Source organism: Patella vulgata, chromosome 4 (assembly GCF_932274485.2).
Source record: "Patella vulgata chromosome 4, xgPatVulg1.2, whole genome shotgun sequence".
NCBI classification, from domain to species: domain Eukaryota; kingdom Metazoa; phylum Mollusca; class Gastropoda; family Patellidae; genus Patella; species Patella vulgata.
The window spans coordinates 28,967,597-29,039,685 of NC_065882.2; the positions used below are offsets into that span (position 1 = coordinate 28,967,597).

The following is a 72,089-nucleotide window of genomic DNA, read 5'->3' on the forward strand; positions in this document are numbered from 1 at the left end:
TTTGCATTCAATTGTACACTAGGTGAAAGAAGCAATATGTTAATTAGTTCGTGTCGTGGATTCGTTACTGACAAAAACTATTGATTACGAAACCTTTAAAAACTATAGCCTTGTCTTCCATTTACCCGTCTTATCGAAAGTAATTAAAAAAACCCAGTACCTTCCCTTTCCCGGGACCATTTACAAAAGTTGGATACACCGTTTTAGTAGACTTACAAAAAGAAGTACAGCACCAAAAAATAGCCCTCTTAAAGTGTTCATAACCATGTTGTGTCTTCCCGATTTTGACGTAATCATATTTATGTATTTATTCATGTCAGTAAGATGTCGCCAACACGCAAAACTGTAACTTGAAAAGTAGAAATTAGGAAATACCACTCCGCGATATTAGCAACCTATCATTTTTGGCTTGCTACCGGGCAGAAATGGTTCCACTACTGATGTCTGCCGACTTGCTCCATAAAAAGAATTGACTGCCACTAGATAAGGGAACGCGAAAGAAAAACAGGCATAGAATGAATATAAACAAGGGAATGTGCGGACTATTTCTATTTTTCTCGTGTTCTCTTATCTAATGACATTCAATTACTTTATTGAATTGTCAGGTATCCTCTTACAGTCCCATATAGCAACTTTTGGTCTTGGAAGGAATTATTAGTGAGCAGAAATTCGGCCGTGTATCTGTTATCACTCGTCACATCAGTCAGTTATATAGAGGGATTACTCGTGTTTTCCTTTGGCGTTCCTCACTTCCGATTCAGGAAACCTGTATTACTCAGCTATCGTAGCAATGATATCTGTGTTAAAATTATATTTGGAATGTGTTTAACCAGCTCTATCACATATGTGATAATGACTGGCACCAATATTGTCCTTTAAGTGATGGATAATGGCCGAAGACTGTCCATTATGTAAATAGAAAGAACAACTGAGGGGCGTTAGCCCCGAAGTTTTTCTTTGTATTTACATAATGGACAGTCTGAGGCTATTATCAAACTTAAAACATAGCACCATAGAGATACAAATAATGGATAGTTTTCTAAAACAACAAGCCATAAAAGAATGGATATATTCTTAAAACAACATGCACATGCTCATGAATGCATGTGACAAAACACTCCAGTCATGCAATGCAAGCATTCTTAAAACAACATGCACATGCTCATGAATGCATGTGACAAAACACTCCAGTCATACAATGCAAGCATACACAGACAATCCAAAATATTCTACATGGAGACGACATGTTTACAACACAGTCAAAAACAAATATTAATATTTAGAATATATTATGTGATAAGCATTTGGATACTGATTACATTGGTAATGTACTCGATATGGAAGATAATAGCCGTAAAAATTGTGATGTTCTTGATATGGGGGATAATAGCCGTCAAAGTTGTGATGGAAAGGCTGCTCACGAGAATGATTTAGATATTGATAATTTTCTTAATACTGTGGTTAATATGGAGGGTACTAGCCGTCCCAATTTTGATTTAAAATTTAATATATACTCTGATATAAGTGACAGGTCATAGGATCAAAGGCACAAACCAATTCACAAAATTCAAACTCAATTGTCATTATGGTGTAACGGTGATATATTTGAACCTTTTTTTATAATCAAATAAAAATTGTGACCTGCATAGGTTTCACAGGCTCAAAACACGTTTTTTTGTTCAATCCGGGGCCATAATCCAGGACGTTACGGTCCGATATGCGCCAATGTCGCAAGGAATCGAGGTCTTTGGGTTATAAACACACATGTTCAGTTTCATCAGAATGGGCTAATAAATGTGACCTCTAGTGTGTACAGTCAGGGGCCATAATCCATGAAGTTACGGTCCCATACAAGCCAATATCAAAAAGGAATCGAGATCTTTAGGATATATACCTATATTTAAAGTTATGACATGTAGAGTGCCCAAAAAGAAAGTGTGTGAAAATGTGGTCGTATAAAAACGTATCATCGATCTAGTGCCGAACGTACTATTAAACGGATAAGTGACATATAACGGACGGATTTAAGTGGAATTCTTTATGTAGACAAACACGTGAAATCAACATTCGGTCATGTGACATTTCGGTAACTATGAGGTTTTAAAGTAATTTCAAGTTCTGTAATTTAATTTGTTCAGAGAATAAATTATCCCAAAATACATGTTCATTTTTCAGATACGTGTCTATTATTGGTATTTTCTTAAACAATCGTCTATTATTTATAAAACTGCCCATTATTTTCAATAAATAATGGACAGTTTTATAAATAATAGACGATTGTTTAAGAAATGCGTACATTCTCCTATATAACGGTTAAAAACATCAAAGGGTGACGTCATATCTATGTTTTAACACATAATAAACCAATTCCCATTGAGATGAAGTTGAAACCTTACCGTATAATTATATGATTTGATTAAATCCAACTGCTATGCGAAATTTCAGTTAATTTTAAAATGACCGCCGAACCAGAATCACGTGGTTTCAGTTCACTCGAAAATACAGAAAAACTGTTCGGGAAGATACGATTATGAATGCAGTGTTCCACTCTTCACTATTTGTAACATAATTACTTATTTCCATGCAAACTGTGATGATATATGTGTTGAAAAACTTGCAATTGAACCTAATTTTACTTGCTCAAAGCCTGGAATAGTGTATCAATTGCAGCCGTGAAAAAGAATTATCACTGCTACAAATTGCAGCCAGCTGCCGGGCTGTCGACTTTTCGAGTTTCGCCAAAGAAATTGGTGGTGTCCTTATATTCCATGTCACATTTGAATATTTGCAATTCGCGTTAACTAATGGTCTAGATAAAGTAGAAGATACGCAACAGAAAATTGGTTGGCCCCACAACAGGACTCGAACCCCTGACCACACCTGAGTAAGACACCTATTTGCCAGCCTACAAAGTCGACATGCCATTCCACTGGCCACCCTAAAAATCCCAATAATATTATTGTTTTAGAAGACCACTGAGTTAAATAGCATACCGACATTGAATGCTGGCGAATAGGTGCCTTAATATTAGAGTGTATGGGGCCAATGAGAGGATGACCCCTATCAATTGTCAGCGTTCGTTCGTTATTCGCCAATATCAAACAGCTTGTTTTTCAGATAGAATGACAGCTAGTTAGAATCTATTTCCCAAGACTTTGACATGTTATAAACCAATTAGGCTCATAAAAACACCCCAGCGTATTCCATATAAAGGTGCCTTTATTATATTACTAATTCCATATCCGGTGAATAACGAACAACAAACTGGTTAGCTGTTCGTTTAGGCCGTGCACTGGGCAAGATTATATGGCTTAAGTGGCTCTCACACTTTGCCGTGTAGGCGTGCCACCGTGCGCGAAAATGTCTGCGGACGGTGGAGAACGGCGAGGGCACACGGTGGTTCGTTATCAAAGCGGGCAACACGTTAATAGGGCGTTGGCGCTTATTTACACCCGGTGGGACCCGCCGACGAAAGTTTTGGGCATGTTCAAAACTTTGGCCGGCTGGCATCGGCCACAAGTAAGCGGCAAGAGGATGGTGTTGAACGGTATGAGGACGGTATGAATACGTTATGAAAACGGTCACACTGTATGAACACGTTCACAACACGCTCATAAACCGTTACAGAACGGTGATGAACGGGCAAAAAAAAATCCACCGTCTGCAACGGGTTGTAAGCGGGTTGTGAACGTGTCATGATCGTATTGATACCGTGCCACCGTCTTCATAACGTATTCATACCGTCCTCATTACAGTGTTCATACCGGACTGCCAACGGGTGTTTCCAAAGCGGTACCGCCTGATTCTGACGGCGCCGCCCCCCTAACGCATGGGTAACATCCTGTTAACGCCTTGACGTTCCCATAACGTCCTATAACGGGTCCATAACGTGTCTTTACCTTCACAGTAGCGTCATATGAACGTGCCATTACCAACAAATTTACTTTTGTCACCGTGTGCCACCGTTTGTCACTAATTATTGGGTATATATAGAGGGGTTTCGTCAGATGAGCTTTACTTTTTCTTGTGTACATGGTCGTATGAGTCGGTGACCAACTGACCAACTGACCATGGATTGTCCTGACAGGGTCCGACTCATGTACATGTTGGCTGTTGCCCAGCGTGAGCGTGATGAGTTGGACCACATTGTCAGGAGAAACCAGAGAAGGGCACGGAGTGTCGTGGAGTTTCCTTGAAGAAAAATGGAGAGCGGACTGACCGTTGCCGTTCAAATCGGGGTATTTATGGCAGTCCGGGACTCGCTCACAGGACGCTCCGAGCGGTGAGGGGACGCTAAGTGACTGGTAGGTGGCTGCTACAAACCCGGTGCACACGTTCGAGACCCGGTATGGGCCCGGTATGGAAACGGCCGAAATTTTCAACAAAAGTCAATCTGGGCGGTGAAGACGGTAGAAGCACGTTCAACACCCGGTATGCGCCCGGTGAGAACGGTCAGAAGATGGCAACGAAACGGTGAAAAGATTAATTTTTTTTGCGGCCGGGGACAAGTTCGCTCAAAACCCAACGTTCTGCCAACGTTTGTTTTAATGGCCCGGCAGGTGGACGGTAGGCCTACACGGCAGAGTGTGAGAGCGCCATTAGGTCTTTACTCTCGTTAAAACCCCGGGAGCTGCCTTTTCAATTTCTTAAATTGACAGATACAGCAAAAATGATGTTAACTAACACACGCCACATGTCGCCGTCAGTGTGTATAATATTTATAAAATCATCTGAATAAGAATTATATTTTTTTTCGCCACAACACAAAGTTGCTACGCGGTCAAGTAATTGACTAATGGAACTCGTTGGATTTCGACATGTGATTTCTCAAGTGATCATAATAATAATTTAATATGTATATTTATATCGCGCACAGTTCCATGCTAGTATGCATGCTCAAAGCGCTACACAGACTGGGTGCCATAATAGGCCGTAAATAGATGAGTTTTTTAGTTAGTTTTGAATGTTTCTAGGCTGGGTGACAGTTTAATGTTCCGCGGTAATGAATTCCACAAAACAGGCACAATGATTTGAGTTTATATTTTGGGATTGTAAGAAGATGTTCATATTGAGAACGGAGTGGACGTCCGGGAAAGTATGGTAATAACAGATCTGCTAGACAGGAAGGTCCAGTTCCATGTAAACACTTATACGCAAGACACAAGAGCTTAAAATCTATTCTTGATTTAATTGGCAGCCAATGTAGTTCTTTGAGTGCGGGTGTAATGTGCGAGTTCCTGTTTAATCGACTGATGATTCGAGCTGCAGTATTTTGAACGGTTTGGAGTTTTGATATTTGTTTGTGAGGTATTCCAGATAAGCTATTACAATAGTCTAATCTTGATAAGACGAGTGATCGAACCAAGAGTATGAGCTGCGTCCTTCGATATTAGATGACAAATGTTTCTGTAAGCGGAGGTGGAAAAAACAGGTTTTACAGATATAATTAATCTGAACTTCCATGGAGAGTTCTGAATCGATGTAAACACCCAGATTTTTAACTTTGTTGACTGGTTTAATTTCTGAGCCAGCTATTTTCAAAGTTGATCTATCAGATTTTGATAATGAGTGTTTTGATCCAATCATGATAGCTTCAGTTTTGTCATCATTTAATTTCAACAAATTGGTGCACATCCAGCCTTTACAAGAATAGGTGCAATTTGATGTACGTTGAAATAAATGGTCAAAGTCACAAGGATAAAAACTATCAATAATCTGAGTGTCATCTGCGTAAGAATGATGTAATAGGCTGTGTTGGCTGATGATACGTCAATGAGATACACTAACTGTGTAGAGAATAAACAGAACAGATCCGAGCACCGAGCCTTGGGGAACTCCACAGTTTAATTCAACTGCATCCGACTTAGCATCTGCAATGCCAGTTGATTGAATTCGATTATTTAAGTATGATGCAAACCATTTTAGACAAGGTCCTTGAATACCGCAATCTACGGCGCAGCGAATATCACTAACTACCCTAAGTAATACTGTTTGATAAACAGTGCCGTGATCGGTTTAACTAAAATTAGTATGTTTTACGGCCGGTTATTGCCTTCTTAGGCTTTGTGGAAACGGCGTTTCAACAAGGATTAGTAAGAAATGGATGCAGGATAATCGGGCACACGTAAAACCGTAGAAACGTTGAACTTGAGCTTCAAACTCAGTGCAAAGAACGTCATTACGGTATTATCTATGCGTACACTCTCCGATAAGATAATCATGCAGTTTTGAATAATTTTTAGGGAAGGCCTGGGGACATATGGCCCGGAGCTATAAAACATTATTTATTTTACTCTTCTTTTTTTTTAGTCTCCTGAAAATTCATCCATATTTCAACGGCTTTTTACTAGCTTGAATCTGAATATTGGAGAAAATTTAACTGAGTAATCTTTTGATGCTACACTAAATTTGACTAAACTTTTAGCTTAGTAAAACAAATTGTTGTGGCTGGCCCTTGGGCTAGGAGAGGGGTCAAACTATCATCTCCATCAGGCCATAATTACATTAGGCCTCTATACTAAAATTTAATTTCTCATCATTTTGTAAAATAAGATGGGGCATGGCAAACCAACATAAATATACTTCCGGAGGGACTAAAATTTAATTTCTCATCATTTTGCAAAATAAGATGGGGCATGGCAAACCAACATAAATAGACTTCCGGAGGGACTCTCAATAGAGAAGGTTAAAAAAAAATTGTAGGTTAAGTTTTTGAGATAAAGGCGTCCAAAAACGCTCCAAATCAGAAAATACTTGATTTTCAGCTTGTCATATTTTGCTGCTTGGTCATAGTATCCGTATAAAGTGGGCATCATACGACAGTCCATTCCTCGGGCCACTCAACGAAAGCTTAATTCGTTTAATCCATTGATACTGGACGGAGAAATCGAGTTTTCCCCCAAAACACCCATTTTTTGCGTTTTTTTTCGAAATATCTATCATTTTTTTCGACTACTTCCCGTTTCCAGATCGTTGTTGAAATTGCTTTACGCAGCGGTCTGCCTATATAGCTTTATGTGCCAGTAGTTTCAGAAAAATCAATTGAGGCTTTCATAAAAAAATATAAGGGTTATAAAATGGGCAGAAAATTCGAAAAATAAAGGGCGATAACTCTGAATGAAATTTATATTATTGGTATCGGATAGACTTCAGGTATCCAAAAATCTAGGTCAAATTTGAAAATTTTGCAGAATAACAAAAATTGTTTCGTTAACAACGTATTTTCAAAATTCGAAGGACAAAAGCCATAGATGAATGTTCGAAATTGAAAAATGTGAGATAGCCATTATCTCGGAAAAGATTCGGGGTTTCCGAAAATAGGTAAAAAAATTGACGAAACCACGGCCGATTTTCAATTCCGGAAAAAAGTACAAAATTCGGTTACTTCTGGTATGCGTAGAAGTTTCAAAATTGTTTTATCAAGTAGCCACCACATGGTTTCCCGATAGAAAATTTCGTTTCAGATCGATATCTGTTTTCGATCATGGAGAAATAGGCTCCCGCGGAAAAAATAATAATAACTAGACCTGCAAGCAGCACTGAACCGGCTTTCAGGAATCAGACAGGAAGTGTGTCATACAATAGCCCATTCATCGAGCTACCAAACGATACTTTAGGTGTTTTGATCCGGTCACACCCGACGATGAAATCACGGTTTTTGCATGAGCACAGGTTTTTACTGGGGTTTTTTTTTAATATCGAATATTTTTATGACTACGGTTTCACCGGTGCCACGTTACCCTAAACATATGTCACTTCCGGTACCAATGAAACCATTAAACAGGTTTCGACATAAGCATTGCCCACATCAAATAAAATGGACGCCGAATCAACCAAATCCAGCAATATCAATTCATTTTATACATTTGTTACATGTAAGTGTACAGTACTTCCGGTGATAATGAAATGTTCAATTAGTTTTATGAAATCAGAAATGGCATAAGGCCTCACATGGTGAAAATTTTATGTAAATCGAACAATAATTGCCACTTTTATAGACCAAAAACCTTGAAAAGTGACTTGTATAAAACCGTCTATTTCTCTGCAACCGTACAAGTTAGAAACCATTTTCTGGCCGCTCGCCCCCCATGATCGGTACCTAAAATTTCTTCTTTGGAATTGTGCTTGGGACCATAAGCCAGATACCCGGTGAGTTTCAAGTTTTTGTGCACGATAGTAGGGTTGTGACGCGCATGCGCGGGCCGACATTCGAAAACAACCTTGTCGGCACGGAAAACATCAAAGGCGAAATTCGAATTTTTGAAATATTCAAATACCAAACATTCGACCATAAGCCAGACTATCCTGAAATGTATTAATTTTGGTAATAGGAGACAGATTCTCTAAGTCACGACCAATTGTGTGGGTTTTCAAGCCCATTAATGTGGATTTTTCACTATTTTTCATTTTCAATTCAAAATGGCGTCCATCAGTTGGCCTAATATAAAAATTCTACTGCCTACATTTTATGGGCTTTCCTTCAAGAATTTGGAAAATATAATTCCCTTGTCTGCTAGTAAAATATCAAAAAAGCCTTAGCGATATTTCACATTTCAAGATGGTGGCACTTCCGGTTTGGGCTACAAACTCCATTTTTTGTGTATGATTCAGTAATTACTTGTCTAGTATCGAAAAAAAAAATTAGGTCATTCAATGATTTTTTTGAAAATTTTGATCCTTAATTTCATTATGGGGAGATAATTTAGCAAATTTCTAATCATATTTTTGAAGTCGCATTGGTAAGATCTACTTACATGCTGAATTTCATGCAAATCGTACAACTATTAAAGAAATTGTCAAGTTGGTTTCAACTTCCGGTTCGAAATCACAGTGACGAATTTTCGAAATTCGAAAATCTGAATAGGCAGATTTAAAGTAATTGTCTCAAGGTACTCAAAGAAAAAAGATTTAGTAAAATAGGTCAAATAGTCACAAAGTTACAGCATCGTAGGTCAAATGCATTCGTTCGTAAAATTCGGTAATTTCGGATTCGTAAAACGTTTTGAAAATATATTTAAGCAAAAATTGCCACCCAATTTTGGAGGGGGGGGGGGTGTAGGTCAAAGTTTCAGAAAGATCCTATGGTTAGATTCTGAGAAATCCGATTTGCAGAAAGCACACAAAAAAAATAATAATAATAATAATAATCTTAACAAAAACAATAAGCTTTCATATGAAATATGAAAGCTTAACTAGATCTGCTACTGTCCCATGCAGATATGAAAGCTTTCATATTCATCGTCACGTGACATGGATTATATCCAGTATCTTAAAAGAAAAAAGAACAACAAAAAATAATTATCAAAATCGGTGAAAAAGGCGCGAAGTTACAAGTCTAATTATAGTGAGAAACATTGCACCCGGGCAAAAAATAATCTGAAAACTAAAGGAAAATAACTGAGAGTTGGATTGCTGTAATCGGAATGACTTTCCGTTCCAGAAAAATGGATCAAGCCGTTTAAAAACGGGACGGATGAGAGAGAGAGAGAGAGAGAGAGAGAGAGAGAGAGAAATGGGGTTTAACGTCCACTCGACACAAACTAGGTCATTTCGGGACTAACATATGGTTTAAATTTATTTCAATAATTCGCTTGCGCGTAGTTGTCTTTAGTAGTGGGAGGGAACCGGAGGACCTGGAGAAAACCCACGAGGTTGGACAGGCGACCCTACTCCTAGTCACGTACAACCGGGGATTCGAAACCACGCCAGTCGACTCAGTGACAGACTTTATGATACAGCGCGCGCACGCGAACCATTCAGCCATCCAACCCCCCAGGGACGGATGAGAACATGAAACGAAAAATGGCGGGAAAGAACTAAAAAGGGGTAGGAAAATATCCCCCCAAAAAATAAATGAAATAACTTTGAACGGAACTAACATTGTTTGAATCAGATTGACCTTAGCTGTTCGAATATTTAGGTTAAATTTGTAAATTTTGAAAATTAAAGGCATAAATTGTCCAGTAAACAACTTTGTCGGCACGTAAAAGGCCAGAGGCGAAATACGAAATTTTGAAAATCGGATCAAAATGGGAGTAAGGCACAAGGTCCTTGGGGGCAATGGGCGTATTGTGTCCAAATTTTATGGTTTTCGGACAATCGGTGCCGGTGTCGTGGCGATATTCCACTTTTTTCGCACTTACTGAAGCCGTAAATGGCGGAAAAAGCCGAATGACAGGAACCGTGTGAAGAACAAACGACCTGAACGAATGCAGGTATCGCCTTGAATTTCTCAGGGCACCTAGGTACCAGCGTGAAAAGTTCCTCGCCGGAATTTGGTAGTCATCGTACCTTTGGTTCCAGCGTAGCGCATGCGCGAAGTCAAAACCAGCTAAACTCAAAGCAAGCTTGTCGGCACGGAAAACATCAAAGGCGAAATTCGAATTTTTGAAATATTCAAATACCAAACATTCGACCATGAGCCAGGCTATCCTGAAATGTATTAATTTCGGTAATAGGAGACAGATTCTCTAAGTCACGACCAATTGTGTGGGTTTTCAAGCCCATTAATGTGGATTTTTCACTATTTATTATTTTCAATTCAAAATGGCGTCCATCAGTTGACCTAAATCAAAATTCTACTGCCTACATTTTATGGGCTTTCCTTCAAGGATTTGGAAAATATAATTCCCTTGTCTGTAAGTAAAATATCAAAAAAGCCTTAGCGATATTTCACATTTCAAGATGGTGGCACTTCCGGTTTGGGCTACAAACTCCATTTTTTGTGTACGAACCAGTAATTACTTGTCTAGTATCGAAAAAAAAACAATTAGGTCATTCTGACCTATATTTCTAATCGGTAAGATCTACTTGCATGCTAAATTTCATGAAAATCGTACAACTATTAAAGAAATTGTCAAGTTGGTTTCAACTTCCGGTTCGAAATCACAGCGACGAATTTTCGAAATTCGAAAATCGGAATATGCAGATTTGAAGTAATTGTCTCAAGGTACTCAAAGAAAAAAGATTTAGTAAAATAGGTCAAATAGTCACAAAGTTACAGCATTGTAGGTCAAATGCATTCGTTCGTAAAATTCGGTGATTTCGGATTCGTAAAACGTTTTGAAAATATATTTAATCAACAGCTCTCCACCCATTTCTGGGAGGATAAGTAAAAGTTTCAGAAAGATCCTATGGTTAGATTCTGAGAAATCCGAGTTGTGGATAAAACACAAAAAATAATAATAATAATAATAATAATCTTAACAGAAACAATAAGCTTTCATATGAAATATGAAAGCTTAACTAGATCTGCTACTGTCCCATGCAGATATGAAAGCTTTTATATTCATCGTCACGTGACATGGATTATATCAAGTATCTTAAAAGAAAAAAGAACAACAAAAAATAATTATCAATATCGGTGAAAAAGTTGCGAAGTTACAAGTCTAAATATAGTGAGAAACATTGCACCCGGGTAACAAAATAATCTGAAAACTAAAGGGAAATAACTGAGACTTGGATTGCTGTAATCTGAATGACTTTCCGTTCCAAAAGTTTCAGAAAAATGGATCAAGCCGTTTAAAAACGGGACGGATGAGAACACGAAAGAACTAAAAAGTGGCAGGAAAATATCAAAAAAATAAATGAAATAACTTTGAACGGAACTAATATTATTTGAATCAGATTGACCTTAGCTGTTAAATTTGTAAACTTTGAAAATTAAAGGCATAAATTGTCCTGCAAACATCTTTGTCGGCACGTAAAAGGTCAAAGGCGAAATACGAAATTTTGAAAATTTTCAAACACCAAAAATCGATCTTGATCCCGAGCTATCCTGAAATGCATTAATTTCAGAAATAAGAGCGCATTGAACATATTACGGCCTAATGTGTTTATTTTCACGTCTGTTCAAGAGGATTTTTCACTGTTCTTCATATTCAATTCCAAATGGAGACCATCAGTTGACCGAAAATCTTTTTTTTTTTGCTAAAACATTTTTTTTATTTAATCGGATCAAAATTGGAGTAAATCACAAAGTCCGGGGTGGTAATGGGCGTATTGAGTCCAAATTTCATGGTTTTCGGACAATCGGTGTCGGTGTCGTGGCGAAATTCCACATTTTCGCAATTACTAAAGCCGTAAATGGCGTAAAAAGCCGAACGACAGGAATCGCGTGAAGAACAAACGAGCTGAACAAATGCAGGTATCGCCTTGAATTTTTCAGGGCACCTAGGTACCAACGTGAAAAGTTCCTCGCCGGAATTTGGTAGTCATGGTACCGTTGGTTCCAGCGTGGCGCATGCGCGAAGTCAAAAGAAATTACGGTCGATTTTGGGATTTTGGGTATATTTCGGAGTGGTTTGGTAAGTGACGGTGGATTAGGGACCCAGATGGATCTAAGATGGCGGTCATAATACAACATTATAATAACGTTGAAGAATGAGCAAATTTTCGCGACCGGGGTTGATTTGCTCTGCCTAGGCAACGTTCCTTTTGTCCGATTGCCTTTAAATTTTCACGGAATGTACCTTGGGATTCTAGCTATCACATATTAAAAATAGAAGAGTGTGGAATTCCGAGAACGTTGAAAATAAATTCGAAACCCACCCCCACCCATCAAAGTTATTTTGCTTAAAAAATTGCCGTATTTTATCGAATTTTTATTGTTCTTGATATCTGAGCATTTTCTCCTTTTAATATGTGATAAATATCATCGCGGCGCAGCCAACCGCTAGAAATTCTAGAGATTTGGACCACCGGAAGGATGCCTCAGCAGTCAAAAATAGTCAAAATAGGCGATTTTGGTTTCTAGTGTCGATACATCATTGCGGTCATTTTCAAAAATTGTCTTTTAAGGATAATGTGTATAGTACTAATACCTATCACATACGAAAGGGGCGATAAAATCTCTTTGCATTTGCAATTTCAAAATTAATTAAAACCAATATTAAATTCCGAAAATCGGTTTTTTGCTAAAACTCTTTTTTTTTAATGGGATCAAAATGGGGGTAAAGCACAGAGTCCGGAGTGGTAATGGGCGTATTGTGTCCAAATTTCATGGTTTTCGGACAATCGGTGCTGTTGTCGCGGCGAAATTCCACTTTTTTCCCCTTATGGAAGCCGTAAATTGACTAAGAAAAAAAAACCGACCTGGACCCGTGCCACGAACAAACGACTTGAACGAATGCAGGTATCACCTTGAAATTTTCAGGGTACCTAGGTACCAGCGTGAAAACTTCCTCGCCGGAATTTGGTACTCATGGTACGTTTGGTTCCAGCGTAGCGCATGCGCGAAGTCAAAACCAGCTAAACTCAGAGCAACCTAGTCGGCACGGAAACAATCAAAGGCGAAATTCGAATTTTTGAAATATTAAAATACCAAACATTCGACCCGTATCCCGGCTATCCTGAAATGTATTAATTTCAGAAATAGGAGACGTATTGAACATACTATGCCCTATTGTGTTTGTTTAGAAGACAGTAAATGTCGATTTTTCGCTATTTTTCATATTCACTTCAAAATGGCGGCCATCAGTTGACCTAAATCAAAATTCGGCTCTGAACGTTTTTTAGGCATTCCTTCAGGGATTCAGAAAATATAACTCCCATGTCTATAAATGCAATATCGCAAAAGTTATTAAGACGTTTCACGATGGTGGCATTTCCGGTTCGATCGACAAACTCCATATTTTGTATATGAATCAGTAATTACTTGTCTAGTATCGAAAAAAAAATTAGGTCTGACCTATATATCAATGATTTTTTTGAAAATTTTGATTCTTAATTTCATTAAGGGGAGATAATTAAGCAAATTTCTAATCATATTTTTGAAGTCGCATCGGTAAGATCTACTTGCATGCTAAATTTCATGAAAATCGTACAACTATTAAAGAAGTGGTCAAATTGGTCATTAATACCGCTTCAAAACCACAGCGACGAATTTTCGAAATTCGAAAATCTGAATCTGCAGATTTGGAGTAATTGTCTCAAGGTTCTCAAAGAAAAAAGATTTAGTAAAATAAGTCAAATAGTCACAAAGTTACAGCATTGTAGGTTAAATGCATGCGTTCGTAAAATTCGGCGATTTCGGATGCGTAAAACGTTTTGAAAATATATTCAATCAACAGCCACCACCCATTTTTGTGGGGGATAGGTAAAATTTTCAGAAAGATTCTATGGTTAGATTCTGAGAAATCCGATTTGTGGATAAAACACACAAAAACACATAATAATAATCTTAACAGAAACAATAAGCTTTCATATGTAATACATATGAAAGCTTAACTAGAATTGCGCGCAATACTGAAGGCTTTCACTTTCGCCAAGGCGTCACACGATCGCCAGATATATGACAAAAGACTATCCCCACAACTCCTCCACCCCCAAAAAACCCATACTCTAGTATAACTCAGATATTGACCCCTAACCATGCTCCAACTCGTAAAAATACGCTGTTTTCAATTTTCGATCTCTTTTTTCGGCTACCCATGACAATTAGAAAAATTGTACAAGGGTTTCACATAATACACTACCCAGTAGAATCTCGATTGAGCAAGTTTGAAAAAAATCATTGGCGGCTTTTCCGAGAAACATGGGTTTAAACTTGATCGAAATCGTAAATAACCTTACTTTTCAAAGTCCCATAAATTTTTTAGTTGGCAATAAAATCTTGTTGCTATAGCACCATCTCGTAGATAATTCACGTGGCTATCATACGACATAATACTTTAAGTACTCGGTAAACAACCAATTGATACATCGAATTTGGCGCACAGGCACCCATTTTTCAGAATTTTGTCAAATTTTGAATACCTTTCTTGACCATTTCCGGTGATTAGAGGATTTTCATTTATAGTTCATGGACTGGTTTGGTCCGTCTACTTCATATTCCCGACGTTTCAGAAATATCGTAGGTGTCGTAGGTGTTCGTACCTTTCTAACCAGGGTAATTATATAACGGTTAAATTAAACAACGGATAACTCCTACCTCTTAAAATGATTTATATAATTAATAAATAATTATTATTATCTAATGATTGTTGTTTTGTGACATATATAGTGTAACCAATATATACATTGTACTTTTATAATCAATATGATACTGAGTATTAGTCGGGTTTATGTTCTTATGATTTGAATTTCTTCATGCAATATTTGTAAATCGGCAGTAGGCATAAATGTCTCTTATATAGATAAATTATGCTGGCTGGAATTTGCACGATAGGCTAGCCTTTGGGACTGCGTTGTATCATACGGTCTGCCATTGAGTCAACTGGCGGGGTTTTGATTACCTGGTTGTACGTGACAAGTCGTGGGTTTTCTCCGGGTCCTACGGTTTCCTCCCACTACTAAAGACCCCTACGCGCAATTATTGAAATAAAAAAAAATAAACCATATGTTAGTGCCGAAATGACCTAGTTTGTGTCGAGTGAACGTTAAACTCTCTCTCTCTCTCTTTTCATACACATATATATCAATTAGTCTCTCTATAGAAGGAGTTCCCCAAAAAATATTAGGTTGCCTTTTTGAGAAAAAGACCTCTAAACATGCTCGTACAGCGGCGTTAGTCTTCTTTTATATAGAATTCCAACCGCCAAGGGATCTTTTACGGTCACACCAATGTGTACACGGGACTTCGGAATCGCGTTCATGTCAGCTCATCAAATATGTAACTGGTTCAAAAATTGATTGAATATTCAATGAAATATCGCCAATTTTCTGGTTTCGTGCACGTTAAAGATTTGACGTCACTAATAAAAATTTAATATTAATTACAGATAGAGTCTATGCTCAAACAACGTCATGCCTTTTATCACAGGTGCAATATTCGATACTACTGTACGATACTACTGCAACCGCTTAATAAATTGGACTTTCTTATAAACAGCGCGAGCCGTCGATTTCTGTCCAAATGATTACCGGTATAAGATAATTTTGACAAAGAAGCAACAATATTAATTCAAAGACTAATTATTACACAAAGCAATCAACTTTTTCTGTTACAGGGTCACTAAACCCATATTTTGAAAAGAAGAAAACACTCATAGTTGAAACAATTTCAGTTCAAATATCATCACTGATAAAAGCACTCTTGAATAGGCTCTATACGTTGACAAAACGTACAGATTGTATCCCCATTATGTTTCGCTTAACAATAAAAGGTGCTGTGTTCAATTTTCGATCCCTTTGTTCTGCTACTCCTGAAATTTGGAACTGTTGTACAATGGTTTTATATATAACACTACTGATAGGCCTCTCTGTAGAAGAAGTTCCAAAAAAATATTATGTTGACTTTTCGAGAAATAGACCTCTAAAAATGCTCCAAATCGTAAAAATACGACGTTTTCGATTTTCGATCTCTTTTTTCGGCTACCCCTGACATTTCAAAAAATAATACAGTAGTTTCACACAACAGAGTACCCATTAGCCTCTCGATTGAGAAAGTTTTTAAAAATCGTTGGGGGCGTTTCCGAGAAACATGCGCCCAAAGTTGCTCGAAATCGTAAAAAACGTTGCTTTTCAAAGTCACATAACTTTTTAAATTTTTGATAGAAACATGCCGCTTTAGTACCATCCGATAGACAATTCAATTGGCTATTAAACGGTATAAAACTTTAACTAATCGACAAGAACACAATTGATACATCGCATTTTCCGCACAGGCACCCATTTTTCACAAATTTGTCAAAGTTTGGATACCTTTCTTGACTACGTCTATAGTCTGTATCAAAGTTGTACACATACGCTAACGCCCTCTGGTGTAATAATGTTGATAATTCATTATATTTTTCTGGACATTTTCATTTCAAGATTTTAACTTCAAGACTTTTTGAAACGTAGAAAATATTTTCATAAGAGTTCAAATTTCAGATTTTTTTTTAGATACTTTCAGAAACCACCGAATTGATTTCTTTGTCGTGTAAAATGAAATTATTTTTTAATTTTAATATTTAATGATATATAAAAGTTACCGATAAAACGCCGAAAATGAAACATAAAGTCAATTTTTTGTTTAAAATGTTGATTTTGTGCATGAAATGTTGACATAAGAATGTAGAAACAAGAATCATTAGTTTAGAATGTTGCGTTCGTGTCTAAAATGTTCAAACTGGAATGTAGAAACACTAATCATGAACATTGTCCCATTTGGTCTTCCATAGGTATCGCCTTGAATATTTCAGGGCTCCTAGGTACCAACGTGAAAAGTTCCTCGCCGGAATTTGGTAGTCATGGTACCTTTGGTTCCAGAGCGGCGCATGCGCGAAGTCAAAAGAAATTATGGTCGATTTTGGGATTTTGGGTATATTTCGGAGTGGTTTGGTAAGTGACGGTGTATCTAAGATGGCGGTCATAACACAATATAATAACTTTGAAGAATGAGCAAATTTTTGCGACCGGATTGATTTGCTCTGCCCAGGCAACGTTCCTGTGCTCCGATTGCCTTCAAATTTGCACAGAATGTACCTTGGGATCCCAGCTATCACATATTAAAAATAGAAGAGTGTTGGATTCCGAGAACGTTCCCAATAAATTCAAAACCCACCCCCACCGATCAAAGTTTTTTTGCTTAAAAAATTGCCGTATTTTATCGAATTTTTATTGTTCTTGATATCTGAGCATTTTCTCCTTTTAATATGTGATAAATATCATCGCGGCGCAGCCAACCGCTAGAAATTCCAGAGATTTGGATCACCGGAAGGATGCCTCGGCAGTCAAAAAAGGTCAAAATAGGCGATTTCGGTTTCTAGTGTCGATACATCGTTACGGTCATTTTAAAAAAATTGTCTTTTAAGGATAATGTGTAAAGTACTAATACCTATCACATACGGGAGAGGCGATAAAATCTCTTTGCATTTGCAATTTCAAAATTAATTAAAACCAATATTAAATTCCGAAAATCGTTTTTTTGTTAAAACTCTTTTTTTTTAATGGGATCAAAATGGGGGTAAAGCACAGAGTTTGGGGTGGTAATGGGCGTATTGTGTCCAAATTTCATGGTTTTCGGACAATCGGTGCCGGTGTCACGGCGAAATTCCACTTTTTTCCCCTCATGGAAGCCGTAAATTGACATAGAAAAAAAACGACGAAAGGCAGGTGACAAGAACAACGTGAAAAGTTGATCGCCGGAATTTAGTACTCATCGTACAGTTGGTTCCTGTGTAGCGCATGCGCGAAATCAAAAGCAGCTAAACTCGAAAACAACCTTGTCGGCACAGAAAACATCAAAGTAGAAATTCGAATTTTTGAAATATTCAAATACCAAACATTCGACCATTATCCAGGCTATCCTGAAATGTAATAATTTCGGTAATAGGAGACGCATTCTCTAAGTCACGACCAATTGTGTATGTTTTCAAGCCCATTAATGTAGATTTTTCACTATTTTTCATTTTCAATTCAAAATGGCGTCCATCAGTTGACATAAATCAAAATTCTACTGCCTACATTTTATAGGCTTTCCTTCAAGGATTTGGAAAATATAATCCCCTTGTCTGTAAGTAAAATATCAAAAAAGCCTTAGCGATATTTCACATTTCAAGATGGTGGCACTTCCATTTTTTGTGTACGAATCAGTAGTGTCGTAACTAGTAAAGAAATATAATTTCAAGGCAATCGGACCTATATTTCGTCGATTTTTTTTAAAACTTTGATCCTTAATTTCATCAAGGGGAGATAATACAGAAAATTTCTAATGACATTTTTCAAGTTGTATCGGTAAGATCTACTTACATACTGAATTTCATGAAAATCGTGCAACTATTAAAGAAGTTGTCAAGTTGATTTTAACTTCCGGTTCGAAATCACAGCGACGAATTTTTAAAATTTGAAAATCCGAAATTGCAGATTTGAAGTAAATGATTCAAGGTACTCAAAGAATTTTTTTTTTAGTAAAATAGGTCAACAGGTCACAAAGTTACAGCAATGTAGGTCAAATGCATTCGTTCGTAAAATTCGGTGATTTCGGATGAGTAAAACGTTTTGAAAACATACCTATTCCAAAGCCACCACCCATTCTTGGGGGGGGGGGGGTAGGTCAAAGTTTCAGAAAGATATAAGATATAAGATTTGCAGGAAAAACACACAAAAAATAACTCGATCTGCTATTGTCCCATGCAGATATGAAAGCTTTCATATTTATCGTCATGTGTCATGGATTATAGCAAGAATCAAGGTTTAAAGGTTCTTGGTAAGAATCTTTAGACTCCAGAACTTGCCGTAACAGATGGTTTCATTGGTTAATTCCTTACATCAACTACAATACCTTTTCAGAGGTTGAACTATAAAACGAAAGGAAATTGATCTGTGTGTGTATGAGACTGGTTCCAGAAGTTTCAAGCAATGGATCAAACCGTTTAATTTTGAAAGGAATTTCATTACATTTCCGTTAATCAAGGTTATGTAATGGAGAAGACGGCATGGGTGTCTGTAGATGGTCTGTTTTATTATATAATTTTGTCGCTTTTTGGGTTTATAGATGTGATCCTCCTTTAAAGCAGATTTTAGGGATGTAATTAATGCGTAGGCAATCTGGTTTTTTGAGATGTTACATGGTTAGAATTTCATTTATGTCACCAAGGTTTGATCGTTTAAAGTAACATCTGAAGACAGTGGGAGAAATTTTTCGAGTTGGTATCCCTCCTGCAACAGGGAGCAGCTCATTTAAAGGGACAATAACACTCTTGCTGGCTTGAAAGCTCCAGAAAATAAATAATATCTTTTTTCTAAGTACTAGATGTTTAAGTGTCATACCTGTTGAGTAAATTATCCATTACATCCTATTTTACTTGTCCAGAGCGTTCGAAAATATTTTTAAATCGAAGTTTCATTTGAAGAGGTTTACGTTAGACGTTTCAAACCACTATGTTAATTTTTCAAAATTTTTAAATAAGGTGTGTTAAGATGAAATTTGTATCATCAATTAACTGAAATATTCTAAAATAGTACAATTTGTTGACCAGAATAAAGATTGGGACATATTATTCAGTTACAACAAGAGTGGTATTGAGCCTTTAATATTGAGGTAATTAACCTGCATTGCGGTCAGCCCAGTCAGTGTCTGTAGCGTTTAAGCTGATCAGTGTGGGTATATGCTGGTTTCAATAAATTAAGTGGTGCTGAAGGTATTGTAGCAATTTAACTACGTTTTAGTGTGGTCTTCCTGCATTATCGGGAAAAGATGGCATGTGAAATGAAATTGGTTTTAAAATCCTACTGTTTTGTGCCAATATTGAGCTAATGAAGATGGGCATACACCATATAGTGTGCTATGAGGGAAATTTGGCCCAGGCTGGAGCATTATGGCCCATTCTTATATCGAATTCCAATTGGCAAGGGATGTTTTATGTGCATGCTAATGTATACACGGGACCTCGGTTTTTTGTTTCATTCAAATGAGTACACAGCTGTCCTAGTAAGGCCCTCCAAAGATGGCTTGTAATAGGATAAATGCGATACTTATATTAAGAAGACTTAAATAGAACTGTCATAATACTTTTATTTTTATAAAGAAATATGTAATAAATTTAAAAATTTTGATCTTTTCTTAGGATATTGAACATAAAAATATTATAAAATAACAATATGTTGATTACAAAGTTCTACAAAAGGAAACAAGAGCCTTAATTCAGGAAGTAATGAAGAATTTAAAAATACAAAAATTATTGATTGGAAGTTTCACATTTCCATTTGGGCGTATAAAAGTGAATAACATAATCATGCCATGACATTATTAATTGTCTCGCAAATTATCAGGAGAGAAATAGGATATCTTAAGGCAAGTGATACAACATATACTAATGGAGAAAGGTAGTAAAGAAAATAAACCGTGATAACAAGACATTATTAATGTTCTCTTGTCTGAATTTTGGTTGTGAATCTAAGGCAGACAGAATCTGTTTCATTTTTAAGCATTAGCATTGTATGTAAATAAACTGTTTTCCAAGGATAATATTTACACAATTTGTCCAGAATACTTAAATATCCGTATGTCAGTGTTATGGCAAATTTTCAAGCATATCAATTATTTAAATCCTCTAATACTGAACATTACAAGCATCAAGATAGGTTGCCAGGCAACGTAACATACGCCCACAGCAGCGAAATTGTCTGACAAGTGTTGTCGCATATTTATTCCTTTGTAGGTAATTGGGGGCCTTTACAAGACAGTTCCATACAGATCAGATTATAATTTTTGTCTTTTGAGGGTTCATTGATAAATTTTGGTGTTGAGTGTTTATAAGGTTCAATAAAGTGAAACAAGGGCCACAACTCTAGACATAATGAGCGGAAATTACTGAAATTCAATAGGCTTCTTCGCTTTACTAATTTAAATAATGCATATAAATTTCACAAAGATTGTCTGATAACTTTTGGTGTTATATCAATGTCACAAAAATCGTATGATAGCTTTTGGCGTAAGAGCAGTCACAAGGTTCAACAAAGTGAAACAAGGGCAATAACTCCAGACACAATAAACAAAAATTATTGAAATTAAATAGGCTTCTTCAACTCATTACCACATATATAAATTTTAAAAAATCGGATAATACTTTTTTGAGTTAAGAGCATTCACAAAAATTTGTGGACGATGGATGGACGGACAGGGGCGAAGTCAATATATGACCACATTTCCATGTGGGCCTAAAAAAAATGATATAATTATACTTCCCTATCAATACTATATACATATTATTTATTATGAAAAGTTATCTTTATATACATCTGTGGTTCACATTATCTTAACACCTTATATATTCAATAAACATTTACACTGATCAATTTCAAATACACACACTGGATAGATAGAAGAACGTCCAGGTGGAGTTACCAATGTCCAAGAAAGACACAATAGTGCAGTATGATCAATGTATTTTCATCAAACAAATTTCAGAGTTGGGACATTTTAGTTCAATTTTTTCTAAGTCTGACACCACTGTGAAATGATCAAAGGTGTACTTCTCTTCATTTATATATTTTAGGTTGATTATTGTACATTTAGGTGACGAACAGTCAGTAAATGACAGAATATAAATCTGTCACTCATTATCATTAAAGTCTTTGATTGAAGTTGTTTTAGTTTATGATTATATATTTTTGAATATTGAATGTCTTTGGATTAAGCTAAATTTAACATATAACAAACAGACGATATTATATAAAACATTCATAAATATCTAATAAGCTTGAACAAATACTTTAGTTCAAATATTAAACTCAAAACAATATTTTCACAAATACGCATATGAACATTTTTTGAGCTAATACAAAAATAACCAATTAGCGACCGCCATGTATTTTTTATCTACTTTTGCTTTGTTTTGATTTCTATTGCCGCTAATGTCTACCCACAGTTCCGCGCAAAAAAGGTCAAACGCTTGATTCGATAGACCATTTGATTGGCTGACTCCTCATTTCAAGCAGAACACGAGTTAAATAACAACGCTTCCAGATCCAAGTGTAGTAAATACAAGTAAAATCGAAATTTTGAACTATAAAAACGAAACGAAATTGGATCTGTGTTTATTAAAACACAGATTGCGTTATAATGTATGTCACATAGGAATAAGCTCTAAATGTTTAGCACACATCAAAGTACAATACAGTAGAATTTGTATCAAGCAGCCAGTCAAGGGTATTTTTATGATTGATTGCTTAAAGGACAATATTGGTGTCAGACATTATCACATATGTGATAGAGCTGGTTAAACACGTTCCAAATATTATTTTATCACAGAGATCATTGATACAATAGATGTGTAATCAAAGCTTGAACAATTGGAAGTGACGAACACAAAAAGGAAACATGAGTTATCCCTCTATATAACTGACTGAAGTGAGGAGTGATGTCAGATACATGGGTGAATTTCTGCTCACTAATAATTCTTTCGAAGACTAAAAGTTGTTATATGAGACTATAAGAGTATCTCTGACAATTTAAACAACAATTAAATTGTCTCAGGAGTGGACAAGTGTTAATGCATTTACAAGATACATTATAATTTTCCTTGGTTGAGGGTTTACAAGTTTCCAAAATCTGAATAAGGGCTGGAAATTGCTGAAATTCAACAGATTTTTTCTTCAATTTATTAATTCAAATTTCATGCAGATTGGATGATGACTTTTGTTGTTTGATTGTTCACAAGGTTCAACAAAGTGTATAAAAGGCCATATCTCTAGAGATAATTGATAGAACTTGCTGATATTGAATAGGCTTGTATATTCCACTAACTTAAATAACGTATTTGGGTGTTCACAAGGTTAAAAACCAGCGGCTGCCAGGCAGGATACGCCCACATTTTGTGAGAGATGGATAGAGAACAAGCTAAAAAAGAAAGTGATTTTTCCTACAATCAAGGGCCATAATTCATGAAGTTACAATTCGATATGTGCAAATATCGAAAGGAACCAAGATCTTTGGGTTATAAACATGCATTTCAAGTTTCATCAAAATCGGATTAAAATTGTAACCTCTACAGGGTCCACAACCTTGATATACCATATTTTTACACCTTTCGCGTACAAGCGGTGGCCACTTTGTCCGGCAGTTTTGGTTTGATTTTCAGGAAATTTGAACTCAACCTTTATTATGGTGTTACGGTGATATATTCAAACGATTTTTAAAATCAGATAATAACTGTGACCTTCAGAGGGACCACAAGCTAAAAGAGGCGATTTTTCGTATAATCAGGGGCCATAATTCATGAAGTTACAATCCGATAAGCGACAATATCGAAAGGAACCAAGATCTTTAGGTTATAAACATGCATTTCAAGTTTCATCAAAATCGAATTAAAATTGTGACCCATACAGGGTCCACAACCTTGACATATACCCTATTTTTACACTATTAGTGTACAAACGGCGGCCATTTTGTCCGGCAATTTTGGTCCGATTTTCCCCGAATTCGAACTCAACCTTCCTTAGGGTCTAACAGTGATATAATAATACATTTTTTTTTAAATCGGATAAAAATTATGACCTATATAAGGTCCACAAGCTAAAAACACAATTTTTCCTATAATCAGGGGCCATAATTCAGGAAGTTACAATCCGCTATACGGCAATATCGAAAGGAACCAAGATCTTTAGGTTATAAACATGCATTTCAAGTTTCATCAAAATCGAATTAAAATTGTGACCCATACAGGGTCCACAACCTTGATTTACCATATTTTTACACTATTCGCGTACAAACGGCGGCCATTTTGTCCGGCAATTTTGGTCCGATTTTAACGAAATTCGAACTCTACCTTCCTTAGGGTGTAACGGTGATATAATAATACGTTTTTTTAAATCAGATAAAAATTATGATCTCCTTAGGGACCACAAGCTAAAAACGCGATTTTTTGTACAATCAGACGCCATAATTCAGGAAGTTACGGTCCGATGTGCGCGAATATCGAAAGGAACTGAGATCTTTGGGTTATAAACTTACATGTCAAGTTTCAACAAAATCGAATTAAAATTGTGACCCATACAGGGTCCACTACCTTGATTTACCATATTTTTACACTATTCGCGTACAAACGGCGGCCATTTTGTCCGGCAATTTTGGTCCGATTTTCACTCAATTCGAACTCAACCTTCCTTAGGGTGTAACGGTGATATAATAATACGTTTTTTTAAATCAGATAAAAATTATGACCTCTTGGGGTCCATAAGCTAAAAACGCGATTTTTTGTACAATCAGGCGCCATAATTCAGGAAGTTACGGTCAGATATGCGCGAATATCGAAAGGAACTGAGATCTTTGGGTTATAAACTTACATGTCAAGTTTCAACAAAATCGAATTAAAATTGTGACCCATACAGGGTCCACAACCTTGATTTACCATATTTTTACACTATTCGCGTACAAACGTCGGCCATTTTGTCCGGCAATATTGGTCCGATTTTCACGAAATTCGAACTCAGCCTTCGTTAGGGTGTAACGGTGATATAATAATACGGTTTTTTAAATCAGATTAAAATTATGACTTCTATAGGGTCCATAAGCTAAAAACGCGATTTTTCGTACAATCAAGGGCCATAATTCAGGAAGTTACGGTCCGATATGCACGAATATCGAAAGGAACTGAGATCTTTGGGTAATAAACTTACATGTTAAGTTTCCACAAAATCGGATAAAAATTGTGACCTCTATAGGGTCCACAAGCTAAAAACGTGATTTTTCGTACAAACAGGGGCCATAATCCATGAAGTTTCGATCGGATACATGCCAATATCGAAAGCAGCCGAGATCTTTTGGGGATAAACCTATATTTCAAGTTCCGTCAAAATCGGACAAGAATTGTGACCTGTAGAGAGTCCACAAACAAATTGTGGACGGACGGACGTCCGGACGGACAGGGGCGACGACAATATATATATAAATGAGTATGCTGAATAATAATAGAATTTAGTGTGCACACATTGAAAGTCATTCCAGGATGAACAATATTTAATTGTCATGAATGGGTTTTATTTTTTGTAAAATGTTTAAGAAATGACATGAAATTTTTAAGAAATAAAGATTTTTTAATTACTCTGGTAACTCCCCTGTAAAAGCATGGTTTTAACCTTAGATGGTGTATAACACGATTTTTTATTACGAGGGGGTTTCCTCTATTGATGGAACAACCATCAATAGTCAGAAAATCCGAGGATTCGAGGAATGGCGTCCTTCACAACAGAGAGTAACAAGCGGTTGCCATGCAAGATACGCCCACATTTTGCAAGAGATGGATAGAGAACAAGCTAAGAAGAAAGTGATTTTTCCTACAATCAAGGGCCATAATTCAGGAAATTACAATTCGATATGCGCAAATATCGAAAGGAATCGAGATCTTAATGTTATAAACTTACATTTCAAGTTTCAACAAAATTGGATAAAAATTGTGACTTCTATAGGGTCCACAACCTTGATATACTATATTTTTACGCTATTTGAGAACGAAGGGCGGCCATTTTGTCTGTCAGGTTTTGGCTGATTTTCACAAAATTCGAACTCGGCCGTCCTTAGGGTGTAACGGTGATATAATAATACGTTTTTTTTAAATCGGATAAAAATTATGACCTCTATAGGATTAACAACCTAAAATGGATTTTTCGTACAATCAGGGGCCATAATTCAGGAAGTTACAGACCGATATGCCCGAATATCAACAGGAACCGAGATCTTTGGGTTGTAAGCTTACATTTCAAGTTTCAACAAAATCGGATAAAAATTATGACCTCTATAGGGTCCAGAACCTTGATATACCATATTTTTACGCTATTTGGGAACGAACGGCGGCCATTTTGTCGGTCAATTTTGGGCCGATTTTCACGAAATTTGAACTCAGCCGTTCTTAGGTGTAACGGTGAAATAATAATACGTTTTATTAAATCGGCATTTGTGACGGTTTATGAATTGGTCTATAAGGCCGTAAATTATTGTCAATTTTAAAAAAGTTTTTATTAACTTTAAAACTAATCCACCAAATACTTGTTGTTTCGATTCCCAGATTTGAAATGTGATTTCCATACACCTTAAAATGGACCATTTGAAAATGTCAAAGTGACACACCCTTTTTTGGATAAGGCCTATTTTACTCAACATCAACATAATTTACCCTTATCTTCTAGAGTTTATTACTGTGTGATTTTCTTATTTATGTTATGTTAATAAAGTAAGGTTTCATTAAAATATAAAAAAATAATTTAAGAATATTAAAATCGAATTTCAAATAGGCATATAACGTTTTCCAATAAACAGATTTGAGCCGTTGGTTGTTTTCCAAGATAAAATACCTTTGGCCCCAATGTTAACTCACTGTGTGCTTTTATGATTTTTGTTCTATTAATTAATGTAGGCTTTCATTTTAAAAAAAAAATAAAATAATAAATGATATTAAAATTCTATTAGAAATAGGCATATAAAATTTTTCAATAAACATTATTTGAGTTTATTGGTTTCTCTTTTTACAAACAAGTATAAACCAAAAACAACTTTAGAATGAATACTATGCATATTGCTCTGGGTGTCATGTAATGTTTTGACGGACTTTATAGGCCCCCTAATACTATGAAATTATCCATTTACACTACTACACAAGAATATATTAAATTGTTATAAATCTGAAGTTTGCTCTAGATATTTGTGATATTAGGTCTGATCTGTGTTCAGAGTTACTTTTATTTTTGTGTATTTTTTTTTAACTGATTATTTAGAAATAGAAAATTTAGTTTATACTGTGTACTTATGGAATTATCTGCCATGAAAACTGAAGTTAGCCATACAGCATACTATTACTAGATAAAGACAGAGTAAACAAGCCAACAGTGAGGCTGATGTTCCCCGCTGAAATCCCCAAATAAATAGATGACACATATTAATTAATCGCACATCTATTTTTTTCAAAAGTATCGAGCACTCCTCTGAAATACAAACAACAACGACTGTGGAATGGGTATAAATATAAATTTATGATTATAGAGCATGTCCTATAACAAATTTTGGTAGTTGAATTATACAAATAGCCAGTGTATTAAGGGAGTTGTGAGTAAAATACAAAAACATGTGTTTCTGTCAAATTTTCAGAATCACAGTGTATATAAAGTGAAACAAGTTTCATAACTCTAGAAGTAATTAATGGTGTTACTGTAATCAAATAGGATTATTCATGGCAGTTATGTAAACAACATATATCAATTTAAAAAGAATCAGATGATAAATGTTCATAAGAAATTGTGGATGATGGATCGACAGTCAGGGGCTATGACAATTTATGATCATATTTCCACGTCAAAGTTTTAAAAACAGGTTTGTGTTGTTAAACAAAGAGGGAAGGGTATGAAAAATTTTCAAGGACATACCTATCCCAACCTATTCCATCTATTTACCAATAAAGATTTCTTCTTCATCAGATTCCTATAATATATAAAAAGATGAAATCATAGTAGATTTTATATCATAGTTGTCATTATTATTCTGTTTTAAAGACATATTATTGCAGATAATTTTTGCAGAAACTGAACCAAAGCTGAAAGGATTTTATGTTATGCATGATTAACTATATTATGATTGGTTTATTTTGGTTTATGTTTTCTTCAACAGCCATGGAAATTCTGAATTTATTTGCAATCCTCATTGTGCTAGGGATAATATGACAGAAGGCTAATAATAGATATTGTTTTTAGGACTGTAATCAATTGTGAGCACTTGCTATGCACTTGAATGTTAGATGAGGGAAGGTTACCTCCCTTACATTAAAACTGTATATTGCTGTCTTTTCTTTGAAAAGAGTGTGAAAGACTTGCATTCTGATTGATGCACGCTAATTGCTATCGTTGTGAATATGTTTTTGGGGTATTATTTTGCAGGTGATGGTTATGTATTGTTTAATGGTCGAGAGCGACACATTAAGTAATATATTGTAACAACATGAGGACCGTGAGACTTGAATGTTTTTACAATATATTACGTAATGTCTTAAGCTCGAGACCATTAAACAACTTAAAATACAGACACTTGCACGTGCTTTGCAATGAAATATGTCACTCGAGTCCAATATTTTACCAATTTATGCTTGGCACATTGCCCGTACGATTATTTGAAATAATGGTACTCCAAAATCAAAGGATGACGTCACATCTGTATTTTAATATCATTTATGCACTCATGAATGGGTCCTAATATGCAGTTAATGATCTTCAGAACCATTTCTCATACATACAAGTAACCATTCCTTAGTATTAGATCATTCTCGTAAATTTCTAAATCCCTAAATTTCTTATCAAAATTGGGAAAGCTTTTTCAGGGGAGGTTTTTTTCAATATTTTCATTAAGGGAGTTTTTTTAGGCTCTCCTCTAAAATACAAATTTTGACAAATGTACGGTAATACATGGCAATAGAAAGTCTCTAGTTCTTTTTAAGACTGATTGTATTTAAGGGGATATATGACAGAATGCTAATAGGGGTTGATCAGTGTTATTGTAGTTAATTTTAGATATGTAGAAGATTAAATCAAAATATAGATAACATTATTTTGATATTCGTGTTCAAGTAGAAATTAATCATACCAGGTATAGATAATGAAAGATTGTAGTGTAAAATGATTTGAACTTAATGAAAACTTACCATGATTTATGTTTTGATTGAATGATTTAAATACTTTTTGAATTATGCCATTTTATATATATAATAATTAACTATGTACAATCATAAATTTTTTAGTTGGCTTTACTAAGAGGTACATATAAATTTAAAGTCAATTGGATGTTAAGTTGAGTCTCTACGGCAGCCACAACCAATTGTGGACCAAGGGACGGGGATGATGGCAATAGTTATGTGTAATATTCTAACCTATACTATCTAAATTGCACATTAGCAATAACCTCACAATTGGTATATTTTGGAGTCATGTGAGCAATATAGATAATTGTGTCTTTACAAATTTTTTATATTTTTATAATTAAATTAACATTTTATTTGTTAGTTTGTACCTTAATTTGTGATTAAATTAGTAAATATATACTTATATGTTGCTGTAAAGACCTGAAATAGGGATTCATTTGATCTGATATTCAGTAAATAATTATTCAATGAAACAAATAGATATTTGAATTACTACATACTCGGCAGTAAAAAAATTTGGTTATCTAGTGCAACCCTTATTTACATATTACTACTTACCATTATTACAGTCTGTGCGGTAGAGTTCATGTCAGTGGTTTTGTTAAATTCGCCAACAACTAGACTTTTAATGAGGACCTTGGATCCAATTTTTGGTACATTTATGTCGGTTTGATCTCCCCACAATTTAACCTGTATAGTCTGTTTTTTTTCATCTGTTTCTTGTCCGGATGATAAATTTAGAAATTTTCTCCTAGAGCTATCACTTGTTATAGGGTCATTGATCTAAAATTTTAATTGCATTAAGATAAATATTAGTACATAAATATACATCATTGCACAGGCTTCGGTTTCTATTATTTGAATGAGCTAAAAAAAAAAGCTCAGATTTTGTACAATCAGGGGCCATAATTCAGGAAGTTGCAGTCTGATATGCGTGGTTGTTGAAAGGAATAATATAAAGATCTTTGGGTGTACATTTCAAGTTTCATTAAAATCAGATAAAGATAGGTTGCCAGGCAACGAAACATATGCCCACAGCAGCTATATCATCTGGGCAGTCAACAAGAGAAGTCGCATTTTTTTACTGTTATTTGGTAGTGAAACATTTATAATACATTAAAATCTAATTAAGAGTAACAACTTATTAAGTAATTATCAGAAAAACATTAGAGTTTGTCTGGTTTATATAAAGTTCTGCCCCATGCTACTTCTTCGTCTCATGATCTGAAACACTGTGTATAAATTTAAAGTCAATCGGATATTAACTTTAGCCTCTAGAGTGGCCACCAGATTTTTAAAGTAATCAAGGGCCATAACTGTGGCAGTAATTATCGGAAATCGTTAAAAATCAATAGGTTTCTCGGTCTTATGACCTTAAATACTGTGTATAAATGTAAAGTCAATCGGATATTAACTTTGACCTCTAGAGCGTCCATCAGAGGTTTTGAAGTGATAGGGGCCATAACTCTGGAAGTAATTATCGGAAATTGCTGAAAATCAATAGGCTTCTTCGTCTCATGACCTTAAACACTGTGTATAAATTTAAAGTCAATCGGATATTAACTTTGATGTCTAGAGCATCCACAAGTTTTTTCAAAGTGATCAAGGGCCATATCTCTGGCAGTAATTATTGGAAATCGCTGAAAATCAATAGGCTTCTTCGTCTCATGGCCTTAAACACTGTGTATAAATTTAAAGTCAATTGGATATTAACTTTAGCCTCTAGAGCGTATACAAGATTTTTCAAAGTGAAAGGCCATAATTCTGGCAAAAATTATTAGAAATCGCTGAAAATCAATAGGATTTTTTGTCTCATGACCTTAAACACTGTGTATCAATTTAAAGTCAATCGGATATTAACTTTAGCCTCTAGAGTGCCCACAAGATTTTTCAAAGTGATTAAATTAAGGGCCATAACTCTGGCAGTAATTATCAAAAAATTGCTGAAAATCAATAGGCTTCTTCGTCTCATGGCCTTAAACACTGTGTATAAATTTAAAGTCAATTGGATATTAACTTTAGCCTCTAGAGCGTATACAAGATTTTTCAAAGTGAAAGGCCATAATTCTGGCAAAAATTATTAGAAATCGCTGAAAATCAATAGGATTTTTTGTCTCATGACCTTAAACACTGTGTATCAATTTAAAGTTAATCGGATATTAACTTTAGCCTCTAGAGCGCTCACAAGATTTTTCAAAGTGATTAAATTAAGGGCCATAACTCTGGCAGTAATTATCAAAAAATTGCTGAAAATCAATAGGCTTCTTCGTCTCATGAGTATGACCTTAAACACTGTGTATAAATTTAATGTTAATCGGATATTAACTTGTGGATGCGGACCGACGGCGATAACAATATACGACCACATTTCAATGTGGGTGTATAAAAATTATGACTTTTAGAGGGTCAACAATCTTGGTATTACATTGCCATGAGCAGTTTCCGTTGGATTTTCACGAATATTGGAGTCAACCATCATTTAGGTGTAATGGTGATAGACATTAGTTAATTTAATGAGTTTTTAAAATTTAATGGTTTTTAGAGAGTCCACAAGATAAAATCTCAATTTTTTGGTACAATCAGGGGCTGTAATCCAGGAAGTTATATATTGATATGTACAATATCTTTTTGATTTAAACATAAATTTAAAGTTTTAGTATAATCAGATCAGAAAGAGGGTGTAAATTCTTCAAAAACCATTCTTTTTGTGTTTTAGGAGCAACCATTTTGACAGGCAGTTTTGGTTTAATTTTCAGGAAATGCAAACACAATCATTACATTAATTAGTGTATATATATAACATACAAAACATTATTATCTTACCTTTGAAATGTATCCAGTGATACTCAGTCTTGATTTTTTGGGACTTGACAATGCTTCCGGCACTGAAACAATCTGTGGTTCCCAAAATTGGTTAATTTTGTCTTCACACACTTCAATTCTTTTCATTTGTAATATCTAAATTAACATGAAAATACATTTAGTTAATTTGTAGAATTTAGATTGCATTGGCAAGCTATGAATCTGAACTGTGGACGGACGGATGGACAGGGGTGACGACAATATATGTCCACATGAAGGGTTATAACTCCAGAAGAAATTAACGAAAGTTCTTGAAATTAAATAGGCTTCTTCATCTCACTAATTCAAACGACATATATCCATTTCAAAACAATCAGATGATAAATGTAGCCTGTAGAGTGTTCACAAGAAATTGTGGATGATGGCCGGACGGACGGACCAACAGATGGCAATATATGACGACATTTCCATGTGGGCGTATAAAAATTAAATGGACAAAATAAAAAATAATTAGGTTATTTCAGAGTTTAAAAATATGGAGGTCAATTAAAATGTCGTTGACAGCATTGTTATGGTCACCACGTTTTATATATCGATAAAAATGGAAGTTCAGCTACGTTTGATAGTCTTGAAATAGGTTTCTGCATTTCATTAATCTAAATAATGCATATAAATATCATACAGATTGCTACTTTTGTTGCTACTTTTTTCACAGGGTTCAGTGAAGTGAAACAAGGGTCATTACTTTAGATGTAATTAACGGAAATTACTGAAATTCAATAGGCTTGTGCATTTCACTAATGTAAATAATGCATATAAATTCCATACAGATCGGTTGATAACTTTTGTTGTTAGAAGGTTCACAGAGTTTGTCAAAGTGAAACAAGAGAACAGCGAGGCTGATGTCCCCCGCCGAATTCCCCAAATAAATATATGACACATATTAATTAATCGCACATCTATTTTTTTTTTCAAAAGTATCGAACAATCAAACTGATTATCAACTATACACTAAGTTTCAACACTCTCTATCAGATAGAATCAAAATTATAGGTAAGGTCGTTAATTTCCTGAAACTAATTACAAATGACAAGTGCTATTAGAAATATTTATGTGGTCTTAGTGTAAGAAAACAATGTTGTGGCTATCATTCATGGGTTTGAAGCAGGGATGTCACTAACTTTTCAAGTAACAGGAAATTTTGCTAAAGTACGGGGCAGGAAATATTTAGGGCCTCAGGCCTGAATCTGCGGGCAAACCGAGGGGTGGGATGTGTGTTATGGCGTTAGGTGCATTTCGGGTCAATATTTTAAATGACAGAAAGTTTTTTTTAAAAACATTTTGTGAAAATACACATCAAAAATCTATCCAAAAAACTTTAATAATCCAAACTAGTGCTTTTCAGTCATATCTGAGTGATGTCACAAGATAAGCCTTATAGAATTGCTCGTCTACCAATTTTAAAACTGAAATCTGTGAATATTAGCTCAGGCTTTGCTAAAACTTATAAAATCGTAACAATTTGAAAAATATATAAAATATTTTTAATCTTCATGATACCAGATAAAAGGCAGACTGCATTTATTCGGAATTAGCAAATTTCAGTCTGCAAAACCGATAAATCCCGTTTTCTAATTATGGGTGTAATCGAGTGAATGAAAATCCCCGGAAACGTGACGTCAGAGTTATATTTTCCCGCAAGTGCCTCCCACATAAACAGCAATAGCGCTTATATTTCTGTAACTTTTGAGTCCGACTATTTCGTATATTGAGATCGATATCAAAGCATTATAATACAATTGGTAGTAATATATTTAAACTAAAAAGTAATCTAAAATCGTAGATTGAAAGTCAGCTAAATTTCAGTCAATCACTCAATGACAACTCCGCCGGTGGCTTCCGATTTTCACGCTCAAGTCACGTAGCGTGAAACATTTTCTGTTCACAGGAGAACTGTCAAAATCGTATAGACGTTTACTACTAGCCATGAGGAAAAATGACAGTAAGGGAACGGACCTTCTACAGTCAGTACAGGTCCCTATTTTATTAGGTACGCTCATGTACTCTGCTACTCCTTGATTACAATATACTTTATTTACCCCACAAGCATACAAGTGGAATAAGAAGTTTCCGGTCAAATTCAGCCAAACATGATGTCGATTTATACAACGGAAGTAACAGGGTTACCTCCCTTTTGGAAAGTAAAACTAGCATTGGCATAATTATGAATATTTACCGTGAGAAATATCCTTTGAGTATCACGGAATAAATGGTTACTTGATACGTCTGTGTGCTTTGCGTTTAGGAATTAAATTAGTTTCAATTAATATAATGCCAAATTATTTTATTAAAATTAAATTGCTGATCTTTTTTTAGCTGAAAAGTAGAAAAGTAGCTGGAAATTGGCCTTATGTAAACGGCAAAATTTGCCGGTTGCTGCCTTCTAATGACATCCATGGTTTGAAGGTCAGGTATCATATGAAAACGAATACCTATTAGTAATTTTTTTTGAACTGGTTCAACAGTGCAACCGAACCGTGGCCGGTTAACCGAGTGATCGTTTACATCCTTACTCAGTAATGTAAAGAACATACTGTATATATCAATTTCAAAACAATCAGATGATAAATGTAGTTTGTAGAGTGTTCACAAGAAATTGTGGACGACAGACAGACCGGGCCGCAACAATATACAACCACATTTCCATGTGGGCGTATAATTTTATAAAAAAAATGTATGATTTCATAAAATGAATATTTGAATGTTCAAGCAATTAATTCCCAATGATATAAACTTACCTCTGATTGGTCTGATGCTTTTGCAGTTCCCAAATGTAATGAAGTATTTATATTTTTTATGATTAGAAATTGATCTTTTATTAATTTTCTTACATTTTTCTCTCCAGAAATATATAATTTAATTACATCTGAAGATGTTGCGAAATGCGTGTAGGAGATGTCTTTCATTTTAGTAATGTCACACAATACTTTTCCTTTAGTTCCAGCCTGTAAATAAAAGAATTTAACACCCAATTATTTTTATTTATTCAATATACAAATCTTGCTCAAAGGAAAGCCTTACACCGATCCACTGCTGTGTCTGGAGCAAGATGGAAGACACCAGTAGTGTGGGAGATCCTTTAGGAAATGTTTCTGATCGAACTATGTCCATTGACAGTTCGTACCGCTTGCCATAGCTGCAATATGAAAATATCGCTCATCCCCATCTCTGGTCTAACTAGTCTAAAGGCTATTTTTGAATCCTTACCGACAATTTTCACCCTGATTCTTCTTTGTTTGTCAAAGGAATCATTTCTTGCCATAGCTGACACACATAATAATTCAACACTATCATCAAGTAGAATTTTGCGATAAAAAACAACAAAATACGTTTGAACTCTAATTAACATTTAAATAGTGGTAACACGAGTAAATACTACTACTCAGTTTAGTTAATCGATGTTTTGTATTAAAACAAACACTTATATTTTATTTGTTGGGATGAGTTGTCTTATAATTTGAGTCTCTACCCATGCTTTAAAGTTGGTATGAGTAGTCTTTTATATTGGGATGAGTTGTCTTTTATATTGGGATGAGTTGTCTTGGGATGAGTTGTCTTTGGGATGAATTGTCTGTATACCATAAATATACTATTCAAAAAAAGTAGGGGATATTTGATTTTTAAGTGTTATTAAAGTCACCTAATGAAACTGACGAAGAAACAAATGACAAAATGAAATGAAGTTCACATTCATCGATTTATTCCAAATGATCGTTAGACTAAGTAAGGCACAGACTGACCATTATAAGGGTAAAATGATACCCGGGGTCAAACAGCAAAGTTACCACAGCATCACAACCAAATCAGTAACCGGTAAATCCTCCTCTGTTTGCCAAACAAGCATTGATCCGACGTGGCATACTCCTAATGAGACGTCTAAGGTCATTTTGGTCCAGATTGTCCCATTCCTGTTGCAACGCAGCAGCAAGTTCTTGGACATTGGCAGGAGGTTGTTGACGTTGACGTAACCTCTGTCCAAGCATGTCCCAGACATGCTCGATGGGGGAGAGGTCGGGACTCAGTGCTGGCCAAGGTAATGTGGTGATGTTCTGTTGTTGAAGGTAACCTGTAACGATCCTGGCCCTGTGACATCTTGCGTTATCATCCTGGAAGATGAAACGGCGGCCATGACGTCGTGCGAACGGCACAACATGGACTTCCAAGATGTTGTCCCGGTAGTACTGGCCTGTAACACGCCCTGCAACAACATGTAAAGCCGTTCTTCCAGCAACAGTGATGCCTCCCCACACCATAACAGAACCACCCCCAAATCGATCATGTCTGATGACGTTAACGTCTTGGAAGCGCTCGTTTCGACGACGCCACACCCTCCTAGGTCTGTCCAAAAAATCAACAGTGAACCTTGACTCATCTGAAAACATCACATTGCTCCAGCGTCGATTATCCCAGTGTTGACGATCCCTACACCAACGACGTCTTGCCTGAATGTGATGATCTCTCAAACAAGGGATCACGCGAGGACGTCGGGCGCGAAGGTGACCCCTATGCAGTCGATTCCGAATCGTCTGGCCCCTCACTCTCACACCAGTGTCTGTTTGAAGACGAGCGCTGATCTGATTTGCTGTGATGACACGATTTCTCAAGGCCAAGGTACGGATAAATCGATCCTGGGCTTGAGTTGTCGCCCTTGGTCGACCTGAGCGTGGTCTGTCCTGTACAGATTGTGTATCACGGTATCTGGACCATAGCCTGCTTATGACAGACTGAGAAACATTCATCGTCCGCGCCACAACCGCCTGTGTTGTGCCGATCTGTAGCATGCCAAGGGCACGTAACCTTTCATTTTGGGTAAGCCGACGCATATCAAAATTTGTTTTCTGGTCACTAAAACAATTAAACTGATGTTTCCACCCTGGAATTCAATGCCACAATGACTGTAACATTCAAAGTCAGAGTCGTGCAAATCTTGGGTTGGACCCCCATGATGATCCCAAGCATCACCTGCATTCCATATTTGCATATTTTAGTATTATGCCCCCAAAATCAAATATCCCCTACTTTTTTTTAATAGTATAATAATGTTAAGTGCCGTATCGTATACGGTTAAATATCCACTGCGTTAAAAATATGAATCATAATTTATAAATTCCCGAAACACACACACACAACTAAAATATTATGATTGTATGTGATAATTCTCAGTAGTTTTGTTACCGAAAATACTATAAAACTACGAAATTAAAAAGATTTAGTTCAACAGTAATCGTAACGTCGTTGATCGAACTGTCAGTGTGTGTTTATTACAGACAATTCCCAAGATGCATTGCACGTCACAGTGTTTCTATTGGCTGTAATGCGAGTCGCCACTCTGTGTATTTTTACTCTGTCACTGTATTATTAATCTAATCCTACAGAAAGACTTAGAAATTATAAAAAAAAATACACTTGGAAAACACGGCTTAGGATTTTAAATATTAGCTGTGCCCATATCATAGGAGGTTACTTACTGTAGATGTGGAACTAGCCATGGCTGTCCTGTCGTATATCGAATAAGAATAAATAATATAATACTGCTGTTCTATCTATGGTTCTCTGCTTCCTCTCCAAGATATCTGAAAAAGCGCGAAATTTATGTAGCCTTGAGTCGACGCAGGGATTTGGCCAATCAGGGCCATTGGCACTTTCCGCCAAAAAGAGAATGGATGCCCAGAATAGAAATATTTCGCTCAAATTTGCGCTTTATACTCTTCGCTCAAAATAAACAAAGTTTGAATTTTGAGAATGGTTTTCAACTTTGAAAAAAGATAAAGACTACTAAAGTTACGAAAAGTAAAAGCCTACATTTCGACTGAACTGTTGATAAAAGTTGTACTGTAGAAAGGATGCGGTAATGAAATATACAGGCCTATCTTTAACATTGCAAAAATGAAGAGGGACTATCAATTGATAAAACATCATTGATACTAACTACGGGTATTACGGGTATTAAGGGACATGAAAAATAATATAATTTGTTTTTATAATTTTCACCCAAGTAAATTTTAATTTTCACCCAAGTAAATTTTAATATAATTTGTTTTTTTATAATTTTCACCCAAGTCAATTTTAATATAATTTGTTTTTTTATATTTTCACCCAAGACAATTTTAATTTCCACCCAAGTCAATTTTAATATAATTTGTTTTTTTTATAATTTTCACCCAAGTCAATTTGAATATAATTTGATTTTTATAATTTTCACACATGGGCCTACTGGTCCAGTGGTAAACTTGAAATTTAAGACGTTAGCGTCTGAATAGAGAATGAAATTTAGGTATTCTGGGGAAAAGGTATGTCTATAATTTTAAATGATAAGACAGACCAATAATTGATAAAAAGAATTAAATTTTTTCAAACATAATTTATTAACAGGGAACAAATAATTATTTCGACAAAGTCTCAGAAGAATTTTTGAAATTTGCAGGTCAAATGTAGGACTAATATAAGAGATTTATGTTGATAACTGTGACCAGAGATGGTTGTTGAATCATTGATATTACTATATGAGCCATTTTGGGCACCGAAGAGTAATATTTATAAATATAACATTCACAACACTGTAAACAAATTTAATTTCATATGACCATCTACTACTATCCTGAAATGCATTAATTTCAGAAATAATAGACACATTGAACATATTACGGCCTATTGTGTTTATTTTCAAATCTTTTCAAGTGGATTTTTCACTGTTCTCCATATTCAATTCCAAATGGAGAGCATCAGTTGACTTAAGTCAAAATTCTGTTCTGAACGTTTTTTAGGCATTCCTTCAAGGATTCAGAAAATGTAACTCCCATGTCAGTAAGTATAATATCGCGAATTTTTTTTCCTTTTAATATATGATAAATATTATCGCGGTAAATGGATCTTATCGCCTCTTCCGTAAGTGATAGGTGTTAGTACTATACACATTATCCTTACAAGACAATTTTTTAAAATGACCGCAACAGTAAAAACTAAAATTATCTGTGACAGAGATAATTCGTTAGTAATTATCTGTAAAACAGATTGCAATATTTTCCGTAGCGTAGTTTAATTCCGTCCGATATATAAAAACACACCTTGCCAGATATATTTATTCTAGCTCTAATATTGATATACCTTTTACGTTTTCATATAAAGAACATGCTGCGAAGTTCTTTACATATTTCTTTTGTCCAATTGGTTGAGCAAAGTTCGTATATAGGCAGGGGCGTTTTAAGGTTTATCATGGCGGAGGCTATACTATTTTGAGGGACCTCTGTCAAGGGTGGGGGGGGGGTCTCAGCCCCCAGCCACCGGAGGTCGAGAAATTTTGCAAAATAGAAAACACATTGATGCATTCTGACATATCCTCCAGGCCCTTCGATGCCGGTTTAATCTGAGGGCCGGGGCCTGATTCGATACTGGTTTGAAGCCTGAATGCGAAACAAATCACATGTTCGTATCGGGAGCTGAGTCAAATAATAATTAATGGAATATGGTGGAGTGGGCCTATTGTGCAATCAGCATGCGTAATCCTGGAAATGATGGCTCCGCCAAGCCAAGCCACACATCGGGCGGCCTAGCCATCTCTTTCCTGAATAGCTTATTAGTAGGTTTAAAGCGGTAATTTCATATTTTCAAGTTATTTTTTTAAAATATATTAAAATAAGGCCTTAAAATAGATGGTAACTATAAACAATCCTACCTTGTTAAAGAATAATCCTATTAATCCTATAATTCACTATTGCCAGTTGAGAAATAGGCAAAAATGTTATTTTCAATGAGGGGAATAGAAAAACAAGGGGGGTAATTGTGTTATTATTTCCGTGTTAGTGATTTATAAGACTGGGGAATAATGCCTATGATCGTATAATAGTGAGTTGTCAACCTATTGAGCAATAAAGACAAAGAAATAATTATGTTTTGACTTTCTTAGAAAATATGAAATTATCGCTTTAAGAAAAGGTGATTTCTTGATTGGTGATTTCCATGCAAATGCAATGACTGCATTCTCATTCAGTAGTGGATTCGACAGTACCAATCTATAGAAAACGATTGACTCGGACTCAGGGGCCCTTTTGTCAGACGTAGGACCCCTTTGTCTGCCTTAAGGGCGCTCCCTAACTAGGGTACATTTTCATTTTTCTCATCGGTTTTATCATTTTTCGCCTGTTTTATTTTTTCAACTTCTTTGATTTTTTTTAGAGAGGAGGCTGGCGCCTCCAGCGCCTCAACTATAAAACGCCTTTGTATATAGGTTTCATGTAGAAGCATATTTACATTCTTTGTAAGCGTGAATTCAAATTTGCATTTTATGTTTATATGTATAACTTTGCTGGAAATGCTCAGCCCCCACCCCTTTCTTTAGTGAAGGCATATTTAAATAATAAATTGATGTGGATGATTTGGTGAACATGGTTAATCCGGAGGGGCATTGCCATTGTAATAATGAATAAAATTGGGTTTAAGGTCCAACTTTTCTGCTCCAGTTCGGCTAATGAGGTCGAGCGTATATTTTATAGTCAGGGGATATTAAACAAGCCAACAGTGAGGCTGATGTCCCCCGCCAAAATCCGAAAATAAATAGATGACACATTAATTAATCGCAGTTTTATTTTTTTCTCAAAAGTATCGAGCAATCAAACTATACTGTAAGTTTCATCACTCTCTATCAGATAGAATCAAGATTATCTTGTTCCAAAGCATCGACCAATGAAATTGCCTAGCTTGAGCTCGAAATGTTAATCATTGACCCAGTCAAGACATTCGCCTGATGAACATCTACACCAAGTTTAAACATTGTAACTCATTAAAAGCAGAGTTGTTATGTTCCAAAGTGATCAGTCAAATTGCTTATCACTCCTAAGTCAAGGTACTAATGTAATGAAACTAATACACCAAGTTTCATCAAATTGCTTATCTCTGCTTACCCTAAGCAGAAAATGCTCATCTTCGAACTCCATTAAGATACAGTCAAGGTATTGATCTAATAAACGCTTACACCAAGTTTGAACATTCTAGCTCAATCAGAGAGTTATTGTGTCCCAAAAAGTGTGACGGACGGACAGACAAACGGACAAACCCATTTTAATAGTCCCCCGCCAATTGAAAAGACCCCCACTCCACCCATCCCCACCCATGTAATACATTAGGTTATAATTGTGTCACTAATGTATCACAAGGAGCATTTGAATATTCTCTCTGGGGCATCTGATACCACTTGTCATTGAGGTGTTAACACAGCTAACTGATTTTTGTAGGTTTGTGTTATCTTTATTCAGTATAAATCAACTAATACAAATAAAAAAGTACTTGGTTTAATGAAATTATTTTTTGAGAGTTGGTCATAAGGGTATCATTAATCATAATCGCTCTTACCTTCAAAAATGTACATGATTATGTGTATTTTAAATATCAAATAAAACAATGATGATTTCTTTACAATAGCTGTACAACAATTTTATTCTCAATACTTTCCTTTGATCAGTTGATGAAAAACCTGATTATATTTACAATATATTCTAGGTCTGTGCTCTTTATTCCATTGGTTCAAAATATAATAAAAGAGGCTTATCTAGAAGATTATACCATGTAGTGTTAATAGATAGTACAATGACATACAAGATATTTCAAATCATATTCTTTTTTCATTATTTCATATAATAATTTGATGTGTGATATTCATGTATAAAGCAAAATAGTAAACATTGAATTTCATTCACTTTTATTTATAATATAGTATTAAACAGGTTAGTTATTGTATACAACATTTATATGACTATTTATATTGGTATGTTACTACCAAGATATAACAATAAAGTTAGCAAAAGTATGTATAAATCACATCATAATATAGCACACATATGAATGAATAAACAAAAATATGGCAAAATGAACAACATGAGAACGATTGTAGAAGAATAAAAACAAAGCAATTGTTTAATATTAAAAATATTTGATTTTCTTCTATTTTTTAAGTTATCTCCTTTACATCTGTATTTATACATTGTATGCAAAACATAATTAGAGAGAGGGAGAGAAATACGGTTTAACGTCCACTCGACACAAACAAGGTCATTTCGGGACTAACATATGGTTTAATTTTATTTCAATAATTCGCTTGCGCGTAGGGTTTTTAGTAGTGGGGGGAAACCAGTTACCAGAGTACCGGAGAAAACCCATGAGGTTGGACAGGCGACCCTATTCCTTGCTACATACAACCGGGAATTTGAAACCACGCCAGTTGACTCAATGGCAGGCCGTATGATACAGCGCGCGAAGCTAACCATTCGGCCATCCAACCCCCCAAAACATAATTAAGTTAAATGTGTAAAAATATACAAACTATAGACCATAGTATTCTAAATGAATACGGCAAGGATAAAAAAATATTAGTATGTTTTAATGTTCAATAATTATTAAAATGGTTTATAATAGAATACAAACAATGCAAGCATAATTATAATATCATGTATCAAACCAAAGCAAAGAATTCAATTTCAATAACTATTGAGAGCTGGTTGAAAAATTCTAAACCTATCTGTAAAAGAACTGTATAAAATCTATTGTTTCCATTTATTTTTCTACATAGTCCATTTTGAAGTGTACACTCTTTAGTTAATGATGTTGCATGGACTTGATGTCTGCCAGGAAGAAATTTTCTTCAGTCACCCTTAAAAGGTCGATCACAGCTGACATGACGTAATCATTGTAGGAAAATGATATCACCCATTTATGAACAGAAGTATTGCCTCAATAGAACACCTTTATAATACTTCTATTGATAGTCTGGCTGTTTTCAAGGTAGTCAATCAGCAGAATGGTTTTGGAATCCTAACCGAGTGAACCCATCACCTGTCCAGTAGAAGGAACTGATCTGGCTTGATTGAGGACTTGCGACTCTGGATGCTTCCATTTTTTTGATTGAGTTTTGCATTCTGGTTGAAACTGATGAATCCAGGTCTCCCCTATGGCTAAAAATCTGGCTAATAAATTATCAGGAAATGTTCAAAACAGATTGACACTGGATATAAGAATGTCATTGGATCAAGTACCTTCAACCACTTCTTTAGTGCAGAAAAGGAAGGGTCATTATCTCCTATAAAGTGGAGACCGTATCAGCATATTTCAATGTTTGGGTTAGGACTTTCCATTGCAGATACTTGATGACTGCCATATAGATTGTTCTGTCCATTTTTGGACACAAGATTAATTGGGTATGTTCACAAGACTGTTTGGTACAAATCCAATAATAACACTCCAGCTGCAGGTCTTATGTCTATGATTCATTCAATGATTCTACTTGTTGGTGGTAAAAGCCAATTAATCTATCCTTTTCAGATTTAGAACTTTTCTGCCAGCTGTTGTATTATGGTGTATCCACACAAAGAAAAGGTTGCACAGAGCAAAAAGATTATTATATCATTAATCTATAAAATGCCAATAAATGATGAGGTATTCATATTTCAATCACAAGACAGAGAGAGAAGTGGGGTTTAAGTCCACACGACAGAAACTAGTTCATTTCGGCATTAACACATGGTCCAATTTTATTTCAATAATTTGCTTGCACGTAGAGGTCTTTAGCAGTGGGAGGAACAAGTATCTTAAAAGAAAAAAGAACAACAAAAAATAATTATCAAAAACGGTGAAAAAGTCGCGAAGTTACAAGTCTAAATATAGTGAGAAACATTGCACCCGGGCAACAAAATAATCTGAAAACTAAAGGGAAATAACTGAGAGTTGGATTGCTGTAATCGGAATGACTTTCCGTTCCAGAAGTTTCAGAAAAATGGATCAAGCTGTTTAAAAACGGGACGGATGAGAAGATGAAACGAAAATGGCGGGAAAGAACTAAAAAGGGGCAGGAAAATATCAAAAAAATAAATAAAATAACTTTGAACGGAACTAACATTGTTTGAATCAGATTGACCTTAGCTGTTCGAATATTTAGGTTAAATTTGTAAATTTTGAAAATTAAAGGCATAAATTGTCCTGTTAACAACTTTGTCGGCACGTAAAAGGTCAAAGGCGAAATATGAAATTTTGAAAATTTTCAAACACCAAAAAATCGATCTTGATCTCGAGCTATCCTGATATGCATTAATGTCAGAAATAAGAGACGCATTGAACATATTACAGCCTATTGTGGTTTATTTTCACGTCTGTTCAAGTGGATTTTTCACTGTTCTTCATATTCAATTCCAAATGGAGACCATCAATTGACCGAAAATCTCCTTTTTTTTCGGGGGCTAAAACTCTTTTTTTTGATCGGATCAAAATGGGAGTAAGGCACAAGGTCCGGGGTGGCAATGGGCGTATTGTGTCCAATTTTCATGGTTTTCGGACAATCGGTGCCGGTGTCGTGGCGATATTCCACTTTTTTCGCACTTATTGAAGCCGTAAATGGCGGAAAAAGCCGAACGATAGGAACCGTGTGAAGAACAAACGACCTGAACGAATGCAGGTATCGCCTTGAATTTCTCAGGGCACCTAGGTACCAGCGTGAAAAGTTCCTCGCCGGAATTTGGTAGTCATCGTACCTTTGGTTCCAGCCTGGCGCATGCGCGAAGTCAAAAGAAAATACGGTCGATTTGGGGATTTTGGGTATATTTCGGAGTGGTTTGGTATGTGACGGTTGATCGGGGACCCGGATTGATCTATTATAATAAGCGTTGAAGAATGAGCAAATTTTCGCTACCGGGGTTGATTTGCTCTGCCCAGGCAACGTTCCGTTGGGCCGATTGCCTTCAAATTTGCACGGGATGTACCTTGGGATTCAAGCTCTCACATATTAAAAATAGAAGAGTCTGGAATTCCGAGAACGTTGAAAATAAATTCGAAACCCACCCCCACCGATCAAAGTTTTTTTGCTTAAAAAATTGCCGTATTTTATCGAATTTTTATTGTTCTTGATATCTGAGCATTTTCTCCTTTTAATATGTGATAAATATCATCACGGCGCAGCCCACCGCTAGAAATTCCAGAGATTTGGACCACCGGAAGGATGCCTCAGCAGTCAAAAAAGGTCAAAATAGGCGATTTCGGTTTCTAGTGTCGATACATCGTTGCGGTCATTTTAAAAAATTGTCTTTTAAGGATAATGTGTATAGTACTAATACATTTGCATTTGCAATTTCAAAATTAACTAAACTTGCTTTCACCGTGTCAAGGCGTCACACGATCGCCAGATGCATGACAAAAGACTATCCCCACCTCTCACCCCCTAAACAAACACACACTCCCCAACCCCCCAAATAAAAACACACATTTGCATAACTCAGATATTGACATGTTCTTTGCATGCGCATTACGATAGAATGGAATCGAAAAATAAAGTTGATCTACGCGAAATGTTAAAAGAACAGTTTCGCGAAATGGACGAAAAGCAATGTCGCAATAGATATTAATATCAAAGTAAAATGAAATGAAATGGGGTTTAACACCATTTTGCTCGGAATGGACCATCAGAAATGTTTCGAACGTACAGCGGCGCTAGCCTACTCTTATATACAATTCCAACTGTCAAGGAATCTTTTACAGTCACACCAATGTGTATGCGGGACTTCGGAATCGCGTTCATATCAGCTACTGAAATATGTAACTGGTTCAAAAATTAAATATCGCCAATTTTCTGGTTTCGTGCATGTTAAAGATTTGACGTCACTAACATGTAAAAGTTTACTATTAATTACAGACAGAGTCCAGGATCAAACAACTGAAGCAGTCAAGAGCCAGGATGTTCGCGACTACTTTGTTTTTTTATATTTACTGATACTATCATATTTCATTATTTGTTAGCGTAGGACATTGTCATTTATATATATATTAAAAATGTATTATATGTCTTATCATAGAAGTCTATAGTGTTATGTTCTTTCGTAATCATTTGTTTAAATACTTTAATTGTTCGTACCTTTCTAACCAGGGTAATTATATAATTGTTAAATTAAACAATGGATAACTCCTACCTCTTAAAATGATTTTTATAATTAGTAAATAATTATTATTATCTAATGATTGTTGTTTTGTGACATATATAGTGTAACCAATATATACATTGTACTTTTATAATCAATATGATACTGTGTATTAGTCGTGTTTATGTTCTTATGATTTGAATTTCTTCATGCAATATTTGTAAATCGCCAGTAGGAATAAATGTCTCTTATATAGATACATTATGCTGGCTGGAATTTGCACGGTAGGCTAGACTTTGAGACTGCGCTGTATCATACTGTCATTGAGTCAACTGGCTGGGTTTCGATTCCCCGGTTGAACGTGACAAGGAGTATGTCGCCTGTCCAACCTCGTGGGTTATCTCCGGTTTCCACCAACTGCTAAAGACCCCTACGCGCAACGAATTATTGAAATAAATAAAAAAAAAGTAAACCAGATGTTAGTCCCGAAATGATCTCTAAACATGCTCGTACAGCGGCGCTAGTCTTCTTTTATATAGAATTCCAACCGCCAAGGGATCTTTTACGATCACACCAATGTGTACACGGGACTTCGGAATCGCGTTCATGTCAGCTGCTCAAAAATGTAACTGGTTCAAAAATTGATTGAATATTCAATGAAATATCGCCAATTTTCTGGTTTCGTGCACGTTAAAGATTTGACGTCACTAATAAAAATTTAATATAAATTACAGAGTCCATGCTCAAACAACGTCATGCCTTTCATCATAGTACGATACTACTTTCTTATAAACAGCGCGAGCCGTCGATTTCTGTCCAGATGATTACCGGTATAAGATAATTTTGACAAAGAAGCAACAATATTAATTCAAAGACTAATTATTACACACAGCTATCAACTATTTCTGTTACAGGGTCACTAAACCCATATTTTGGATAGAAGAAAACACTCATAGTTGAAATAATTTCAGTTCAAATATCATCACTGATAAAAGCACGCTTGAATAGACGCTATACGTTGACAAAACGTACAGATTGTATCCCCCCTTATGTTTCGCTTAACAATGAAAGGTGCCGTGTTCAATATTCGATCCCTTTGTTCTGCTACTCCTGAAATTGGGAACTGTTGTACAATGGTTTTATATATAACACTACTGATAGGCCTCTCTGTAAAAGAAGTTCCCAAAAAATATTATGCTGACTTTTCGAGAAATAGACCTCTAAAAATGCTCCAAATCGTAAAAATACGACGTTTTCGATTTTCGATCTCTTTTTTCGGCTACCCCTGACATTTCAAAAAATGATAAAGTGGTTTCACACAACAGAGTACCCATTAGTCTCTCGATTGAGAAAGTTTTAAAAAAATTGTTGGCGGCGTTTCTGAGAAACATGCGTCTAAAGTTGCTCGAAATCGCAAAATACTTTACTTTTCAAAGTCACATAACTTTTTTAGTTTTTGATAGAAACTTGTCGCTGAGGTACCATCTGATAGACAATTCAATTGGCTATTAAACGGTATAAAACTTTAACTAATCGGTAAAAAAAACAATTGGTACATCGCTTTTTCCGCACAGGCACGGATTTTTCTGAATTTTATCCAAGTTTGGACACTTTTTTTTACCACTTCCGGTTAATAGGAAATTTTCATTTTTACTTTAATGACAAGTTTCATCCTTCGACTTCATATTCCTGAAAATCCAATAATAATTGACTATTTACAGGAAAAATAACGAAAACGGGGACTTATACAAAATTGCCCATTTCTAGGCAACTGCTTATATTACAAACTAATTTTAACATACATTTTCTTCGTATTGATTATAGCTACAAGTTACGTAGATATATTTTAAAATTTGAAAAGCCTGAATGGGTTGTAAAGAGGTTAATTTTAGACCTTTTTTCACCTCTAAATCGAATTTGCTCGAAAATGAAATCGAAATTAAAAAAACTAAGCTCAGCGTTTTTTGCGCCTTTAAAGGGCACACTCTTTTAGTTATATCAGTTTTAAAAAAAATAATATTTGCTTTTGAAAAATGGTACCTAACTGTCAAAATTTTAGTTTTTGGTAAAAGTATGCCACTTCCGGTGACGACAGATAACACTATCGGTAACAAAAAAAATGACAATTGAGACAACAGAGCATATGAACTTTGTTTTATACAAATCGAACAATAAATAATTTCCGCACAGACACACATTTTTCACAATTTTGTCAAATTTTGGATAACTTTCTTGACTACTTCCGGTGATTAGAGGATTTTCATTTATAGTTCAATGCACTGGTTTGGTCCTTCGACTTCATATATCTGAAGTTTCAGAAAAATCGTTTTAGCCGTTTAAAAAAAATAAGAACTCTACGATTTGACCAAAATGCGAAAAAAAGTGAAAAATCAAAGTCAACATTTCAGAAAAAAACTTATATTGTTGGAATCGGATTGATGTCAGCTATCAAAAAATATAACTGAAATTTCAAAATTCCCAAAATTTTCCATTTTTCACCAAAAAAATGAGAGCTACAAAGTTTCTAATTTCCACAGTTTTGAACTGCTATCTGCTCAGAAATGTCTCCAGCTATCCAAAAATGTAAATATCTGAAGAATCCATTGAGAATTAAGAGAATAATGGCCGATTTTCAATTTTCGTGCACGTTAAAGATTTGACGCATTTCCGCTGTGCGCACAAATTTCGAAATAGCTTTAAGCATTAGCTGCACACCACTTTTCAGACAGAAAATCAAATTTCAAACCTATATCTCTTATAGTTGCTGAGATCTAGCTTCCCGCAATAAAATAATAATAATAATAATAACTAGATCTGCATAGCAGATATCAAAGCTTTCATATAAACTTCAAAAGGGGTTATTAGAATCTATGAATCATCAACCACTCTGACGGATGTAGAAAGGAATATATTGTTACTAAATCTGTTGTACTGTTTCTTGTTATGGTAAAGAAAACATGAATACAACTATGAGATTTGTATAGAATTGGCATTAATCAATATATTTATTGTTTAATACTACATGTATATTATAGATACAAAGTGAATTAAATGAACCCAATTACATGTACTTTATATAAGCAATGTTTTTTTATTCATCGTTACTTTGAAATCACATTATTTTCATTGATGATAAAAAGGTTGTATTTGTACCGAATCCAAAAAGTATGTTGTATGACATTGCATTATCTGTACCAATTATTTATTTGCAAACCAATATACAATGTTTATTTCTACTCCAATATATTTGTTTCAACCCATGATAGTTTATTCACTCTTCTCACTTAAATACAAGAATAACACACGATTAAATTACTGAAACAAGTAATGCTGGTAGATTATAATTTGATATTGTATACCATTTACTCTCTGTTAGATAAGGCGACGTGGTAATCTGTTAGATAAACATACATGGAAGTATACTATTCAAAAAAAGTAGGGGATATTTGATTTTTAAGTGTTATTAAAGTCACCTAATGAAACTGACGAAGAAACAAATGACAAAATGAAATGAAGTTCACATTCATCGATTTATTCCAAATGATCGTTAGACTAAGTAAGGCACAGACTGACCATTATAAGGGTAAAATGATACCCGGGGTCAAACAGCAAAGTTACCACAGCATCACAACCAAGTCAGTAACGGGTAAATCCTCCTCTGTTTGCCAAACAAGCATTGATCCGACGTGGCATACTCCTAATGAGACGTCTATGGTCATTTTGGTCCAGATTGTCCCATTCCTGTTGCAACGCAGCAGCAAGTTCTTGGACATTGGCAGGACGTTGTTGACGTTGACGTAACCTCTGTCCAAGCATGTCCCAGACATGCTCGATGGGGGAGAGGTCGGGACTCAGTGCTGGCCAAGGTATTGTGGTGATGTTCTGTTGTTGGAGGTAACCTGTAACGATCCTGGCCCTGTGACATCTTGCGTTGTCATCCTGGAAGATGAAACGGCGGCCATGACGTCGTGCGAACGGCACAACATGGACTGCCAAGATGTTGTCCCGGTAGTACTGGCCTGTAACACGCCCTGCAACAACATGTAAAGCCGTTCTTCCAGCAACAGTGATGCCTCCCCACAGCATAACAGAACCACCCCCAAATCGATCATGTCTGATGACGTTAACGTCTTGGAAGCGCTCGTTTCGACGACGCCACACCCTCCTACGTCTGTCCAAAAAATCAACAGTGAACCTTGACTCATCTGAAAACATCACATTGCTCCAGCGTCGATTATCCCAGTGTTGACGATCCCTACACCAACGACGTCTTGCCTGAATGTGATGATCTCTCAAACAAGGGATCACGCGAGGACGTCGGGCGCGAAGGTGACCCCTATGCAGTCGATTCCGAATCGTCTGGCCACTCACTCTCACACCAGTGTCTGTTTGAAGACGAGCGCTGATCTGATTTGCTGTGATGACACGATTTCTCAAGGCCAAGGTACGGATAAATCGATCCTGGGCTTGAGTTGTCGCCCTTGGTCGACCTGAGCGTGGTCTGTCCTGTACAGATTGTGTATCACGGTATCTGGACCATAGCCTGCTTATGACAGACTGAGAAACATTCATCGTCCGCGCCACAACCGCCTGTGTTGTGCCGATCTGTAGCATGCCAAGGGCACGTAACCTTTCATTTTGGGTAAGCCGACGCATATCAAAATTTGTTTTCTGGTCACTAAAACAATTAAACTGATGTTTCCACCCTGGACTTCAATGCCACAATGACTGTAACATTCAAAGTCAGAGTCGTGCAAATCTTGGGTTGGACCCCCATGATGATCCCAAGCATCACCTGCATTCCATGCGGTAACTATTGGTGCGTTTGGGCGTCACATGTAACTGGAAATGTTTCTTCTGTTAGGTTCTATAGTGACTTTTTTCGTAGTCATTTGCATATTTTAGTATTATGCCCCCAAAATCAAATATCCCCTACTTTTTTTGAATAGTATATATGTTAGATAACTACAATTTATGATATATTTTAAACCAAGGAAGTGGCCTTTCTAAAAATAAAAAAAAATAAAGGAAAATATATTTCATACAATTGTTATACTGTTACTGTTATCGTGAAGAAACATGATTGTTTATTTAATGTTGTTTATGACAAACATGTAATCATGTACATTTTTTAAATAAGAACAATTATGCTACATGTATGAATAACTCTCAAAAATTATGTTTTCATCAATCCAAGTATTTTTTTATTTGTATTACTTGATTTATACTGAATAAAGATTACACAAACATACAAAATGGTGTTGGCTGTGTGACTGAATTCCTCGTTGAGAAGTGGTATCGGGTGTCCCATAGAGAAGAAGCAAACCCTCCTTGTGACACACTTGTGAACATTTTAAAAGACCCATTTCGCTGTGTTCCAGAAAAATCCCCATTATAGCTAGTGCATTACATGGTTGTTGTTGGGGGAAAGGTGGGTCTTTTCTATTGGCAATGATTTACTTTTTATAGGCCCACATTGAAATGTGGTCGTATATTGTCGTCGCCCCCCTTTTGCTGTTAATATCCGATTGACTTTAAATTTATACGCAGTGTTTAAGGTCATAAGACGAAGAAGCCTTTGATTTGCTCTGCCCAGGCAACGTTCCTGTGCTCCGATTGCCTTCAAATATGCACAGAATGTACCTTGGGATTCTAGCTATCACATATTAAAAATAGAAGAGTGTTGGATTCCGAGAACGTTCAAAATAAATTCAAAACCCGCCCCCAACAATCAAAGGTTTTTTGCTTAAAAAATTGCCGTATTTTATCGAATTTTTATTGTTCTTGATATCTGAGGATTTTTCTCAATTTAGTATGTGATAAATATCATCGCGGCGCAGCCAACCGCTAGAAATTCCAGAGATTTGGATGCCTCAGCAGTCAAAAAAGGTCAAAATAGGCGATTTCGGTTTCTAGTGTCGATACATCGTTACGGTCATTTTAAAAAATTGTCTTTTAAGGATAATGTGTATAGTACCAGTACCTATCACATACGGAAGAGGCGATAAAATCTCTTTGCATTTGCAATTTCAAAATTAATTAAAACCAATATTAAATTCCGAAATTCGTTTTTTTGCTAAAACTTTTTTTTTTTTAATCGGATCAAAATGGGAGTAAGGCACAGAGTCCGGGGTGGTAATGGGCGTATTGTGTCCAAATTTCATGGTTTTCGGACAATCGGTGCCGGTGTCACGGCGAAATTCCACTTTTTTCCCCTCATGGAAGCCGTAAATTGACTTGAAGCCAGGGTCCTTGAAGTTGTACAGCTGCACCCGGTGACCGATATTTATTTAACGGGGAATAAGTGATAATTCATATTATAGCAGTAAATAATTAAAATATTTCATAGGGATTATAATAATATCTATATCTTGTCTGGGTACAGGGTTAAAACCAATATTAAATTCCGAAAATCGTTTTTTTGCTAAAACTCTTTTTTTGTAATGGGATCAAAATGGGGGTAAGGCACAGAGTCCGGGGTGGTAATGGACGTATTGTGTCCAAATTTCATGGTTTTCGGACAATCGGTGCCGGTGTCACGGCGAAATTCCACCTTTTTCCCCTCATGGAAGCCGTAAATTGACTTAGAAAAAAAACGACGAAAGGCAGGTGACAAGAACAAACGACATGAACGAATGCAGGTATCACCTTGAAATTTTCAGGGTACCTAGGTACCAACGTGAAAAGTTGCTCGCCGGAATTAAGTACTCATGGTACCTTTGGTTCCAGCGTAGCGCATGCGCGAAGTCAAATCCAGCTTAACTCGAAAACAACCTTGTCGGCACGGAAAACATCAAAGGAGAAATTCGAATAAAAAATGATACAATGATTTCACACAACAGGCCAGCTATTAGCCTCTCGATTGACAAGAGTTTCATCGCCCTCCATTCATTATAACCAATGTCATCGTGCCCTAAAGAATCAACAAATCAGCTTGCTTATCTCTGCTTACCCTAGGCAAAAAATGCTCATCTTTGAACTCAATCATGACATTGACCTAGTGAACGCCTACACCAAGTTGCTTCTATTTTTCATTTTCAATTCAAAATGGTGACCATCACGTGACCGAAATCAAAATTCTGATCCGATAGATTTTTAGGTATTCCTTCCAGGATTCCGAAAATATGACGCCCGAGTCTGTAAGTAAAATAGCAAAAAAGCCTTTTTGATTTTTCACGTTTAAAGATGGTGGCACTTCCGGTTCGATCGACAAACTCCATATTTTGTGTACGAATCAGTAATTACTTGTCTAGTATCGAATTTTTTTTTTAGGTCATTCTGACCTATATTTCGACGATTTTTTTGAAAACTTTGATCCTTAATTTCACCAAGGGGAGATAATTTAGAAAATTTCCAAGGACATCATTGAAGTCGCATTGGCAAGATCTACTAACATTCTAAATTTCACGAAAATCGCACAACTATTAAAGAAGTTGTCAAATTGGTAATAACTTCCGGTTCGAAATGACAGCGACGAATTTTCGAAATGCCAAAATCCGAAATTGCAGATTTGAAGTAAATGTTTCAAGATACTCAAAGAAAAAAGAATTAGTAAAATAGGTCAAATAGTCAAAGAGTTACAGCATTGTAGGTCAAATGCATTCCTTCGTAAAATTCGGTGATTTCGGATTCGTAAAACGTTTTGAAAATATATTTAATCAACAGCCACCACCCATTTTTGGGGGGATAGGTAAAAGTTTCAGAACGATCCTATGGTTAGATTCTGAGAAATCCGATTTGTGGACAAAACACAAAAAAAAAATAACAATAATAATCTTAACAGAAACAATAAGCTTTCATATGTAATATGAAAGCTTAATAATATTAATCTTAGTAATAACAATAGCCTTTCACCGAAGGTGAAAGCCTAACTAGATCTGCTGTTGTCCCATGCAGATATGAAAGCTTTCATATTAATCGTCACGTGACATGGATTATATCAAGTATCTTAAAAGAAAAAAGAACAACAAAAAATAATTATCAAAATCGGTGAAAAAGTTGCGAAGTTACAAGTCTAAATATAGTGAGAAACATTGCACCATGGCAACAAAATAATCTGAAAACTAAAGGGAAATAACTGAGAGATGGATTGCTGTAATCGGAATGACTTTCCGTTCCAGAAGTTTCAGAAAAATGTATCAAGCCGTTTAAAAACGGGACGGATGAGAACATGAAACGAAAATGGCGGGAAAGAACTAAAAAGGGGCAGGAAAATATCAAAAAAATAAATGAAATAACTTTGAACGGAACTAACATTGTTTGAATCAGATTGACCTTAGCTGTTCGAATATTTAGGTTAAATTTGTAAATTTTGAAAATTAAAGGCATAAATTGTCTTGTTAACAACTTTGTCGGCACGTAAAAGGTCAAAGGCGAAATATGAAATTTTGAAAATTTTCAAACACCAAAAAATCGATCTTGATCTCGAGCTATTCTGAAATGCATTAATTTCAGAAATAAGAGACGCATTGAACATATTACAGCCTATTGTGGTTCATTTGCACGTCTGTTCAAGTGGATTTTTCACTGTTCTTCATATTCAATTCCAAATGGAGACCATCAGTTGACCGAAAATCTTTCTTTTTTTTGCTAAAACTCTTTTTTTTAATCGGATCAAAATGGGAGTAAGGCACAAAGTCCGGGGTGGCAATGGGCGTATTGTGTCCAAATTTCATGGTTTTCGGACAATCGGTGCCGGTGTCGTGGCGATATTCCACTTTTTTCGCACTTACTGAAGCCATAAATGGCGGAAAAAGGCGAACGACAGGAACCGTGTGAAGAACAAACGACCTGAACGAATGCAGGTATCGTTTTGAATTTCTCAGGGCACCTAGGTACCAGCGTGAAAACTTCCTGGCCGGAATTTGGTAGTCATCGTACCTTTGGTTCCAGCCTGGCGCATGCGCGAAGTCAAAAGAAATTACGGTCGATTTGGGGATTTTAGGTATATTTCGGAGTGATTTGGTATGTGACGGTGGATCGGGGACCCGGATTGATCTATTATAATAAGCGTTGAAGAATGAGCAAATTTTCGCTACCGGAGTTGATTTGCTCTGACCAGGCAACGTTCCGTTGGGCCGATTGCCTTCAAATTTGCACGGGATGTACCTTGGGATTCAAGCTATCACATATTAAAAATAGAAGAGTGTGGAATTCCGAGAACGTTGAAAATAAATTCGAAACCCACCCCCACCGATCAAAGTTTTTTTGCTTAAAAAATTGCCGTATTTTATCGAATTTTTATTGTTCTTGATATCTGAGCATTTTCTCCTTTTAATATGTGATAAATATCATCGCGGCGCAGCCAACCGCTAGAAATTCTAGAGATTTCGACCACTGGAAGGATGCCTCAGCAGTCAAAAAAGTCAAAATAGGCGATTTCGGTTTCTAGTGTCGATACATCGTTGCGGTCATTTTAAAAAATTGGCTTTTAAGGATAATGTGTATAGTACTAATACCTATCACATACGGGAGAGGCGATAAAATCTCTTTGCATTTGCAATTTCAAAATTAATTAAAACCAATATTAAATTCCGAAAATCGGTTTTTTGCTAAAACTCTTTTTTTTTTAATGGGATCAAAATGGGAGTACAGCACATAGTCCGGGGTGGTAATGGGCGTATTGTGTCCAAACTTCATGGTTTTCGGACAATCGGTGCCGGTTTCGCGGCGAAATTCCACTTTTTTCCCCTTATGGAAGCCGTAAATTGACAGAAAAAAAAACGACCTGGAGCCGTGCCAGGAACAAACGACTTGAACGAATGCAGGTATCACCTTGATATTTTCAGGTTACCTAGGTACCAGCGTGAAAAGTTCCTCGCCGGAATTTGGTACTCATGGTACGTTTGGTTCCAGCGTAGCGCATGCGCGAAGTCAAAACCAGCTAAACTCAAAGCAACCTTGTCGGCACGGAAAACATCAAAGGCGAAATTCGAATTTTTGAAATAATCAAATACCAAACATTCGACCATGAGCCAGGCTATCCTGAAATGTATTAATTTCGTTAATAGGAGACATATTCTTTAAGCCACGACCAATTGTGTATGTTTTCAAGCCCATTAATGTGGATATTTCACTATTTTTCATATTCAATTCAAAATGGTGACCATCATTTGGTCTAAATCAAAATTCTGCTCTGAACGCTTTTTAGGCATTCCTTTAAGGATTCAGAAACTGTAACTCCCATGTCTGTAAGTAAAATATCGCAAAAGCAAAGTAATTTTCCACGTTTCAAGATGGTGGCATTTCCGGTTCGATCGACAAACTCCATATATTGTATATGAATCAGTAATGGCTTGTCTAGTATCGAAAAAAAAATTTAGGTCATTCTGACCTATATTTCGATGATTTTTTTGAAAATTTTGATCCTTAATTTCATTAAGGGGAGATAATTTAGCAAATTTCTAGTCATATTTTGTAAGATCTACTTACATGCTAAATTTCATGAAAATCGTACAACTATTAAAGAAATTGTCAAGTTGGTTTCAACATCCGGTTCGAAAATCTGAATCTGCAGATTTGAAGTAATTGTCTCAAGGTACTCAAAGAAAAAAGATTTAGTAAAATAGGTCAAATAGGCACAAAGTTACAGCATTGTAGGTCAAATGCATTCGTTCGTAAAATTCGGTGATTTCGGATTCGTAAAACGTTTTGAAAATATATTTAAGCAAAAGCTGCCACCCAATTTTGTGGGGGTAGGTCAAAGTTTCAGAAAGATCCTATGGTTAGATTCTGAGAAATCCGATTTGCAGAAAGTACACAAAAAAAAAATAATAATAAAAATAAGAACTAGATCTGCTACTGTCCCATGCAGATATGAAAGCTTTCATATTCATCGTCACGTGACATGGATTATATCAAGTATCTTAAAAGAAAAAAGAACAACAAAAAATAATTATCAAAATCGGTGAAAAAGTCGCGAAGTTACAAGTCTAAATATAGTGAGAAACATTGCACCCGGGCAACAAAATAATCTGAAAACTAAAGGGAAATAACTGAGAGATGGATTGCTGTAATCGGAATGACTTTCCGTTCCAGAAGTTTCAGAAAAATGTATCAAGCCGTTTAAAAACGGGACGGATGAGAACATGAAACGAAAATGGCGGGAAAGAACTAAAAAGGGGCAGGAAAATATCAAAAAAATAAATGAAATAACTTTGAACGGAACTAACATTGTTTGAATCAGATTGACCTTAGCTGTTCGAATATTTAGGTTAAATTTGTAAATTTTGAAAATTAAAGGCATAAATTGTCTTGTTAACAACTTTGTCGGCACGTAAAAGGTCAAAGGCGAAATACGAAATTTTGAAAAGTTTCATACACCAAAAAATCGATCTTGATCTCGAGCTATCCTGAAATGCATTAATTTCAGAAATAAGAGACGCATTGTGGTTCATTTTCACGTTTGTTCAAGTGGATTTTTCACTGTTCTTCATATTCAATTCCAAATGGAAACCATCAGTTGACCGAAAATCTTTCTTTTTTTTGCTAAAACTCTTTTTTTAATCGGATCAAAATGGGAGTAAGGCACAAAGTCCGGGGTGGCAATGGGCGTATTTTGTTCAAATTTCATGGTTTTCGGACGATCGGTGCCGGTGTCGTGGCGATATTCCACTTTTTTCGCACTTACTGAAGCCATAAATGGCGGAAAAAGCCGAACGACAGGAACCGTGTGAAGAACAAACGACCTGAACGAATGCAGATATCGCCTTGAATTTCTCAGGGCACCTAGGTACCAGCGTGAAAAGTTCCTGGCCGGAATTTGGTAGTCATCGTACCTTTGGTTCCAGCGTGGCGCATGCGCGAAGTCAAAAGAAATTACGGTCGATTTGGGGATTTTGGGTATATTTCGGAGTGGTTTGGTAGGTGACGATGGATCAGGAACTCAGATTGATCTAACATGGCGATCATAACAAATCGCGGAAAAAGCCGAACGGCAGAAACCATGTGAAGAACAAACGACCTGAACGAATGCAGGTATCGCCTTGAATTTTTCAGGGCACCTAGGTACCAACGTGAAAAGTTCCTCGCCGGAATTTGGTAGTCATGGTACCTTTCGTTCCAGCGCGGCGCATGCGCAAAGTCAAAAGAAATTATGGTCGATTTTGGGATTTTGGGTATATTTCGGAGTGGTTTGGTAGGTGACGGTGTATCTAAGATTGCGGTCATAACACAATATTATAACAACTTTGAAGAATGAGCAAATTTTCGCGACCGGGTTGATTTGCTCTGCCCAGGCAACGTTCCTGTGCTCCGATTGCCTTCAAATTTGCACAGAATGTACCTTGGGATTCTAGCTATCACATATTAAAAATAGAAGAGTGTTGGATTCCGAGAACGTTCAAAATAAATTCAAAACCCACCCCCACCGATCAAAGTTTTTTTGCTTAAAAAATTCCCGTATTTTATCGAATTTTTATTGTTCTTGATATCTGAGCATTTTCTCCTTTTAATATGTGATAAATATCATCGCGGCGCAGCCAACCTCTAGAAATTCCAGAGATTTGGACCACTGGAAGGATGCCTCAGCAGTCAAAAAAGGTAAAAATAGGCGATTTCGGTTTCTTGTGTCGATACATCATTGCGGTCATTTTAAAAAATTGTCTTTTATGGATAATGTGTAAAGTACTAATACCTATCACATACGGGAGAGGCGATAAAATGTTTTTGCATTTGCAATTTCAAAATTAAATAAAACCAATATTAAATTCCGAAAATCGTTTTTTTGCTAAAACTCTTTTTTTTTAATGGGATTAAAATGGGAATAAAGCACAGAGTCCGGGGTGGTAATGGACGTATTGTGTCCAAATTTTATGGTTTTCGGACAATCGGTGCCGGTGTCACGGCGAAATTCCACTTTTTTCCCCTCATGGAAGCCGTAAATTGACTTGAGGGCAGGGTCCTTGAAGTTGTACAGCTGCATCCGGAGACCGATATTTATTTAACGGGGAATAAGTGATAATTCATATTATAGCAGTAAATAATTAAAATATTTCATGGTTTTCGGACAATCGGTGCCGGTGTCTCGGCGAAATTCCACTTTTTTCCCCTCATGGAAGCCGTAAATTGACGAAAGGCAGGTGACAAGAACAAACGACTTGAACGAATGCAGGTATCACCTTGAAATTTTCAGGGTACCTAGATACCAACGTGAAAAGTTGCTCGCCGGAATTTAGTACTCATGGTACCGTTGGTTCCTGATTAGCGCATGCGCGAATTCAAAACCAGCTAAACTCGAAAACAACATTGTCGGCACGGAAAACATCAAAGGAGAAATTCGAATTTTTGAAATATTCAAATACCAAACATTCGACCATGATCCAGGCTATCCTGAAATGTAATAATTTCGGTAATAAGAGACACATTCTCTAAGTCACGACCAATTGTGTATGTTTTCAAGCCCATTAATGTGGATTTTTCACTATTTTTCATTTTCAATTCAAAATGACGTCCATCAGTTGACATAAATCAAAATTCTACTGCCTACATTTTATGGGGTTTCCTTCAAGGATTTCGAAAATATAATCCCCTTGTCTGTAAGTAACATATCAAAAAAGCCTTAGCGATATTTCACATTTCAAGATGGTGGCACTTCCGGTTTGGGCTACAAACTCCATTTTTTGCGTACGAATCAGTAGTGTCGTAACTAGTGAAGAAATACAATTTCAAGGCAATCGGACCTATATTTCGTCGATTTTTTTTAAAACTTTGATCCTTAATTTCATCAAGGGGAGATAATACAGAAAATTTCTAATGACATTTTTCAAGTTGTATTGGTAAGATCTACTTATATGCTGAATTTCATGAAAATCGTGCAACTATTAAAGAAGTTGTCAAGTTGATTTAAACTTCCGGTTCGAAATCACAGCGACGAATTTTTGAAATTCGAAAATCCGAAATAGCAGATTTGAAGTAAATGATTCAAGGTACTGAAAGAATTTTTTTTTAGTAAAATAGGTCCAAAAGTCACAAAGTTACAGCAATGTGGGTCAAATGCATTCGTTCGTAAAATTCGGTGATTTCGGATGTGTAAAACGTTTTGAAAACATACCTATTCCAAAGCCACCACCCATTCTTGGGGGGGTAGGTCAAAGTTTCAGAAAGATCCCACGGTTAGATTCTGAGATATAAGATTTGCAGGAAAAACACACAAAAAAAAAAATAATAATAATAATAACTAGATCTGCATAGCAGATATCAAAGCTTTCATATAAACTGCAAAAGGGGTTATTAGAATCTATGAATCAACAACCACTTTGACGGAAGATATTCTCCCGGCTAAAAAATCTTTTTTCTCTCAGCTACGAGAGATACGTAGAATTAAACCGGCCCAGAGCCGACCGTGTTGATAAGAAGCCGCTTATTTGACATTGACACATAACTGAAGGTGAATAGGCCTACCCGTCCAGTTAATACAATGGGCAATCTCACATCGGTCAACTAAAGAGATGCACATACTAGTCGCCTCCTACTTCCCCAAGACATTTAATCCAAACCTTGACTCTCATACATATAAACCATTTGGTACTACATGTACATGTATTTCGTACTTATATCATATTAAACCCCTCGGCCGCCATGTTGAATCACACAGTATTTAACGTTCTATATCCTAACATATTTATGAAATCAACGACAAATCTAAACTTGGGCACTACAACCATTTTTACTTTTACATCATTCAGTTTTTTTTAAAATAAGTAATTCTATCACAAATTATAGTGAAGACTGGACCACTAAACTAGTTACCGATCAGTTTTTCTTTGTGTTAATGCGTTCTACATTTTCAAAGCAATGATTCTTATAATGTGCGAGCCGCCATGACACCGGGGGATATTATAACTTCGATAGGCGAGAAACTTCAGGTAGCAGTTGGGTTTCATCAAATCATATAATTATGCGGTACGGCTTCACCTTTATTTCAATGGGAATTGGTTTATTTTATGTGCAGTGCAGTTTTAGGTCAGTTTATGTGTAAATTAAGGGAGCTATACATAGGCCAGTAACCTTTTCGTAGTCATTTGACTACTGAAATCAAACAAATTTTACAATGTAGGTAGTGAAAACAAAATGTTATGTTAAGCGTTGTTCGAGGGTGGGGTGGGTGCATAAAATTCCAAAGGTTATTTTTCGTGCACGCCAATATGCACACAGGATTTCGATTTTTCGTCCTACCCAAAAAACTGCACGCAAAGTCAGTTGTCGGGCCTTCGGTCAAGAACCACGGACAAAGGGAGAGAACGGGGACCTCTGTTTTCCATACCATCCAAGCGACTAGGCACTAATCCTTGTACAATGGACGAGGGGACGGGCGTTTTTCGTCCCATCGAAACGACTAGACACAGATCCTTGCTAGGCCTTCCATACTTCACCACTGCCAACGGGGAACCACTTTGACCTCGGGTTTTTGTACCATCCGAACGACTAGACACTAATCCTTCCAAGGCCTTCCGTTCTGCACAAATGAGCCACGCTGGCCTCGTTTTGTCGTAACATACAAACGACTAGACAATGTTTCATAATTTAGTCATGTTCGCGTGGGTGGGTTGGCAGCAGAATTGATATGTACATGATAGTGACACGAGTAGGAGGGGGGGGGGTGTACACAAATCACACAAATCAGAGCTTTGTAATATACGCATATACTTGATATACTAAATACACAAATGGCTGAATTTCGAGACATTTCTGGCACTCTTTTAACACATAATGAGAACACTGCATTAATTTCTATATATCAATAAAATATGCCTCAGACTCATTGTATCATGTATGATACACTAAATTTCGACATTGATTTTCAGAAAAAATATTGTTTATTTTTAAATTTGAATTAGACTAGACGTAACAAAATATATTTTCTGGCAACAAATAACATATAAATAAAATATATTTTCTGGCAACAAATAACATATAAATAAAAATAGATTTACTTTCTGATTATTTTTTTAAAATGAAATCTAGGGCTTTTATTGACGTTTCAGAAAATGTAGAGTTGGTCCCATGCACTTGAGGCCAGGATCCTTGAACTTGTACAGCTGCACCCGGTGACCGATATTTATTTAACGGGGAATAAGTGATAATTCATATTATAGCAGTAAATAATTAAAATATTTCATAGGAATTATAATAATATGTAAGCTTATATCATGTCTGGGTATTACAGGGTTAAAATCAATATTAAATTCCGATATCGTTTTTTTGCTAAAACTCTTTTTTTTAATGGTATCAAAATGGGGGTAAAGCACAGAGTCCGGGGTTTAGTAATGGGCGTATTGTGTCCAAATTTCATGGTTTTCGGACAATCGGTGCCGGTGTCACGGCGAAATTCCACTTTTTTCTCCTTATGGAGAAAGGCAGGTGACAAGAACAAACGACTTGAACGAATGCAGGTATCACCTTGAAATTTTCAGGGTACCTAGGTACCAACGTGAAAAGTTGCTCGCCGGAATTAAGTACTCATGGTACCGTTGGTTCCTGTGTAGCGCATGCGCGAATTCAAAACCAGCTAAACTCGAAAACAACCTTGTCGGCACGGAAAACATGAAAGGAGAAATTCGAATTTTTGAAATATTCAAATATCAAACACTCGACCATGATCCAGGCTATCCTGAAATGTAATAATTTCGGTAATAGGAGACACATTCTCTAAGTCACGACCAATTGTGTATGTTTCCAAGCCCATTAATGTGGATTTTTCACTATTTTTCATTTTCAATTCAAAATGGCGTCCATCAGTTGACCTAAATCAAAATTCTACTGCCTACATTTTATGGGCTTTCCTTCAAGGATTTGGAAAATATAATCCCCTTGTCTGTAAGTAAAATATCAAAAAAGCCTTAGCGATATTTCACATTTCAAGATGGTGGCACTTCCGCTTTGGGCTACATACTCCATTTTTTGTGTACGAATCAGTAGTGTCGTAACTAGTAGAGAAATACAATTTCAAGGCAATCGGACATTAACTTTGGCCTCTAGAGCACCCACAAGACTATTTTTAAGTGATGAAGGGCCATAACTCTGACAGTAATTATCGGAAATCGCTGAAAATCAACTGCTTTCTTCATCTAATGACCTTAAACACTGTGTATAAATTTAAAGTCAATCGGATATTGAATTTAACCTCTAGAGCGTGCACAAGATTTTTTGAAGTGGTCAAAGACCATAATTCTGACAGTAATTATCGGAAATCGCTGAAAATCAATAGGCTTCTTCGTCTCATGACCTTAAACACTGTGTATAAATTTAAAGTAATCGGATATTAACTTTAGCCGTCCGGACGGCGGCGACGACAATATACGACCACATTTCAATGTGGGCGTATAAAAATTAACCGATGGCATATAATATTTAATGTATGATAAAGTCAAAATAGTCGATTTCGGTATTTGGTTGTTGCGCTCATTTTAAAAAAAAATGTCTTTTACGGATAATGTGTATAGTACTAATAGCAATCACATACGGAAGAGGCGATAAGATCCCTTTGCATTTGGAATTTCAAAATTAATTAAAACCAAATTTAAATTCCGAAAATCGGTTGTTGATTTTTTGCTGAAACTCCTTTTTTTAATCTGATCAAAATGGGAGTAAGTCACGGAGTGGTAATGGGCGTATTGTGTCCAAATTTCATGGTTTTCGGACAATCGGTGCCGGTGTCGTGGCGAAATTCCTCTTTTTTCGCCCTTACAGAAGCCGTAAGTGGCGGAAAAAAACGAACGGCAGGAACCGTGTCAAGAACAAACGACCTGAAGGAATGCAGGTATCGCCTTGAAGTTTTCAGTGCACCTAGGTACCAACATGAAAAGTTCCTCGCCGGAATTTGGTAGTCAACGTACCTTTGGTTGCAGCGTGGCACATGCGCGAAGTAAAAAGAAATTACGGTCGATTTTGGGATTTTGGGTATATTTCAGAGTGGTTTGGTAGGTGACGGTGGATCAGGGACTCAGATTGATCTAACATGGCGATCATAACACAACATGATAATCACTTTGAAGTATGAGTAAATTTTCGCGACCGGGTTGATTTGCTCTACCCAGGCAACGTTCCTGTGCTCCGATTGCCTTCAAATTTGCACAGAATGTACCTTGGGATTCTAGCTATCACATATTAAAAATAGAAGAGTGTTGTATTCCGAGAACGTTCAAAATAAATTCAAAACCCACCCCCAACAATCAAAGGTTTTTTGCTTAAAAAATTGCCGTATTTTATCGAATTTTTATTGTTCTTGATATCTGAGGATTTTCTCAATTTAATATGTGATAAATATCATCGCGGCGCAGCCAACCGCTAGAAATTCCAGAGATTTGGACCACCGGAAGGATGCCTCAGCAGTCAAAAAAGGTCAAAATAGGCGATTTCGGTTTCTAGTGTCGATACATCGTTACGGTCATTTTAAAAAATTGTCTTTTAAGGATAATGTGTATAGTACCAATACCTATCACATAACGAAGAGGCGATAAAATCTCTTTGCATTTGCAATTTCAAAATTAATTAAAACCAATATTAAATTCCGAAAATCGGTTTTTTGCTAAAACTCTTTTTTTTTAATCGGATCAAAATGGGAGTAAGGCATAGAGTCCGGGGTGGTAATGGGCGTATTGTGTCCAAATTTCATAGTTTTCGGACAATCGGTGCGGCGAAATTCCACTTTTTTTCCCCTCATAGAAGCCGTAAATTGACTTGAGGCCAGGGTCCTTGAAGTTGTACAGCTGCACCCGGTGACCGATATTTATTTAACGGGGAATAAGTGATAATTCATACTATAGCAATAAATAATTAAAATATTTCATAGGGATTATAATAATATGTAAGCTTATATCATGTCTGGGTATTACAGGGTTAAAACCAATATTAAATTCCGAAAATCGTTTTTTTGCTAAAACTCTTTTTTTAATGGTATCAAAATGGGGGTAAAGCACAGAGTCCGGGGTGGTAATGGGCGTATTGTGTCCAAATTTCATGGTTTTCGGACAATCGGTGCTGGTGTAACGGCGAAATTCCACTTTTTTCTCCTCATGAAAAGTTGCTCGCCGGAATTTAGTACTCATGGTACCGTTGGTTCCTGTGTAGCGCATGCGCGAATTCAAAACCAGCTAAACTCGAAAACAACTTTGTCGGCACGGAAAACATCAAAGGAGAAATTCGAATTTTTGAAATATTCAAATACCAAACACTCGACCATGATCCAGGCTATCCTGAAATGTAATAATTTCGGTAATAGGAGACACATTCTTTAAGTCACGACCAATTGTGTATGTTTTCAAGCCCATTAATGTGGATTTTTCACTATTTTTCATTTTCAATTCAAAATGGCGTCCATCAGTTGACCTAAATCAAAATTCTACTGCCTACATTTTATGGGCTTTCCTTCAAGGATTTGGAAAATATAATCCCCTTGTCTGTAAGTAAAATATCAAAAAAGCTTTAGCGATATTTCTCATTGCAAGATTGTGGCACTTCCGGTTTGGGCTACAAACTCCAATTTTTGTGTACTAATCAGTAGTGTCGTAACTAGTAAAGAAATACAATTTCAAGGCAATCGGACCTATATTTCGTTGATTTTATTTTTAAAATTTGATCCTTAATTTCATCAAGGGGAGATAATACAGAAAATTTCTAATGACATTTTTCAAATTGTATCGGTAAGATCTACTTATATACTGAATTTCATGAAAATCGTGCAACTATTAAAGAAGTTGTCAAGTTGATTTTAACTTCCGGTTCGAAATCACAGCGACGAATTTTTGAAATTCGAAAATCCGAAATAGCAGATTTGAAGTAAATGATTCAAGGTACTCAAAGAATTTTTTTAGTAAAATAGGTCAAAAAGTCACAAAGTTACAGCAATGTAGGTCAAATGCATTCGTTCGTAAAATTCGGTGATTTCGGATGTGTAAAACGTTTTGAAAACATACCTATTCCAAAGCCACCATCCATTCTTGGGGGGTAGGTCAAAGTTTCAGAAAGATCCCACGGTTAGATTCTGAGATATAAGATTTGCAGGAAAAACACACAAAAGAAAAATAATAATAATAATAATAATAATAATAATCTTAGCAGAAACAATAAGCTTTCATATGTAATACATATGAAAGCTTAATAATAATAATCTTAACAGAAACAATAAGCTTTCATATGTAATACATATGAAAGCTTAACTAGATCTGCATAGCAGATATCAAAGCTTTCATATAAACTCCAAAAGGGGTTATTAGAATCTATGAATCAACAACCACTCTGACGGAAGATAAAAAATCTTTTTTTCTCTCAGCTACGAGAGATACGTAGAATTAAACCGGCCCAGAGCCGACCGTGTTGATAAGAAGCCGCTTATTTGACATTGACACATAACTGGAGGTGAATAGGCCTACCCGTCCAGTTAATACAATGGGCAATCTCACATCGATCCACTAAAGAGAGGCACATACTAGTCGCCACCTACTTCCCCAAGACATTTAGTCCAAACCTTGACTCGCATACATATAAACCATTTGGTACTACATGTATTTCGTACTTATATCATATTAAACCCCTCGGCCGCCATGTTGAATCACACAGTATTTAACGTTCTATATCCTAACATCTTTATGAAATCAACGACAAATCTAAACTTGGACACTCCAACCATTTTTATTTTTACATCATTCAGTTTTTTTTTAAATAAGTAATTCTATCACAAATTATAGTGAAGACTGGACCACTAAACTATACTCAGCCAAATTAAAAACTTGACACTCGGGATTTTTGGGACTAGATTTTTAATATTTGGTTTAAGGCAACTATTTTAGTGTTATGTTGTGCACAGACGACCTTGACATCAACAGAAAGCAAGAATACGTCTCGCCGAAAGTTTTTGACATTGATAACGTTCGTGATGTCACAGTACCCCCAAAATGAAATTCACAGTCTTGGAGAACAATTAGTAACGGTTGTGGCCTCCTCTAGCGTCTCGTACTGCCACACAACGTCTTCTCATGGATCTCAGAACATTAGTAAACACTACCCGAGGAAGACGTCGCCACTGCTCAGCAAGAGCATGTTGAAGGTCCTGCAACGTCAGTGGTGGATTCACTTGCTGACGAACACGTCGACCCAGTTCGTCCCAGATGTGTTCAATAGGATTAAGGTCGGGGCTAAGCGACGGCCAATCCAGGACTTGGACACCGGCATTTCTTAAAAAATTCTGGGTAGGAATTGCCGTATGGGGTCGAGCATTGTCTTGTTGAAACGTTAGTCCAGGCCCATGTCTCTGCGTAAACGGAAGAAGAACAGATTGCAAAATCTGATCCCTGTACTGGACAGCATTTAAGTTCCCTTGGACAGCAACACGAGGAGAACGTCCATGTGAACAAAAAAGAACCCCAAACCAGGACGCTGTCGCCATCAAATCGGTCAACTTCTCTGACGCATACTTGAGCGTAACATTCACCTCGTCTGGGGTACACTCGGGCCCTGCCATCGGCAAATCTCAAAGTGAATCGAGATTCGTCACTAAAGACAACCAAATTCCACTGTCTTTGAGTAAATCTTATGTGTCTTGTGGCCCTCATAAGTCGGTTACGGCGATGAAGAGGTGTCAATATTGATCCATTATAGGGCCTCCGAGCTCGAAGACCAGCAGCCTGCAAGCGATTTCGAACAGTTTGTGCAGTTACCCTTCCACCAAACATCTCTCTACTTGTGGAGGTTGCAGTGACAAATCTGTTTCTAAGATGACGTAATCGTATTGCTTGATCTTCCTGGAGTGACGCCACCCTTGGGCGGTCGGCAATAGTTCCAGTTTGAAGCACTCTCATTCTAAGATTAATTATTGTCTGGCGTGAACAATTAAAGGCTCTTGCAACAGTGACCACAGACTGACCAGCATAGAGCCTACCTATATAACGTAGACGTTCTACATTTGAAAGGCGCGGCATTTTCTAACAAAGATGAAAATAACAATTTTAATTTGTTTTTCCAGTTCAAGTTACGTGTGCGTGTTCAGTTTAAGCAAACTTACATCGATTGACCTCACGAGTTTGTGTTTGCACGTGTTTTTCAGGTTTTTCATCTTTATATGCTCAAAAGTCACGTGATCCATGTGACTTTACAATTTTACGGAAATTAAAGGCTTCTTACTACTTACTATCGTTAGAAACACTTTAAAATTTATTTGACTTACCAGAAAAAAAGATTTGTTGAAATTTATCAGTGTCAAGTTTTTAATTTGGCTGAGTATAGTTACCGATCAGTTTTTCTTTGTATTAATGCGTTCTACATTTTCAAAGCAATGATTCTTATAATGTGCGAGCCGCTACGACACCGGCGGATATTATAACTTCGATAGGCGAGAAACTTCAGGTAGCAGTTGGGTTTCATTAAATCATATAATTATGCGGTACGGCTTCACCTTTATTTCAATGGGAATTGGTTTATTATATGTGCAGTGCAGTTTTAGGTCAGTTTATGTGTAAATTAAGGGAGCTATACATAGGCCAGTAACCTTTTTGTAGTCATTTGACTAAAAAAAAACTTGCGGAAAGGAACCCCGTAGGACAAGCCACTACTGTGGCAGGAGTAAGGCGGAAGACATCAGTAGTGGAACCATTTCTAAGTTAATCCCGAAGTGCGTTGCTATTGTAAGAATATATAAAATGGGGTTTACGGTCCCGCTTTTTTTTCTGTAGTTTGAGTAATGAGTTAGAGCGTATATTTTGTAGTCAAAAAATCATTGCAAATAGAAGACTTCATCCCCACCACCACCACCCTGTAATACACTAGCTAGCTTGTGAATTTCCATATTCCATTTCCGAGAGATAGATAGAGAACACGCGAAATATACAGTGATTTTTCTTACAATCAGGGACCATAATTTATGAAGTTACGATTCGATATGCGCAAATATCGAAAGGAACCACATCTTTGGGTTATAAACATGCATGTCAAGTTTCATCAAAATCTTTCACTGTGAAAAACCGGGGCTAAGTCATCTGAAATAAAACAAATTTTACAATGTAGGTAGTTAAAACAAAATGTTATGTTAAGCGTTGTTCGAGGGTGGGGTGGGTGCATAAAATTCCAAATGCAAAGGGTTATTTTTCGTGCACGCCAATATGCACACAGGATTTCGATTTTTCGTCCTACCCAAAAAACTGCACGCAAAGTTAGTTGTCGGGCCTTCGGTCAAGAACCACGGACAAAGGGAGAGAACGGGGACCTCTGTTTTGCATACCATCCAAGCGACTAGGCACTAATCCTTGTACCATGGACGAGGGGACGGGCGTTTTTCGTCCCATCGAAACGACTAGACACAGATCCTTGCTAGGCCTTCCATACTTCACCACTGCCAACGGGGAACCACTTTGACCTCGGGTTTTCGTACCATCCGAACGACTAGACAATAATCCTTGCACGAGGACGAGGGGGGGGGGGGGGAGGGCGGCGTGTACACAAATCACACAAATCAGAGCTTTGTAATACACGCATATACTTGATATACTAAATACACAAATGGCTGAATTTCGAGACATTTCTGGCACTCTTTTAACACATAATGAGAACTTTGCATTAATTTATATATATATCAATAAAATATGCCTCATACCCATTGTATCATATATGATACACTAAATTTCGACATTGATTTTCAGAAAAAAATATTATTTATTTTTAAATTTGAATTAGACTAGTAACAAAATATATTTTCTGGCAACAAATAGCATATAAATAAAAATAGATTTACTTTCTGATTATTTTTTTTAAATGAAATCATTCCAGGGCTTTTATTGACATTTCAGAAAATGTAGAGTTGGTCCCATGCACTTGAGGCCAGGGTCCTTGAAGTTGTACAGCTGCACCCGGTGACCGATATTTTTGCTTAAAAAATTGCCGTATTTTATCGAATTTTTATTGTTCTTGATATCTGAGGATTTCCTCAATTTAATATGTGATAAATATCATCGCGGCGCAGCCAACCGCTAGAAATTCCAGAGATTTGGACCACCGGAAGAATGCCTCAGCAGTCAAAAAAGGTCAAAATAGGCGATTTCGGTTTCTAGTGTCGATACATAGTTACGGTCATTTTAAAAAATTGTCTTTTAAGGATAATGTGTATAGTACCAATACCTATCACATACGGAAGAGGCGATAAAATCTCTTTGCATTTGCAATTTCAAAATTAATTAAAACCAATATTAAATCCCGAAAATCGTTTTTTTGCTAAAACTCTTTTTTTTAATCGGATCAAAATGGGAGTAAGGCACAGAGTCCGGGGTGGTAATGGGCGTATTGTGTCCAAATTTCATGGTTTTCGGACAATCGGTGCCGGTGTCACGGCGAAATTCCACTTTTTTTCCCCTCATAGAAGCCGTAAATTGACTTGAGGCCAGGGTCCTTGAAGTTGTACAGCTGCACCCGGTGACCGATATTTATTTAACGGGGAATAAGTGATAATTCATATTATAGCAATAAATAATTAAAATATTTCATAGGGATTATAATAATATGTAAGCTTATATCATGTCTGGGTATTACAGGGTTAAAACCAATATTAAATTCCGAAAATCGTTTTTTTGCTAAAACTCTTTTTTTTTAATGGTATCAAAATGGGGGTAAAGCACAGAGTCCGGGGTGGTAATTGGCGTATTGTGTCCAAATTTCATGGTTTTCGGACAATCGGTGCTGGTGTCACGGCGAAATTCTACTTTTTTCTCCTCATGGAAGCCGTAAATTGACTTGAAGTCAGGAGACACATTCTTTAAGTCACGACCAATTGTGTATGTTTTCAAGCCCATTAATGTGGATTTTTCACTATTTTTCATTTTCAATTCAAAATGGCGTCCATCAGTTGACCTAAATCAAAATTCTACTGCCTACATTTTATGGACTTTCCTTCAAGGATTTGGAAAATGGAAAAATCCCCTTGTCTGTAAGTAAAATATCAAAAAAGCCTTAGCGATATTTCACATTTCAAGATGGTGGCACTTCCGGTTTGGGCTACAAACTCCATTTTTAGTGTACGAATCAGTAGTGTCGTAACTAGTAAAGAAATACAATTTCAAGGCAATCGGACCTATATTTCGTTGATTTTTTTTAAAATTTTGATCCTTAATTTCATCAAGGGGAGATAATACAGAAAATTTCTAATGACATTTTTCAAGTTGTATCGGTAAGATCTACTTACATACTGAATTTCATGAAAATCGTGCAACTATTAAAGAAGTTGTCAAGTTGATTTTAACTTCCGGTTCGAAATCACAGCGACGAATTTTTGAAATTCGAAAATCCGAAATAGCAGATTTGAAGTAAATGATTCAAGGTACTCAAAGAATTTTTTTTTAGTAAAATGGGTCAAAAGGTCACAAAGTTACAGCAATGTAGGTCAAATGCATTCGTTCGTAAAATTCGGTGATTTCGGATGTGTAAAACGTTTTGAAAACATACCTATTCCAAAGCCACCACCCATTCTTGGGGGGGGGGGTAGGTCAAAGTTTCAGAAAGATCCCACGGTTAGATTCTGAGATATAAGATTTGCAGGAAAAACACAAAAAAAAAATAATAATAACTAGATCTGCATAGCAGATATGAAAGCTTTCATATTAACTGCAAAGGGGGTTATTAGAATCTATTGAAACAATAAGTATAAATGTCATCAGGTATCTGAAAAATTACATTTACCTTATGAACAAAATGGGAAAAATACAAAACAAAAATTGTCGACTTGTGGCTACCATCCAAGGCATATTTAGAAAACCTTATATTATATACAGAGTACGCAGGACAGGAATTAGTTGTGCTTCAATGTAAACCGGCCCGTTTCTTGCCTTTAGTTTTAGAGTTAGGTGTGATTTTCAAAGGATTCAATCGGAAATCGCTGAAAATCAATTGGCTTCTTCATCTCATGACCTTAAACACTGTATAAATTTAAAGTCAATCGGATATTGAATTTAGCCTCTAGAGCGTCCACAAGATTTTTTAAAGTGATCAAGGGTGATAACTCTGACGGTAACTGTCGAAAATGGCTGTAAATATCAGATATCGCTGAAAATCAATACTGTAGGCATCTTCGTGTCATGACCTTAAACACTGCGCATAAATTGAAAGTCAATCGGATATTAACTTTGGCCTCTAGAGAGTCCACAAGATATTTTGAAGTGATCAGGGGCCACATCTCTGGCAGTAAATATCAGATATCGCTGAAAATCAATCGCCTACTTCGTCTCATGACCTTAACCACTGTGTATAAATTTAAAGTCAATCGGACATTAACTTTGGCCTCTAGAGCACCCACAAGATTTTTTTTAAGTGATGAAAGGCCATAACTCTG

At 36.2% G+C, this 72,089-nt stretch overlaps 1 long non-coding RNA gene across 1 annotated transcript; it reads right to left on the minus strand.

The window, feature by feature from the left end:
* Window positions 1-27,334: 27,334 nt before the first annotated feature.
* On the minus strand, window positions 27,335-37,460 carry LOC126817207 (uncharacterized). Its single transcript, XR_008787914.1, has 5 exons — window positions 37,370-37,460; window positions 34,640-34,846; window positions 31,863-31,997; window positions 29,598-29,822; window positions 27,335-27,832 (listed from the first exon to the last, which is right to left on the minus strand). It is a non-coding gene; the product is annotated as an uncharacterized LOC126817207 (long non-coding RNA).
* Between the last annotated feature and the right edge of the window lie 34,629 nt (window positions 37,461-72,089).